At 36.0% G+C, this 60,804-nt stretch overlaps 5 protein-coding genes and 1 long non-coding RNA gene across 6 annotated transcripts; 1 reads left to right on the top strand and 5 right to left on the bottom strand.

The window, feature by feature from the left end:
- The first annotated feature begins 15,909 nt into the window (after positions 1-15,909).
- LOC131931105 (uncharacterized) lies at positions 15,910-20,206 on the top strand. Its single transcript, XR_009384231.1, has 3 exons — positions 15,910-16,129; positions 19,540-19,601; positions 20,044-20,206. It is a non-coding gene; the product is annotated as an uncharacterized LOC131931105 (long non-coding RNA).
- A 94-nt stretch (positions 20,207-20,300) lies between these two features.
- Positions 20,301-21,477, bottom strand: LOC131931108 (uncharacterized). The gene is made up of 2 exons (XM_059287815.1): positions 21,364-21,477; positions 20,301-20,921 (listed from the first exon to the last, which is right to left on the bottom strand). The coding sequence occupies exons 1-2, from the start codon at positions 21,425-21,427 to the stop codon at positions 20,599-20,601; spliced, it is 387 nt and encodes a 128-aa protein (XP_059143798.1). The 5' UTR covers positions 21,428-21,477; the 3' UTR covers positions 20,301-20,598.
- Positions 21,478-23,063: 1,586 nt separating this feature from the next.
- Positions 23,064-30,718, bottom strand: LOC131931109 (uncharacterized). Its single transcript, XM_059287816.1, has 11 exons — positions 30,597-30,718; positions 29,681-29,904; positions 28,521-28,633; positions 27,116-27,201; positions 26,548-26,644; positions 25,731-25,894; positions 25,319-25,458; positions 24,970-25,092; positions 24,748-24,850; positions 24,499-24,623; positions 23,064-23,942 (listed from the first exon to the last, which is right to left on the bottom strand). Exons 1-11 carry the CDS (start codon positions 30,643-30,645, stop codon positions 23,700-23,702), a joined length of 1,467 nt encoding a protein of 488 aa, XP_059143799.1. The 5' UTR covers positions 30,646-30,718; the 3' UTR covers positions 23,064-23,699.
- Positions 30,719-33,112: 2,394 nt separating this feature from the next.
- LOC131931110 (uncharacterized) lies at positions 33,113-36,251 on the bottom strand. Its single transcript, XM_059287818.1, has 5 exons — positions 36,116-36,251; positions 35,539-35,658; positions 35,122-35,224; positions 34,868-35,001; positions 33,113-33,406 (listed from the first exon to the last, which is right to left on the bottom strand). The coding sequence occupies exons 1-5, from the start codon at positions 36,239-36,241 to the stop codon at positions 33,218-33,220; spliced, it is 672 nt and encodes a 223-aa protein (XP_059143801.1). The 5' UTR covers positions 36,242-36,251; the 3' UTR covers positions 33,113-33,217.
- Positions 36,252-36,718: 467 nt separating this feature from the next.
- LOC131931106 (uncharacterized) lies at positions 36,719-42,649 on the bottom strand. Its single transcript, XM_059287813.1, has 7 exons — positions 42,511-42,649; positions 40,251-40,468; positions 39,742-39,887; positions 39,450-39,535; positions 37,776-37,857; positions 37,131-37,294; positions 36,719-36,795 (listed from the first exon to the last, which is right to left on the bottom strand). The coding sequence occupies exons 1-7, from the start codon at positions 42,530-42,532 to the stop codon at positions 36,719-36,721; spliced, it is 795 nt and encodes a 264-aa protein (XP_059143796.1). The 5' UTR covers positions 42,533-42,649.
- A 12,362-nt stretch (positions 42,650-55,011) lies between these two features.
- LOC131931107 (uncharacterized) lies at positions 55,012-60,677 on the bottom strand (the record flags this gene model as incomplete). The annotated part of the gene is given in 3 exon segments (XM_059287814.1): positions 55,012-55,315; positions 59,055-59,175; positions 60,635-60,677. Coding segments are annotated over 3 exon segments (399 nt in total), but the record flags the coding sequence as incomplete, so codon positions are not given.
- Between the last annotated feature and the right edge of the window lie 127 nt (positions 60,678-60,804).

Here is a 60,804-nt window from a genome sequence, read left to right on the forward strand (position 1 = left end):
GTGCAATCATTTTTGGAAGACACTAAACTCATACAATATACCACAGAATAAAAAAAAAAGACGATGACACTTGTCTCACAAAAAGATGTAGTATTATTCATTAACTAATAGAATGATTTGAACACAAGGTTCCTAGTTAAAGCTTTACGATACGACTTGGACGCTAGAATGTCGCCGATGACGGCGTTTGTTAAAAAGTGCCCGGTTACTATGATGATGTTGCGGCTGTAAACAGCAATTGTGCTGATGTTATAGAAACATAAGGGTGTGGTCCTCATCTCCTGCTGGAGTTGTTGTGGTATGAAGAAAAGTTGATATCTTGGCTGTAAAGTTGTTGTGGTATGAAGAAAAGTTGATATCTTGGCTGTAAAGTTGTTGTGGTATGAAGAAAATTTGATATCTTGGCTGTAAAGTTGTTGTGGTATGAAGAAAAGTTGATATCTTGGCTGTAAAGTTGTTGTGGTATGAAGAAAAGTTGATATCTTGGCTGTAAAGTTGTTGAGGTATGAAGAAAAGTTGATATCTTGGCTGTAAAGTTGTTGTGGTATGAAGAAAAGTTGATATCTTGGCTGTAAAGTTGTTGTGGTATGAAGAAAAGTTGATATCTTGGCCGTAAAGTTGTTGTGGTATGAAGAAAAGTTGATATCTTGGCCGTAAAGTTGTTGTGGTATGAAGAAAAGTTGATATCTTGGCCGTAAAGTTGTTGTGGTATGAAGAAAAGTTGATATCTTGGCCGTAAAGTTGTTGTGGTATTAAGAAAAGTTGGTATCTTGGCCGTAAAGTTGTTGTGGTATGAAGAAAAGTTGATATCTTGGCTGTAAAGTTGTTGTGGTATGAAGAAAAGTTGGTATCTTGGCCGTAAAGTTGTTGTGGTATGAAGAAAAGTTGGTATCTTGGCCGTAAAGTTGTTGTGGTATGAAGAAAAGTTGATATCTTGGCTGTAAAGTTGTTGTGGTATGAAGAAAATTTGATATCTTGGCTGTAAAGTTGTTGTGGTATGAAGAAAAGTTGATATCTTGGCTGTAAAGTTGTTGAGGTATGAAGAAAAGTTGATATCTTGGCTGTAAAGTTGTTGAGGTATGAAGAAAAGTTGATATCTTGGCTGTAAAGTTGTTGTGGTATGAAGAAAAGTTGATATCTTGGCCGTAAAGTTGTTGTGGTATGAAGAAAAGTTGATATCTTGGCTGTAAAGTTGTTGTGGTATGAAGAAAAGTTGATATCTTGGCTGTATTGATTGATGTATTGGTCGTAAAGTTGTTGTAGTATGAAGAAAAGTTGAAACCTTGGCCGTATAGTTGTTGTGGTATGAAGAAAAGGATATCCTTGCCGTAAAGTTGTTGTGGTATGAAGAAAAGTTGATATCTTGGCTGTACAGTTGTTGTGGTATGAATAAAAGTTGATATTTTGGTCGTAAAGTTGTTGTGGTATGAAGAAAAGTTGAAACCTTGGCTATAAAGTTGTTGTGGTATGAATAAAAGTTGATATTTTGGCTGTATTGATTGATGTATTGGTCGTAAAGTTGTTGTGAGAAAAGAGGAAATTTTGAGTCGGCTGTGTAATCTGAGGATAGGAAAAAGACATTTCGTAGTCAATTATCAAAAGATATATTATCTTTTATCACGTTCTCCCTCGAAAAAAAAACCAAACAAAATAAACAAACATTTTTTTTTCTATATTAATTTCCACCGCTCCATATACTAAATGTGATTTTTTAGTGGTTTGTGAATAAAATAAAATAAAAAACAAGCAACAGTTAACCCTTGACTTTCATCTGATTAAACGATCCAATTTATTAAATATTAAACTTGTTATCTCCTTTATTATTTGTTCCTTCCTTTAGTCTTGAATGTAACAGTTAATGGTTGGTTTAAACAAGTAATTAAAAAAGTCTAGTGACAATTTTAGCGCAATTTCCTTGTGTTATCTAAAAATAGCTCTGTCGTAGCGTAAATCAAGAGCAGGGTTAGTAAAACCATTGGTTAGTTATTAAAATGTTTTTTATTAATTTTTTTTTCCAGTATTTTACATGTTTTATTTACAATAGAGTAACATGACTAAAAACCATTGCGCGCCCAGGTACCGAACGTGACGTCGCAGCCATTGAACGTGATGGCGCAGCTATTGAACGTGATGACGCGTGTGGTGTGGTTGCATAAAATGCCTACTAATTCGGTCCAAATTTTAATGAATTCAAAAAATTTTTTGTGACCGAACGAAAGGATATTTTTGAAAACTTTCTTCGGCAATATTGTTCTAAATTATGGCAGGAATCGATTGATACATGTTTCAAGTCGCTAAGTGGTCTAGTTGCCGAGATATGGGCCAAAAACTGCTTTTTTTCGAGGTTTTTTGGCTTTTCCGGGAAATCCATGAAAGAAACCCGGAATTTTTATAGCCTATGTTCATCCTCGTAACTTGCTTAACATAATTGCTTTTGGAACTAGTCCTCGATATTGCTTCGTTGAGGAGGAGATACGACTTAAAGCTGCGGACACACATCCTTCCATGCATCATCCATTCCCAGAAAAGACGAGTTAATAAACGCAATTCTCCAGAATGGAAATTGCGCTAAAAAATAGTTATATCTAACTAGATTAAAAATGAGATATTCTTACGTTGTCATCTAAAATCTACCTTTGCCAAAATGTTGTTGTAAATACCATTTTTCTTTAACTAACTCCAATGCTCTACAATATTGTAAATAATGTTTACTTAAAAACATGATTGGACAGAAACATCTGGAAAGCTCTTGTCAGCGGCCTATGTCCCAGTAGGGACGACAGGCAAACCTAACCTAACCTAAAAACATGATATTAAAGATGATGAAAGAAGAAATCAGATTTTAGCTAACTGACTCTGGCCATCTGACATCTATCAACAACGTCTGGTTATTAGACTCCGGCTTTGGTTATTATAAATCTGTTATCTGACTCCGGCTATCGGGCTCCGGTCCACCGACTCCAGCCGTTTGTGACTCGCGCCATGGGCTCCCCGTGAGCACTCTGGCGCCTACATTCGTTTTAATTAGCGCTATACAATATGGATACGTAGAGCAATTAAAAATTGATGACTCAATCGAGCCAGGGCCGTGATCCGGTGCTCAGGCAGTTTAGTATGTTTTGGCGCCCCTAGCTGACTGAGCATATAAGGTCTAATGATGGGGCGTCTTGCACCGAGGTGGGGAATGATTTAGGGGTACTACTTAATACAGCTGTCAAGGTTTATCAGGGGAGCCCGGGCTCCCTTATGAGCACCGTAACACCTATTTCGTTTGAAAGACCACCCTACCAGTGTTTCTTCCAGACTGTTTTCTCCGGGGGGGAGGCACTTGAAATTTTCGTGGGGCGGGGCGGTAGACTTTCTTCGGGGGGGGGGGGGCGGATACTGTTAAAATTATATATTTTCTATATAAATTATATAAAATTCATTTCGAAGAGATGCCTGGAAGAAATTCTGCACCCTACTCTATGAACCCGGTGGACTATTAACTGCGATGACTAAACTCAACCAGGAGTCGAACACGGCGCCCCTGCGGTGGGTGTAACCGGTGGCTCACGATAGCGCCCCGGGACGCAACTGGAAACTAGGCAGTCGCTGAGGAATAAACGAACTATTACATCTTTCTTTAAGATTTAGATACAATATAAAACTGACTTTATATCTGTATAGTTCCTTTTAAAATTAAAAGGGTAAGTTACTTCCCATTTAATACATTTAAATTAGCAAGGAATAAAACTCATATGTATATTAACGACAAATGCTGAAAGTAAATGTAAAAAAATCACAGTAACAAAACAAAATGTGGATCATTGTTTATTATTTTATTTAGACATATTAGATACGTTTCAAAATGCTATTTTGATTCATCAAACGATTTACAGTTTTAGATAAACCATTCGACTCTAGTTAAAATAAAAACATCGTTAATATACTAAATACTTTATGGCTAAATTATTTTAATTTTAGTTTAATAATCGCTGATAGGATAATTATTACGTATCTGTTTACTGACGCCAGTTTAATTTAACAACACTATGGTAGCAATAAAGTTCAACATGCAAGAGCTTAACCCATGTCTAATTGTAGAGTGTTCGACTGGAGTCGCGATGGCCTGGAGTTCTGATCTCGGTCTAGTCAGGTCACGACAGTTAAAGACGTTCCTGAGTCCACCCAGCTCCAACTCACGTTAGGGAAAGGTCGGCTGGCACCGTGCTGACCTAACCATCCCTTCATATGTGAGCTCAAGAAGATGTGTACTTTAAGTTCTACTGCTTTATGGATCATAAGGTCTGAAATAAACACTTGACTATCACCTATTTCTTAAATCAGCTGTTGCCTCACTGATAATTCGTTCTGTGAAATAAAAGTGCCAAACCTTTAACAGAAATGTAGAATAGGCTACAACACATATAGTAAAAATGTATATACTAAACTAATATTTTTAAAGATGTATCATTATGTATAACATCGTTCTAAAAAAAATGTCAATTACAATTTTACATACAATTTAAAATGTTAAACTTTATTTCATTGTATTATTTACCCACTGTTTACTCAATGTTTAGAAAAGTTTAAGTAGATAAGGGACACAACTCAAACATTTGTTGCAAAAATTGATAAAAAGATAATAAAAAAAAATAAAATAAACATAAAATAGTTGATAATTGAAATTTATTATAATTAATTTAGAATATTAAACATAGAGTTGATTAGTTTAAAAACCTTTTATACTATTCATACTTTGCAAAAATTATAGATTTAAAAGGGCTAGATATTATACATGCTTTATCCTCTTAAGTCTATTTTTTGTTATATTAAAAGTTAATAAAATAAAATAAGCATAATAACATTTAAAAAAAAATAACATTACACTTTTAAATACACTGTAAAAAATACGTGGTCTTTAACAAAGGCTTTTGGTAGCTAATACATGTAAGAAATCTAATGGGGGACCCTTTAAAAATTTCATGTGCCTCGTAGACACAGCCAGTAATTACCCCCGTGTGTATTTGTCCAATGACATTTATCTAACTTTCTGTTGATAGGAGAGTTGGATTTAGTTAAATTCCATTCACTATGGTATATGCCTCCTAATTATCAGTTAAAAAACTCGTTTCATCAGCAGCAACTTTTAAGTATTTGCTCAAAGGCTTTAGTTGATAGAAATAAATCAGACCATTTTCTTTAAATTCAATCTAATTATTTTTCTAACTTATTTAATGAGGCACACCACTCAAGATGGGTTCGAGTGCCGTTATGCACCTTGGTTTGAGTGTCATAGTTTAAATCCAGCGGTCTGAGCTAAAAAAAAAATTCTGACTCCGACCAGTTGAGCTTAAAATCTAACTCCAGCCATCTAATCTAAAAAATTGACTCCGGCCATCTGAGCTTAAAATCTGACTCCAGCCATCTGAGCTTAAAATCTGACTCTAGCCATCTGAGCTTAAAATCTGACTCCAGCCATCTGAGCTTAAAACAGACTCCAGCCATCTGAGCTTAAAATCTGACTTCAGCCATCTAATCTAAAAAATTGACTCAGCCAGCTGAGCTTAAAAATTCACTCCGGCCAGCTGAGCTTAAAAATCTGAATCCGATCAGCTGAGCTAAAAAAGTCTGACTCCAGCCATCTGTGCTAAAAAATCTGACTCCAGCCATTTGAGCTAAATATCTGACTCCGGCTTTCTAAAAAAATCTGACTGTCTAACTCACCCTTGTGAACTGACCAATATCATGCGATTCTAGTTTGACAATCGAATTCCAGTCAACAGACCATGGCCATCTGACTCCAGCTTTGGCCAACTAACATCTTCTATCTGATTATTGAGCTCGCCTTCTATCCCATATACGTTAAATAACATACCATTAAGCCGCTACACATCAAAGCTAATAACTTTCCCGTGCTGGTGAGGTCAGGACACACCATAACATATACACATACACACATATTATATGCTAGTCGCGTAATATTTCAAGGAGCTATTATAATGTTATATAAAATGTTTAAGTCAATCTTTTTACGTTGATTATTCGTGTGTGTCAGTGTTTTTCCATTTTATAATTCAAGATGAACAAGGGATACAACTCCTTATTAAGTTACAGAAAATGTTGTCACACAATTAATGGAACTAGAAAATAACCAAATAATAAAGACAATCCTTGTTTATAAACTTACATAAAATAATATTATAACTCTTGTGAATAATTTGGTTTAAATTATGTATTATACAAATAAAACGTTACTTGATAAACTACAGCATATATTGCAAAGACAATAGCTTTATCTCATATTCAATGTATCGACTAGTGGAGTTTTAATTAATACTTTATTTACCAGGCTACGAAAAAGGCAATATATATTCCGTTTACTATTTAAAGAAACAAGAAAAAAAAAAAAAAAAAGAAACAATCTAACCCCCCCCCCCCCCCGCAAAAAAACCCCTCTTTGAACAATTTCCCCTCCACCTCTCACCCGGACTCCTGTCACTTGCATTTGACCTTCACCCCCTTTACTGTTATGCCTTTCAATTTTGTAAAATCACATACATGACATCATGTAAATATTTATTATGTACATTTGCAAAACCTTTCGTTTTCATTTGATGTTCGAAATTATGTAAAGAATTTGATGTTGATGTACTTGTTTTAAATTGCAAATAAAAGTATTAAAAAAAAAAAAGAAACAATCTAAAATAAACAAAGAAAAAAAAACAGCACAAAATCTGAATGGTAGAAAGAGATACATACACACTAAACTTTGTGTCATGGACAATTTTGGAATGATAGTGATAGATAAGTATGGGTATTACAGAGACCCTTCTCCCACGGTCCTTTCTATTTCTGGTCATGGGTGGCTACAAGTACAATGTCAATTTTTGGCTTCGCAGCTGAGGATGGGGCACAGTAAACAAAATATTCAAAAGAAACCGAGTTGCACACCTTATTTTAGTCTATTTCTTTTGCCATTTTACTTTCTCCATTTGATTACTAGATCTATATATACAATTGATGTTCATGTCTTTGAAGCTGTGTAAAACTATCTCATAAATTATCTATCTATATATATAATTCTCTTCTTCGAGCCGTTAGAAAACAAGCTGCAAACGCTCTCCCTACCTCCCCACCCCTACATGGTTTTAGTGAGCTGTGTTCACTCTAAATGTTTACAAGCAGAGCCAACGATTTTAAACGTAGGGGGGGGGGGGGGGGAGGAGGGGGAGGGAAGGAAGGGGGGGGGGGTTATGGTCCTTAACGAGCTACTTATAGTGTTTTAAAGAAATATTTTCAGTGTCAGCGTTGGTACTGTCGAATTCACAAATTATGAATTATTGAAAATTAGAAACAACTAAATAGCGGCGTATGTTATGCCGCGGGCCGGCTCGTATATATATAATTCTCTTCTTCGAGCCGTTAGAAAACAAGCTGCAAACGCTCTCCCTACCTCCCCACCCCTACATGGTTTTAGTGAGCTGTGTTCACTCTAAATGTTTACAAGCAGAGCCAACGATTTTAAACGTAGGGGGGGGGGGGGGGAAGGGAAGGAAGGGGGGGGGGTTATGGTCCTTAACGAGCTACTTATAGTGTTTTAAAGAAATATTTTCAGTGTCAGCGTTGGTACTGTCGAATTCACAAATGGACACAAGCGAGAAAAGTCTCAAAGGTATTTGAGAGGTGCATAAATTAATTTAAAAATCTTGCACGGCGTAGTTACAATTAATATGGTTATAAAATCCTGTCTGTCTGGTTTTTTTCGGACTTTACTAAAGATTGGACGTATTTGTTGTTTTTAATATTTTCGGTAACTAAATAAAAATTAAAAAAAAAAAGCAAAAACAATTTGGTTTTCACGTGTAATGGCGACATAAACAATGGCATCCTGCTATTGGATAGGCCGACATAAATTTTATTGTACACATTGTAAGCTAAAAATAGAAAACTAGGTCATGGGGTTTTAAATTTGCATTGTTATTTAAAAACTTGATCTGCAAAGTTTTGTAAACAAATAGTTATCGATCACTAAGTTACTGTACAGCCAATCAATATTTGTCTTACGAAAGTGAAACATCCGGTTATAACTTAGGCTTGATGAAAATAAATAGAAATTTAGCCTTAAACTCAACAAATTATTTTCAAGTTCTCTGGATTTGCAACTTTTATAGCATTTATTCTAAAAACATAAAATTTCTAAATTAATTTTAGGCTTAAGTTTTTATTTTTTATTTTTTTTTACGGTCTAAATCTAAAAAGCACGTTTTTATTCCATGTCAACAATACTATGGAAGGAATCTCGTCAACTCGCTTGTCTCCATTATGAATTATTGAAAATTAGAAACAACTCAATAGCGGCGTATGTTATGCCGCGGGCCGGCTCGTTATTACTATTTTAAATGTTTAAAATAAATAAAACAAATTAATAAAAAAAATAGCTGTTGGAGGACTGCTATAGATAGAGATGTTTGAAAGGGAAGAATGTTTGATTTGATGTAATTAAAGTTCCCTTTCAAACCTGACGGTTTATGGGGTAAGTGAAGCAGAGTTCACTTGTTTCTGTGACCTCGGCATATGAAGAGATATAGTGTGGTCAGCACTATGCCCCAGCCGCCTTTACTTTCCCTAACGTGAGTTAGGTACCCATCAAAGTTGGGTAGACTCTGGGAGGGTCTACTGAAATGAACCGGGATTCGAACTCGAGACATACGGGTTAGCAGTCCATCTCTCTACCGCTAGGCCACTCCGTCCCATTTGATATGATGTGTCTCATCGGAATCAAAATAACATTCCGTTTGTTTAAAATTATTATAATTTTCATTTTCTTTAATCACAAATTTATTTCATCTCTACTGAAAAACCCAAACCTCCCTTAGCCGACTACGCCGATGGAAAAAAAAATCCATTGAATCATCATTTTATTACACATTTGCGTTTTCAGGCTTTTAAAAAAAGAAAATTGTAATTATTTTTAGTCTATTTCTTAAACCATTTTAGTTTCTCCATTGCCGAATCAACTCAATTTATCAAGCAACTCAAGACCGTTGTTGGGTAGCGCCCACACATCCCTCTAAGCTCTCGAGAAGAGCCACCAAGTACTAGCACTATGGGGGCTTTAATGTACGAGTGGCTAATGATATTGTTTCGATTTTTTAACTAGGAGTAATCTTAGGTAGGATGTTCCGTTACGACACCATCAAACTTACGATAATCTCGACGAACTACACTCAACGATCAACTCGAACACTCAAATTTCACTTCTTCTTCTTCTTCTTCGTTCTTAATTATTAGTGTTTGAAGGGGATCGAGTGGGTTTGAACTCGAGACTTTGTTCGAATTTATCAACCATGAGCTTTTTGCCGACTCGACCACGCCTCCAACACAATTAAGCGTTACGTGTCAACTGTTTATGCGCCATTGAGGCCATTGACTCCGATTTCAGCCTGCTTTTCTTATTTGGATTTGCTTCCATAGCCTTTCACTAATTACGACTATTCATTTCTCGCCTACTTAAAAAAAAAACATCCAAAAAACTATTCTGCCAACGCTTCTTCTTGATATTTTAAGCATACGATTTCTAATACACGATTACTCAACCCCGTCTACCCAACCTGCAACGAATCAACTCTCGACCACCTTAAACATTTACTTTCATCCCTCCCAAACTCAAGAGATTCAAGACTACCCAACCCTGCAACACTACCAACTTTCCTCACGAACTCAAGCTCTATTTGCAAATATAAGACATAACCCAATCTGCCACTACATGACAAAAGACAACACACTTCTATACCAGATCTCGATACTCCAGGACAGCGATACCACCTGACCAGCCTCCCCAAAGCTAGACTTCCTAGGATCAAATCTACCAGCAACGACAAGACTACAGCTATCTACGATACCTCAACAACGATACATCATCATTACGATACCAGCAAATCAACTCTAGTTCAATTTCACACAAAAATACCAACCGAATGACACCACTTCAAGACTAAAGAACGACCCAGGTAACTACCAACGAAGATCAACCACTACCCACTGAAGATTGTTCAAATGCAAGAATCGGCACAACAATACAAAGACGCGAAACGACCATGTACTGTATAGTAAAGTTATGTATTTTATAGGAAATGTAAGAGGAAACTGCAAAAGAAAATTTCAAGAAATTAAAATTGTTTTCCTTTTAATTGTATACAATTCTGTCTTTCATGAACTATGAACTGTGTAGGAGGAAATCTATTAACAAAATATTCGTATGAATTGCTGTGACTTGATTTTACTAGTTTAAGCCTAACAAGGGACACAACAAAATTAACAAAAGTCTCTAAACTATAAAAAAAAATATAAATTAGATCAAAATAAAAATTAGAACGGTTCGTATTAATGGCAACCAAAAAACTAAAATATTATAAATTGTTTGATGATAAAAAAATTTTTAAAACAATATTTCTTTCTAATCTTTAGACATTATTTTAATGTCTTTAAACTTTAGTAATATTAAATGATTATTTAAAAATAAGAAAAAAAAAAGTATGACATTTTGTTTGGATTGACAGATTTTCCTCTCATTTTTCTACAAAGAAGTTTATTAATGCCACAAACCTTTTAACATTTTTTTTTAACTTTTTTATTGTCAGTGTGAAATCAACAAAGTTGAATGGATGACTACATTATTATAAACACATTTATTATTTATTTTCTTCTGTTTTATATACTGACAAGAAGCATTGATAAAAAAGAAAAATATTTTCCAATTACTTTATAAGAACTAAAACTATCAAAACAAGAAAGAATTTTATGCTCACAAATTCCAGCAATTAATTAATTATAAAATTTTCACATTTATTTAGCTCTCTATACATCATCTTGTAATGATTTATTCATCACAAACTAGAAATAAAAAATACAAAAAACCTTTTTCTTATTAGGTACGATTAGATAATATTGAAGTGATTGTTTGTTTGTTTATTTTTGCTTATTTTCCTTTTAAATGTTTCATTTAACTGAATAAATGACTGTTTAAATAAAAAAAATAATAAAAAAAAACCTTTTAACAAATTGTCATTGTTCGAAAAATCCGCTTTTAGAAATTGATATATCAACTGTTGTGGAACACTGTTATCTAAACAAGTTCTCAAGATGTTTATTTGTATATATATATATATATATACAAATATATATATATATATATATATATATATATATACAAATATATATATATATATATATATATATATATATATATATATATATATATATATATATATATATATATATATATATATATTTTTATATATATATATATATATATATATATATATATATATATATATATATATATATATATATATATATATATATATATATATATATATATATATATATATATATATATATATATATATATATATATATATATATATATATATATATATATATATATATATATATATATATATATATATATATATATATATATATATATATATATATATATATATATATATATATATATATTTGGAAACACACTAAATCCATACTAGGATTTCTTTATCTATAGCATTCAAATGCTGCTTCAAAGTGTGTGACCTTACATAAAAAAAAAGTAACGTTGCTACATTGTAACAAAAGTGTATATGTTATAAGGTTTATGCACATTGAATTTTTTTTTTTTTGCACTTATTTGACTATTAATGTTAAAACCCGAAAGGTCTTTATTTAATAAAACATGATCTTGTTTTAGATTAGTAGAGACTAAAGGGAGAATATAACAAAAAAAATTGTTAAAACATAAGTTATTCATGGTTAGTTCCCATGTCGACTAATTTTTTTTAGGGATTAGGTGTCAGTTAGAGTACTATGCAATGTATACAGGTAATAAGCGTAAATGTACATGTTTGGACACCTACATGTATGAGTCGTAAATTTCCCAAGCTCATATTTTAGGAGGCATTAATTGATACCTTACCTACACAGTTAGCCTTATGATATTGCGGTTGTTGATTTCAATGTATCGGACGGTCATGACACACTATGCTGTAAGCGCTGAAGTTTACCTGATGAAAAAGTTTAAATCACGTTTGATGAGATAATCGAATGTTTTGAGGTGGTAGCTACACCAATGTTGACTAAAGAAAATCTGAACAACGGGGGTGAATGTTGAGTGACAATTCAGGATGTTTTTTCCATGATTTTGTTTACTGAGATTTGTGATATAATAAGATTAAAATGTATAACAACAAAACAATAAACTGTCGAGTTCATAATAAAACCCGCTTTTGTCTAGTCCAGTAAATAAAAATTTATGTTACGTTTTTTTGGCTTACAGTGACACGGTCGTGAATAGGAAGAGGGTTGGTTATAAAGTTTGAGGGTCAATTTACATACATGTAATTGTAATGTTCAATAATATAATTCATTATGTAGTCTATTGCATCATTGATAAACACTTTTACTTTTGAATTATGTATTCTACTTCCAATTTTTATAGACATTTTTTAATGAGGGGAAACTACTCCCAACTATGTCACTAAAAGAAGCTAATATAAAATGAAACTCAAATATAACACAAATATAACACAAAATGAGGCGAAACAATTATTTTATTTTTGCTTGGCAGCACGAGTATTTCTACATTAATTATAAATCATGTCTCATTTTTTTAACTAAGTACTAAGGACATGTAATATTATTAAATCGACTTTAACTTACCCTCTAAATGCACCATCTTTGTTTAAATTTTTAGGAACACACTTGGGAATGTTAATGTTTATCATAATGTCATGACGTAATTTCTTACATTTAAACTAGACTACTAACCCGAGAGTTCGAATATGGGTTCAAAAAAGTGTAACGTCCCTGAGCCCACCCAGCTTTGATGGGTACCTAACTCACGTAAGAGAAACCAAACTGGGTTGACGCCGACCCTACATATACCGAGGTCTCTGAAGCAGATGAACTCTACTTCATCTGCCGCATGTGTCTTGGGCAAGAACGGAAAATTATGAAAACGATTGTTGGCTTATAGGTATAAAACTGAATTTTGCCCCCCCCCCCCTATGTCAATTAATTGTTACAGCACTAAAAAGTTTTTTTAACATTTTTTTTTTTTGGTGCTACAGCCGTTTTAGTCACATGATCACAAAATTTAAATATTCACGTTGACCCGTCCCTTACCATTGTAAACATCGGCTATTCTTTGTTGTTTTATGTTGGCGCTATGGTCGGACATTGTGCTGACCACATTATCTCTTCATATGCCGAGGTCACAGAAACAGATGAACTCTACTTCACTTACCCTATAGATCGTCAGGTAACTACTATGTTCAATGCAACGGCGTGGCCTTGATAACAGCACTAGACTACAAACCTGCAAGTCTCAACTTCCAATCTGTGAACTCTACTTCATCTGCCCAATGAATCATTAAGAGTAAAGAGGAATCTTTTTACTTTTGTTTTTACTAATGTTCAATCTGCGCCAGTTCTTTCATAAAACATTTAACCATTGTTAGCTTCAATTACACATCTGCTTTGGTGATGCATATCAATTACCAGAGGCTAGTAACATATCTCATAGCGCTTTTAGAGAATACATATTTTTAAAGTTTTCCTATCAGAATATTAGAAAAAATATTTTGTTGAAACTAGTAGTTGAATGGCGTTCGCACGACAAAATTAATTATAAAATAGAACTATTAAATTTCGGTTGACAAATATGCTTTTTGGCAACAAGCTCAGAGATCTAATTGTCCTCCTAACAAATAACAGAATGATATAAAGGGAAACTACTCTAATATATTTTGCGAACAAAATGGCGGCTGTATTTAGATCCACTAGAAAATTGTAAATTTCAAATAGTGAAACAATAATTTATTACTCAAATGATATTTGATCTATTTTAAAATGGTAGCTATACCCATTAGAAACTTTGCGGTACTACTAATCCACTTTTATTTATCTTCCGTATTTTTTTAATTTAATTTTTTTAAAAATGTTTCAGTATGCTAAAGCAAATGCTTTTGTTTGTTTCTAATTGATATGCAAAATTGATCATAAAATGTTACTCTATATTAATAATAAAATATTAATGAAATTATTTATGACTTAAATTTATTGTTAGTCGATTTCCTTATACTCATTAAAAATTATTTTAATAAACAAAAAAAAATACAATTAAGTGTTATAATAAAACAATTAGTAATCAAAGTATAAGTTGGCGTGCTTATGTTGTTATTATTATGCATAATATTGATTTGAATTTGAAAAAAAGCAATATAGCAATAGTTATTCAAAATTGAGATTACATCGTCTCCTTTGCGGTCAGCGCATTTAGAGTAAACATGGCGTTCTTATAAACAACAGATTTGAACAGTTCATCGTCGTCGATGGTTTTCTCTTCAGCTTCTTAATTTAACGTGTGGCTTATCCGTACAATCCATACTAGACATTGCTAGTTTGTACGAACCTCTACCTGAGGCCTATCTTGTATAAGCGTGACGTTTTTCTCGGCAAGGTCAACCCGACCTGTGAACAGTTCACCTTCAAAAGAGTCCTGCAAGGTCATTCTTGCACCGTGGCGTGAATGCTTGTCTCTATCTCTGGAAGTGACCCATTACAGTTTAGGTGATTATAGGAGGAAAATCGTGTAGACCACACTGAAATTTATAACAGGAAAAATCGTGTAGACCACTCAGTAGGCTAGTTTATACTGGATATATTTTATAAGTAAATATGTCTAGTTTAAACTAGCCTACTTTTTTTTTTTAAAATCACTTTCGTGTTTTCTTGGAGGTACGCGCAATTTTAAACTTTTGAACATAAAATTTTAAATCCTTATGAAATGGAAAAAAAATGTTTTCTTAGAAAATCAATAGGCATAAAAGCTGGTTCCTAATGGTTCCAAATTTTTGTTGCCAGAAAGCATATTTCTTCAACCAAAATTGAATATTTTAAAACATTAGTTTAATAAATACAAAATTACTTCCGGTTTCATTAAAGCTATAAATAACCAAAGAAATTATTACTAGTAGTATAATAGTAATTTAACAAACGCTTGCATTACTTTCTCGTATACTCGAAGTAGATAGAGAAAGTCTTGTAATCGTGAAAAAAGAAATCGAGATTTTTGCAAATCTCGACGTTTTACATCCCCCTGAGTCGGAAAAACTTCGCAATCTTGTCCGTATGTGTGTGTGTGTGTGTGTTTGTGTGTGTGAGAGTATGTGTGTGTCTGTGTGTCTGTAAACACGATAACTTGAGTACAGTTACAACTAAGTTGATAAAATTTCATATATTAAAAAATATCTAATAATTAATAACTTTTTATATATCACATAAAATAAAGCCAGGGTAATATTCAAAGGCGTAGAGATCGAATTCGATGGCCAGAAGTAAGTATCAATTTTGCGAACCCTCCTCAAATTAGGCCTATATTCAGATATTCGAGTTGGTGAAAATGCCCCCCCCCCCCCCACGTCCACCATTTTGAAAGGTCGGGGCGCTTTTTACGTCACGTTGCCTTTTAATTTTGGTGTCTTACAATTGATGCAGAAAACAATTAAATAAGTCCGTAAGACAACATCGCAGTCTTTATTCTTTATTTCGACTATATATAATTCAGTAATGAGCTTTTTATATTATCTACCACGTTCGGCGCTCCCTTTGTGTTGGTGCATTTGTAGTTTGTCGTGTTTTTAGTTATTTGTTGTATAGTGTACCTTTATTTTGTTGTGTTGTGCATGTTTTTATTTTTATTTTTAGTGTTTGTTGTTTTATTTTATTGTCTATTTTATAGTGTATGCTGTGTTTTGAACTACGTTATGAGCGTTGCGTTCTGTTCTTTTATCTCTATATACCTAGCATATAAGAACTTGTAAGTTTATCGTTCTTTCTCGCGTTAATTCGTGTCTAGTTAGCCAGGGAGAGATAAAAGTTTTCGAACTAAATCAATTGTTGTGAACGGGGTTTCCCATTGATAACAAAAAACATGGCGGCTATTTGTTAGTAGGTCCCGCTTCAAGATTTCAAAATCATCAAACCTTCCAGAAATGCAACAACTGTAAAAACTTTCAACGCTGTTTTGTTCATATGGATGGGAACAAACACATGTGTATGCATTTTTTAATATAAAAGTTTTGTGGCGGTAAGTATATTGATTTTATTTCTTTTGTTGATAGTTTGTCCAGGGCTAGGGGACATTACCCTGACTCTACTCAGTCTTTGCTACGAGACTTAAGATTCCCAGATCTAGACCTAGATCTAGATCTAGATCTAGATTCTAGAATCTACCAACTAAGATCTACATTGCTTTAATCTAGTTCTAAGAGTATAAGTTCATGATTTAGAATATATTAGATCTAGATTCTAGATCTAGTATTTTAGTGATTTAGATAAAATATTAAAAATATTAAGAAAAGGATGACGGTAAAAACTAAAACAACAGGAAAATGAGGATGACTTCCAGTCTCACTCAGCCTACGACTTACTTATAGATTCTAGTAATGCCTAGTAAGGCTAACCTGTTTTTAATTTTAAATCAATTTTTTTATTTCTAGAATCTAGACTAGATCTACTCTAGCTATTTACTAGACAGGGATGTGACTTTTCCGAATTTTAGCGGAAATCCGATTTTTCCGTTTCAGTTGCGATTTTCCTCCGCTGATTTAATTTTCGCCGAATTTTTCCGCCGACTTCCAATTTTTGTCGATTTTTTACAAAGTTTTAAAAATTAGGAAAAAAAAAACGGAAATGTCTTCTACGGAAAGGGCCGACATGCTCATTCCACTTATTCGTATGTAAATTTAAATCGACAACTACTGTACTAAGGTCAAACGGACACTCGAATATGCGCATTTCTTTTTTATTGGTCGATTGCGCTAGGTTTGACGGTCCTAGATCAAGATTAAATGTAGATTAAGATTCGGAATTTCGGCGGACTTTCGAATTTTTCAATGCACTCTTTTTTAGTCCAAATTTTCCGCTGATATTTTCAGTTAACTATTAATCAAAAACACGGGAAAAGGTAATCTAAAATAATGCAGTTATTTAAATGAAACTTACATCTCTTAAGCCTGGTAATCTAGCTATCGATATAGCCTAATTTACCTATCGGTATTTTAACCCGCCTAAACCTAGAGTTTCCCTCTGCTTCTATTTTATTTCGCAATCTCAAATTAATATTGCAATCCTTGTAAAAGGTGACTATGAGGACTCGACTAATCCGCCCCACCTCGTAGCAACGGTGGCTCTTGTGACCTCACCTTGACCCCAAGTACGTGTTCGGTACTGCTTGTGGGGGAAAAAAATGACGTCACACCCAATTTCAAATAGCTGTTCCAGCAATACGTATGCTTCGCTTCGTAGGCCTACAGATTTAAAAAAAAAATACTAAACTCAACGTGACTACGACCGTGTCTTGTTTGTGGAAGAAAAAATACGTTCAGACTGTTTTTAAATTTTTAATAAGGGGTCTTCCATAAATAATGTCACACTCGTAAGATAGTGTAACGTCATATTTTTGTATTTTAAAAAAGTAATGTTAGAAACAACTGCATTTTAGCCGCTATTAGAAAACTGTTGTAAAACATTGTAATAGAAATAGAAATTGAATAAAATACCCTCTGTTGGTCGACCTCTGTCAATATTTTAGAAAAAAATCGATGCTTAAAAAAAAAATTAATTTTGAGGAGGGGGGGGGGGAGCATTTGTTGGCTGAGGTGTAACTTCATTATAGGGGGGGGGGGGGAGTCTGGCTTTTGTAGGAGAGAGGGGAGGTAAATATCGTCAAAAAAACCTGGATGACCCCTAAAACTGACAATTTACATTTATTCCAAAAAAAAAAAACATAAATATCGATGTGGCTTGGCTATCAAAATGATTAACTTTGGTTCACACATCAGACCCTTTGTAATTTTAGCTAACCTGGTCCATTTCATTTTTCCATCACATGAACCTAAAATTTTCAAATTATAACTAATCTTAATCTAGGGTCTTTACATTTGGAGACAAATATTTTTACCAATCCAATCTTTAAAAGAATATATATTAGGCATTAGACCCCCTATTAAAAAATTGAAAACAGGAGTACATCTAGAATCTACATAGATTAGTACAGTTTAAATTAGCTTCATGGTAAAATAAAACTTAATTGCTACTTTTGTTACATTGTAGTTTTTAAAAAGTTGTTTATAAGGTAAACATTAAATTGCAATTAGACAAGACTTTCAATGTTATTTTAGAGTAACATAAACTTCTTGTATTTAAAATATTAACTTCATTAAACAATTAATTAGTACAATAACAGTATGAAGCTGCTTACTGCGGTATGAAGCTGATTAACTGCGATAAAAAGTAGATAAAACATTGAGTTATTATCCAACATATTGAGTTATTATCCGAAGAAAATTTCCTAATTTTTTTTCCTGGTCTGGTCTCATCCCTGACTAGATCTAGATCTAGATCAGTAGCCAGTAGAGTGATTAGAGTAGTAGTAGAGTGTAGTGTAGAGTACTGTAGACTATTGTAGAGTGTAGGTACTAATAACTAGACTGAAACTAAATTAGACTAGAATCTAGATTCTAGGTCTAGATCTAGGTACATTTAGGGCTTACAGACTTATCAGACTACAGTGTTGCAATGAGTAGATCTAGTAATATATAGATTAAATTTAGTTTGAAATTGTTACAGTAGTGCTACTACTTTTCTAAGTAGTAAGTAGTGTAGACTACTAGAAGAGCAAGATGATAGATATCCATCAAGCTACAAAAGAGTTTAGTTAGTAGTTAGTTAGTCATAGTAATAGTACCAAAAGCATTGTAAGTAACACAGTAAAAAAAAGTATTACTAGGCCATCTACTATTGTATTAGGCCCTTTTATTTTTAGCAAGTTAAAGTTTGGTTAAGTACTAGTCTTCTAGCAAGTTGCCTAGTAGTAAACTTATAAACTAGATCATGTGTATTAGTACTATTAGACTTGTAGGCTAGTCTTGTTAGTCTAGACCAGGGACTATAAAATCTACAATTGATAACTTTCGGCCTTTTAGTATAAGCCTAATTATTAATGAATTACAGGGTACAAAAATTAATAAATTGGTCAGAGTCAGTATGGTTACAGTTAGCTGTTAATAGAATTAAGTTTTAGATCTATTGACTATAATTTTTAGTTACAAGTAATGAAAATGAAACTAATAGTTTTGTAATAGTTAAGATATGGTTAACTGTAAACGAGATATTTTAGTTTTTAAGACAAGCTAAGTAGATAGAAAACTGAGAACCTTTACAATAAATTAAACCTTTTAGAAATATAAATAAATAAATAAATAAATAAATATATATATATATATATATATATATATATATATATATATATATATATATATATATATATATATATATATATATATATATATATATATATATATATATATATATATATATATATATATATATATATATATATATATATATATATATTAATATCTCATATTAGTTAAATAATTATTTTAATATAATATATGGATAAACTTAATAATTTATTATATTTAAATTCCCTAGGTACTTGGCAAGCAATTTTCTCACACTTTACTGTGGCTATTGGTGCTGATCTTGAACTAAAGGTGAGCTGAATTTTTTTTTTTATAATAAGCCATTTTTCAGCTTAAGCCCTAGTTTGAAATCGATTCAGTGTTCTAATTCTTAAAGAATATGTTGCTACTAAGATTATATATTGTAAGTATTAATATGCATGGTTTGATAGTGAGACTGTCAGACAGTAGCTTTCACATTTCTATCCTAAAAGATAAGAGTTCAGATCCCTGGTTTTAGTCCTGGTATGATGTCCTAAGTCTCATGAGTACCAGCTCTCATGAGTACCTGGCTCAAGATAGGGAAATTAAAGGTGGCTGGGTATATACCTCTGAACACTCTAATTTTACATGCAAATGTCACAGAAACAGGTGAATTTTAATTCAACTGCTATATTGGCTGTCTGTTTTAATCAATGATAAATTTTTTCATATTACAGAAAGTTGTTAAAAATATTATTTATTTAATTTCTAGGTAAATGGAACAGCATGGATGTGGATTTTTAGACACAAGGAAGCTGAATTTAACTTTTAATGAAGAATTTAAATGATGATTGTCCATGAAAAGAAATATTAATCATATACATTGTAATGCTGTATTGATGCATCTTCTGTTTTAAGTAATTAAAAAACCATCCATTTATGAAATTCTTTTCATTTTTTTTTTCAATTTTAAAACTCTAGTTCTGTTTTGTTATTTGAAAACAATGATGAAAGTATACTGAACTGCCATTGAGATATTAATATAAATGCTATTGTTTATAGTTTAATTCTTTCAGAAGCAACTATATTGACATCAAAACTGAATCTTTATTGTACACTAAGTATAAAAGCTTACCCGCAAACCAGTCCATGTCAACAATTTATTGACATTCAAACATTAAATTTTTTTAAAGGTGATTTTTCTTAAATAAAACAGACTACTTTCATATGGGATAAGAAACATTTAATTTTGAAATTGATTGGTTTATTAAATTTTAATGGAGCTGAAACTAAAACACTGGGTACAAATTTATTATTACTTTGTTTCTCAGAAAATTGCAAATTTTGAACATAAGAACTGTGGGAAGTAGGCAATGATGTTAAAATATCTCTTGAAACTTGAAGAAATTGTGGAAGGTTTAGAGATAGAAAACAACATTTCAGAAGATGATGTTTGAAATAATGGTAAAATATCTTTAGCAATTGTCACTGAATAAATATTTTCATTAGACAAATCACATTTAGATATAGAAGAATAAGGTATGTCTTCAGATTTTCTTATCAGCGAAGATCCTGGGTGATTCTCTTTGTTACCATCGGTCAAACGACAAGCCAATTCTGGAAAATTCATTGGGTTCTTTGCCTGGGCAGCTAAATATATTTAAATTAAGTTCATGCAAGGCTTTAGAAACATCAATTGGATAAAACTCTATAATTTCATTAACTTTTTATTAATATCAGCTCCAAAGGAATAATATAAGCAAGTTACACATCATCAATAAATCAAATTTGCAGATATTTCCATTTCACCAAACTTTCTCTAAGTCATAATATATATTTTAAATTCATGGCATTTTGTTAGGCTAGATATGTTGACTTTTATTTACCACAATAATCTGATTATATAAATTAGGATTACCCAGCTATCATACATTCTTCTTTTTACTGCCCTCCTTTATGAGGGGGAGGTAAAAATCATAATAAAATGTGTGATGCAATTTACAGATGAACCCTCTCTCTCTCTACCCCTCCCCCTATATATATATATATATGTATATCTACATTATCTCTAAAATCATGTTGGTACCTCTACCTGTTTGAATGTTAGGCCCCTTTCCTTCAACTGTTTCTGTGTGGATCTTCTCCATGGGGGTCATCTATAAATGACGTCACGCATTTTTTTGACGATTTTTACCTCCCCCCCTCCCCCTACACATCGTCACAAAAAGCCAGACCCCCACCCCCTAAAATGACGTCACACAGTACTAGATTCTAGATCTAAATTACTACAGTTGCCTACACTCTACATTTAGTTCTTAAGTTCTACAACAAGACTACACTAAACTTCGCTAGATCTAGAATAATCTAGATTCTATATATAAATTGATATGGAACATATTATAGTCTACCTGTCTTAAAGTAAATAGCCTATTTAGTAATTTAGTAATTAATTCCACTCAACTACACTGTAAAATAAAAGAAACTAGATCTAGAATCTAGATCTCTAGACTACTCTTGAGTCTATAAATTAAAAATAAATCCTGTATGTCGTATGTTACTGTCTAAGTCGGAATTTTCAAGAGGGTTTTTTTTTAAAGTCATAGATCTAGATATAGAATTCTAGATCTAGAAATCTAGACTCTAGATCTAGGCTATATCTATATATTTATTAATTAAATTATGCTTGATTTCAGATTTACGATTGAAATCTTTTAGGCCTATAAATATCATATTTTATATAGATTATAGATGTATTATTATTATACAGGTTGTATTCTAGATCTATCTAGATCTATATCGAATGTATGTGTGTTATTTTAAACTTAATTTACTTAAAACAACTTATTGTCGGAGTTTTTTTTATTCCAAAAACGAAAGTAGATTTCATAACTTAAAAAAAAATAAATAAAAAATATTCACATTTGGTTTGAAAAAACAAAAAAACGCCAGCTGGCAACTACCGGAGCGAGAACTTGGTAAGCTACTTTAACAACTTACAAGCCCAATAGGTTTAGCACTCACTCCCCAATAGATTAATCTGAAGACGTCTCTGTGTAATTAGCCTGTTGTTATGTACGGGTTAGTTTCAGATAAACAACAACTCTTCGTGACTACATTCACTACCTTTATTCCGTCTCAAATACATACATTCAAGAGTAGCCCTCGTCCTAATCGCTAGCAACTAACCGCTGACCCCCTACAATCGTTCACTCGCCCTTTTATACCCGCATTCGACCTTGGTATTACAAGACATAGCACACGGGGGTTACTACACAGTAGGGTGAACTCAACTCACACACGCACTCCTCCCTAAGTACGAGTCTATTCTACCCTATTCTAACCTGACCTCAAATGACCAGTAGCACCTGTACACTATTCATTTTCTTTAAGTAGCAGAAGTTAATCTTTAAAAACAAGTATTTCCCTTCACCAATTCGTGCTGTGTATTAGAGCTAGCAGAGGCCCCAAGACTTTCGACCGTCTATAGCTGCGTGAAATGTTTTTTGTTCTTTACGTTTCAAATTAATACACCTGTCTTAAGGTAGGTCATTAAGTGTAACAAATTAATTATATTGGGTCACACAATGGCAAATAAACAGAGCGAGAAATAAGTTAGCTGAGGTTGTGACCAGATTGGTCGGTGTTGTGAATAAAAAAACTACTTTTGGCATGTGCTATATTTAGACTCTTGATCTAAATCAGACTTTATCTGCTCTTCTACATATTCATGCAGTTCTATCTATTATTTAAAGTAAAAAAAAACGATAACACAGCCACATTTTGTTATTAAGTATAACGAATTTTTATTCATTTTATAAATCTATGTATTAAAAATATTGATGCAATTTGATAAAAAATCATGCTTAATTTTATAAAATTGCCCTTTTTAATATTTTTTTCTAAATATTTTGTGATAAATATGAACCTTATCAGCATAATTAGCTACAAATGAAATGATTTCCATCTATTCACACTATGAAGATAGAATTTTTAAAAATTGTCTCAATATTTTCTCCATGCCATTACTTAATAGAACGTTGCAACAATTGCTGGTTCCTATGTGTTGAATATTAATATGCCAGTACCAACATACGCTTTTACCTCATTTAACAGCTAAGCTAATTTAAATATTAAAGGAACTAAATTAATTAAAAAATAATTAAATGCAGATCTTGAAATGCTTGTTTTCACTCATGTTAGTTTGAAATTATTAAAATCCTAAAACATTGAAGACTTGGTTAAATAATGATTTCAGAAAAAAAAATTGTTTTAATCGTTTAAAGTGGTTGGATTATACTTGTAAAGTGACGTGAATGGCTGCTTAGCGTTTGGTTTAAGACTAATACAAATGTTGTGTGTGTATCGTAACAAACATTGTTGGGGTTAGAGGATATTTGGTATCGATACCATCAGCAGACGCAGGTCGAGTTAATCGACGACAACAAATGAGTTGACGCTTGAGTCATCTTCCGTGTGACTGACGGACATGATGCTGCTGTCCCCATCAGAAGTGGACTCGTCCATTGACAATGGACTGGTCTTGATGTCCACTTTCTGGTCAGTCCAGCCGAGGTAGACACAGGTGCCCCGGGTGATGATCTGGGGGTGGGTGGTCGAGTGCTCCACGCCATCTTCGTCCAGCCACTTCTCCTCCACAAACTCCACACAGGCCTGTGGGGGGAGAGCGGAGTGGGCGTGGGGGAGGGGATAAAAATAAAAATAATTTTTTTTTTTTTCTTATCACTATGTGTTGATTTGTGTATGAGTTTTTCTCAGCGTATCTAGGAATAATATTACAAATAATAAAAACAAATAATCAAACATAGGAATAATTAATTTGAATTTTTTTTTGTGGGTGTCCGGTTACCGGTAGTGGTTCAAAAGTTTATAGAAGTCAACGTAAGTGATCTAACACATCAATAAAATTCGTCCACCTAACTGAAACTCAGTGTCTTCATACACGCAGACAAGGTTACAGAACTGATTTTTTCATTCTCGATTTGAGAAAATATCGAATTTAATATTTTACGCGACCAAAATACTACCTCTTTACTTTGTATAAAAGTGAAAATCTAATAAAATTGTGACATGTTTTCGAACGTTAAAACCCACTATACTAATCGAAACGGAATAATCAGGTGAATTATATATCAAAAGATTATATTAATGGACTTGATGTGTGTCGCAAAAACTTTTGCCTGGGAAAAAAACAAGGGAAATAACTCACCATTTCTTCTTCTGTTAGAACTCCACCATCTCCAACAAGTCTAAAAGCCTCATGTAAGTTCTCAATGTTCACAAAAAATAGGAGCCCGCAATGTTCGTCGCCTGAGAAGGTGATAGGGAGCACTCCTGTTGAAAAATAAAACATAATTTAGTGAGCTAGAACACGTATTTTAAGATAGAAACATTGTCAAAATAAAATTTTACTTGTAGATATAACTATTTTGGCTCTAGATCAAGAAAGTTGGGTGACCTTTACGGTGTGCTAGAGTGGTTCGAATCTCAAACTCCACGACAGAGCATTCTTGTCTTGCTAGTAGCTGAGCATGGGCTCGGGATGATGGCTCAACTTCAACCTGCAAAAAACATTTCTTGATAAAACAAAAAACTTTTTAATATCCTCGCACTTTGATCACAGTGAAAAAAGCAATAGCACTGAGTTAAGACAACAAAACAAACAAATTTACATACATACCTTCGTGTTTATCTCCCATGTTTTAACCTTTTGGAACACTTCACCTTTGACCTTGTTTAGGTTGAGAGTATTGTCTATGCCCACTCTTAAATACTCATTAGGGATGTTTAACAGGGCACACGCCTAAATGAATATATATATATATATATAAATATATATATATATATATATATATATATATATATATATATATATATATATATATATATATATATAGTGTGTGTGTTGAAATTCATGATTCTTGGGGTTGTGTAGAGCGGTAAGCAATATTATGAGACCACCACGAAAATACACCACCCTGATAATAACGATGATCATTCTGATACATTTTTCTACTGCTGGCCACTACCTCTTTGTTGACCGTGTAACATTGTTCTAGGTCCACGTCCACCCATGTGGTGGTATCACATGATCTTTTAAAAGTGTGACTTTGTGAACAATCGGCTTTGTTGTCATAGAAACTTGAGAAGAGCGTAACCCATTGTTTGCCTGAAGTGAATACAACGAAGTATATATAATTTGTCTTTGGTGTCTTTATCTTTATAGGTGTGTGCATTGGGCAGTAAATATACATTAGTGAAACATAGAGGTTGTGGAAATAAAATATCCACACTATAAAACAAAGGACATAAGGGTTGTGAAATCGAAAGTTCCCATAAACACTACTACGTCCCCACCCCCCACGTCCCCACCCCCTCTGCCATCCCCTGGGACACAGAGCTCCGCCACGAAACAGTTTGATCGATTTTTAAAATGATCACCTGTTTCCACATCACCACGGTGGTGTTTGATCACAGTTCCGTCCTTCACCTTGGGAGAGAACTTGGTGACCTTGTGGTCGATGGTCAGCGCCGTCCAGTCCACCTCACAGGTGTAGCGACCCTTAGTTTCCTCCATCATCCACTGTTCGATGTCATCCGACTCCCTGGATTAAATGAGATGTTATTGCACAGCACTAAATACACATTCCCACGCAGTAATTTAGGATTTTAGGGATATGCACTACGTATCAATCTATATATATATATATAATTCTCTTTTTGGAGACGATAGAAAACACCAAGCTGTAAGCGCGCCTATCAGTCCCCTCTCTTCCTCTCTAGGCATATCGCAACCACCCCACCCCCACATGGTCTGGTGAGCTGTGGTTCACGCTAAATGTTTACAATCGTAGAGCCGGGTTTAGCGACGGCTATTAGGGGCAGATAATTTAGTTTGAAACTATTTTAAACTTAGTGGAGGTAACTAAGTGGAGGCTGCTTTCACGGGGGGGGGGAGGTTGGGGGGAAAGGAGTTTTTTAGTGTTTTAAAGCAAATATTTTCAGTGACAGCATTGGTACTGTCGAATTCACAAATTATGAATTACTGAGAAGTAGAAAATAAAACTAAATAGCAGCGTGTTATACGCCGCGGGTCGGCTCGTACATTTATAATCCAACTACTGAAGTATAGTTTGTAGAATACAAAGCGAAAAAATGAAGACCGATTATGCACGTATTCATTTTTCTATAGTCTGAATTTGTTGTGAGTACAGTCTATGTTCAAGAAATGAAAAAAAATGCTGTTTTAGGTACTCACTTGATCATCTTCTGCCAGGCGTAACGATAAATGACGTCATCAAGCTCAATGGATAAAACTGGACTATCCTTTAAATTTGTCTTTTCTTTAAGGAACTCTGAATAAAATCATTTCAATTTTTTAAATCAGGGAAGAATTGATGATCTATACTTTTGTTAAAGTGTGCTAAACAGCTAGAGCGTGCTGTGCTACGTTTAGGTGAGGGTGTTATGTGTTAGAGTTTGGGTTGTGCTAGGTGTCGCTCGATTCAAAATACTTCGAATTACGTTGAAGGGCGGTTGATAAATGAGCCTAGCGCGGAGGGAGAGTGTCACATCTTTTATTACCATGTGCTTCGCAGGTGCCTGATATCGTGTGTGGGACTGGGGGGGGGGGGGGGGGGGGAGGTGTATAAGTTTTAATATATGTGATATAGCATATACTTCGTTTCAGGGGCGTAGCGAGGGGGGTGCGGGGGGTGCGGACCGCACCGGGTGACACCCGACCCCGCTACGCCACTGCTTCGTTTTGTGTGTGTGTAGAAATGAAAAGAAATTGTTTGCTGTTGTTTGTTTGTTGTTTCCCTTACCACGTTTTTTTCTCATGTCTTTAGGCCGCTTATAAGTCTCGTTTATAGCAAGAGTTTCTTCCAGTGTCGTTTCTCTATCGTAGTGTCTAAAATGAAATCAGCACATGTTTGTTTTTTTGAGACCATATGCAATACAACGTTAGACTTTAAAATCAACTGACTGAGCATTCAACAGATCCACTTACCGATCCACCGACCAATCTACTGTCTGATCTACTGACAAATCTACCGACCTGTCTACTACCAATCTACTGACCAATCTACTGACCAATCCTATAATAACCGAAAGACCAACGTCCAGTCCATTCTTTTGATCTATCCACTGACAAGTAAACTGACCAGCCCACTGCCAAGTAAACTGACCAACGCAACGACCAAATCATCCCATCACCACGCTGGTAAGTCAACAAACTAACACAATGACAGATTCAATATTCAACCAACTGACCAGCTAATTGACCAGCCAACTGACTGACCAGCCCACTGACTGACCAGCCCACTGACTGACCAGCCCACTGACCAGCTCACTGACTGACCAGCCCACTGACTGACCAGCCCACTGACTGACCAGCCCACTGACCAACCCACTGACCAGCCCACTGACCAGCCCACTGACCAGCTCACTGACCAGCCCACTGACTGACCAGCCCACTGACCAGCCCACTGCCAGCCCACTGACCAGCCCACTGACCAGCCCACTGACCAGCCCACTGACCAGCTCACTGACCAGCCCACTGACTGACCAGCCCACTGACCAGCCCACTGCCAGCCCACTGACTGACCAGCCCACTGACCAGCCCACTGACCAGCTCACTGACCAGCCCACTGACTGACCAGCCCACTGACTGACCAGCCCACTGACCAGCTCACTGACCAGCTCACTGACCAGCCCACTGACCAGCCCACTGACCAGCCCACTGACCAGCCCACTGACTGACCAGCCCACTGACCAGCTCACTGACCAGCCCACTGACTGACCAGCCCACTGACTGACCAGCCCACTGACCAGCTCACTGACCAGCTCACTGACCAGCCCACTGACCAGCCCACTGACCAGCCCACTGACCAGCTCACTGACCAGCCCACTGACTGACCAGCCCACTGACTGACCAGCCCACTGACCAGCCCACTGACTGACCAGCCCACTGACCAGCTCACTGACCAGCCCACTGACTGACCAGCCCACTGACTGACCAGCCCACTGACCAGCCCACTGACTGACCAGCCCACTGACCAGCCCACTGACCAGCCCACTGACTGACCAGCCCACTGACCAGCCCACTGACCAGCCCACTGACCAGCCCACTGACTGACCAGCCCACTGACCAGCCCACTGACCAGCCCACTGACCAGCCCACTGACTGACCAACTCACCGACCATTACTTGTGTGAAAACTTGCCTTACCTCTCACACCTGTCCACGAACATAATAAACAGGAAAATGTGGGTGCAGGTCGTGACCAAAGCAAGCAGTGCCTTCAAAGTGGATTGGAGAGAAATTTCTAGTTGATCAAAGAGCTGAAACGAAAAAAAAAACAAGTACGTTTGCTATACCTGTTTTCTTCACTCATGCTACATTAATTATGGAAAAAAAAGTTCAGCAAAGTTCGTTTCCGTCTACCTCATCAATTATATTTCAGCCTTAAATCAGCCAATGAAACCTCTTCTTTTTAAACCTTTCAGCTCCCTAAGGAGTGTTGGGCTGAGAGGACAAATCACCAACGAACTTGATGTGTGGCTACCTTTTTAAGTTCAGGCCATGACAAGTCAACCATACTTCTCTCAAAAAAATCACCTCTATGATGTTTTGTTCCCCTCCACCTTCTTCTCTTCCCTTTCAATATGGCTTCTAAGTCCACGGTCTAGAAATCTACTAGCTGGCAAGTACGAGAACGAGAAGTTGTGACCTACTTACAAGCCCTATTGAGCTTCAGCGCCCGTACATTGTGTAACTTTCTCAAGGAGTTCACTATCCAACCGCTTTTCTATCTCTTAATTTGTCCTCCACTGGTATATTTTTACAAACCTACAGACGAAGATCCGATATTTTGTCTGGAACTCTACATCAGTACCAGCCTCATTCGCCCGATTTTTACTTTGTCATTAACCAGTACAATCTGTTATGTATTTGTTGTTGTGCGAGAAGGCAGATTTGATCAAATAGCTGGTTCGGTGTTTGTTGCATTATTCAGTCAACCAGCATTAAAAAAATATCACAATTGTCTTACTCCAATTAATGCTTTCAATGGTTCTAATGATGTAATACAATGTGCGTTTTGAGTCGTAGATGTAATCGACAACTGAGATCAATGTATCGGGGATTTCGCAATATTTTATGGGATTCTATACTACGACCCTGTGTGCAGTCCTAATTGCCTTTTAAAAATCTATATAAAAAAAACTACACACACACAAGCACATAGACAAGGGGGAGGGGCGCAATTTGGAAGTTATCCCAGCAGACTACTAATAGGACACTGTGTAAATTATTAAACCATATTAGTTACGTAACAAACAGTTAACTGAGAGTGTACTAAAAATAAGACGCTTGACATTTTTACCCACCTGGAAAATTTCTAGGTATTCCAGTGTCACCTTGACCTGCCAACACGCAAAAGCTATTAAAATGGGGAAGAAGATGAACAGGACCCGTAGAGGCAGCTGTAGTGGGATGCCCAGTTCCATGTACAGCTCGTCGCGAAGACGGATTATCCATGGCTCACTATTTCTTAACGGCCAGTCTGGGTTTTTCCATTTTCCGCCTCTTCCGGGGTAGATCTTATCGCACGCTGGTTGTAAAGAGAGTTGGATGTTAGTGTGGGTGGGGTGTAAAGAGTTGAGGTGCTAAGGTGGTGGTGTGTGTGTGTATGTGTGTGTGTGTGTGTAGATGAAGGAGATTATTGGGAGATGTGTAGCACCATGTCGGCTATATTTCGAGTCCTATGACACGCATCTAATCCCTCCGATGTAGATGGTGACACGAACCTACTCTCACCAATGGTCAATGGTGATACGAACCTACTCTCACCAATGGTACATAGTGACACGAACCTACTCTCACCAATGGTACATGGTGACACGAACCTACTCTCACCAATGGTACATGGTGACACGAACCTACTCTCACCAATGGTACATGGTGACGCGAACCTACTCTCACCAATGTACATGGTGACACGAACCTACTCTCAGCAATGGTACATGGTAACACGAACCTACTCTCAGCAATGGTACATGGTAACACGAACCTACTCTCACCAATGGTACATGGTGACACGAATCTATTCAGTACAATGGTACATGGTGACACGAACCTACTCTCACCAATGGTACATGGTGACACGAACCTACTTTCACCAATGGTACATGGTGACACGAACCTACTCCGTGTAATGGTACATGGTGACACGAACCTACTCTCACCAATGGTACATAAACAACATATACAAGCAACATTATGAAGCCTCAACATAACACTTACTTATCTCTTCTTCCTCAAACATCGTTTTATGATGGAAGCTGCCCTTCATTAAGTAAGTATCGATAAATAGATTTTCTTTTCTACATGAATCTCCTATCCATCAATCTCCATGTGTCAAAGTCACGAACGCGCTATTACGTGCACACTGTGTTGCGCTTTATTGATGGGAATTCCCGAACCAAACTGTTAATTTGGTGTGTTTAAGGTGGTGTGCACGTATTAGCGTAAAACATTAGATTAGAGTCTTAAAATGTAATACTGATAATTATTCTCTTTTATTTTCATGAAACATATTATTGATAAAAAAACTGTAGCCATAATGTATAACACCACCATAGACGAGACTTTCTTTGAAGCCGCTACATCTAATGTCTACACTCTCTGTTCCAAATTGGCCAAATTTGTATGTGTGCCTTTTTAAAGTTTTACTTTTAAAAAGATACTTAAGTTGTAGGTTTAGAATAATCTGATACACCCCCCCCCCTATCCCCACACGCACTCACCGAAAATAGTAACCGGAAAGAGCCCATGCGGAAATGCAATATTCACGCGTATTATCTTTATGTCTCAGCATAACAATAATTTAAAGACCCGAGGTACAGGGCTGTTGTCTTGTGGCCTTTACCTTCGCCGATTCATGCCAGGTACCTACCAGCGCTGAGTGGACTCAGAGACGCTCTACAGAGTTGAAAGGTCAACGGGAACCAGCCAATAGCTGTGTGTAGCAGTTTTGTTCTTTACGTTATAGGGCTGGTAAGTAGGTCACCAACCAGTTCTACGGCTCAATAAAACCGGCATGAGCCATGGAACTGGTTGGTGACCTACTTACCAGCCCTATAAACGAATAGTCCCGCCTTAAGTAGGTCATTAAGTGTAACAAATTAATTTGACTTCATATTAGCTGTTAGGCCTTGTACCCACTGGGTTAGACAACGGCAACCAAATAAAGCGAGACATAAGTTAGGTGAGGTTGTGACCACAGTTGGTCGATGTTGTCTAGTTTCATGACAGGTAAATGTCAGAGCTGGGTCTATCCACTGGGTCTGACAACGGCAACCAAATAGAGCCAGCACAAAGCTAGCTGAGGTTGTGAACAGAGTTGGTCAGTGTTGTCTAGTTTCATGACAGGTAAATGTCAGAGCTGGGTCTATCCACTGGGTCTGACAACGGCAACCAAATAGAGCCAGCACAAAGCTAGCTGAGGTTGTGAACAGAGTTGGTCAGTGTTGTCTAGTTTCATGACAGGTAAATGTCAGAGCTGGGTCTATCCACTGGGTCTGACAACGGCAACCAAATAGAGCCAGCACAAAGCTAGCTGAGGTTGTGAACAGAGTTGGTCAGTGTTGTCTAGTTTCATGACAGGTAAATGTCAGAGCTGGGTCTATCCACTGGGTCTGACAACGGCAACCAAATAGAGCCAGCACAAAGCTAGCTGAGGTTGTGAACAGAGTTGGTCAGTGTTGTCTAGTTTCATGACAGGTAAATGTCAGAGCTGGGTCTATCCACTGGGTCTGACAACGGCAACCAAATAGAGCCAGCACAAAGCTAGCTGAGGTTGTGAACAGAGTTGGTCAGTGTTGTCTAGTTTCATGACAGGTAAATGTCAGAGCTGGGTCTATCCACTGGGTCTGACAACGGCAACCAAATAGAGCCAGCACAAAGCTAGCTGAGGTTGTGAACAGAGTTGGTCAGTGTTGTCTAGTTTCATGACAGGTAAATGTCAGAGCTAGGTGTACTTACTGGATCAGACAACGGCAACCAAATAGAGCGAGACATAAGTTAGCTGCGGTTGTGACCACAGTTGGTCCGTGTGGTCTAATCAATGGAGCGTGAACAAAACTGCTGTGGTAGAATTGTATTGAAATGCTTTTTTGACTTTCTGGTTTTTATGGAAAACCAGACCCGACATTTTCGTTTTCTCTATTATTTCAGAAACTATAATTTGAAATAAATGATTTTAACACAGACACATTATATGCTTAAATTCACTATTCTTTAATCATTTTTCTAAAAATTATTTAAAAAATAAAAATATAATTTAATAAAAATTTCAACTTTTAAAATCAGCAATTTATGATCAATTTGAAGTAATCAATAATGTTGGAAAAAAAATTTAATGTTTTTATCAATCCACATAGACAAGATAACGATATGAAAAATGACATATTTTGTTTAGTTATCTGTTAAGATATGAAGTTGTAAAAACTTATTTTTAAATATTTTATTTCCTACATCTGATTTCACTCCCTTCAAATAAAAACAGCTTGGAGATTTTGGTGATTGAAATATTTAAGAAATATGTAATTAAAAATATTATACACTTAATGTAGATATTATAACTTGCTTTAAATCATGCCAATTTTCTTGAAATTATTTGAAATTTCTTACATTTGAAAACAGAAGAAAAAAAACAAAATATTTTTAGGATTACTCGAGTAAAAATTATGTAAATATCTGCTAAGAGTTTTGCTATATTAAGAACAAGATTTTTATTTCTTGTAATGGGTAGAGTAAGGTTTAGAGGATATTTTGTATCAATACCATCTACGAATGTAGTCTGGCTAATCGAAGACAAACATTGAACAGACGCTTGGGTCTACTTTAGTATGACTGACGGGCGATCAGTTCATCTTGCTGTCCCCATCAGAAGTGGACTCGTCCATTGACAATGGACTGGTCTTGATGTCAACTTTCTGGTCAGTCCAGCTGAGGTAGACACAGGAGCCCCGGGTGATGATCTGGGGGTGGGTGGTTGAGTGCTCCACGCCATCTTTGTCCAGCCACTTCTCCTCCACAAACTCCACACAGGCCTGTAGTGGGGGGAGGGGGGGGGTTAAATAAGAAAAGTAACTTTCACCAAACTCATAATGATAAACTTTATCCCTAAATTTACGCGATTTTAATTAAAATTCACTGAACACAGTTGGTCTTTAATGCTACTTGATAATGTATTATAACTTTCGTTAAATATGTAAGCCTGCTTTTTTCTTCACAGGGCTTTGCCTTTCTCAACACGCTTTACTCACTTTCACGTGCAGGCAGTTTGAAACAAAACCTGTATAAGAGGTTTGTTACTTCCTCCCTTTCAAAATGTTAAGGGAACCAGAGAAAAGGATCATAGAACTAGCTGCGATGCACGATAATATACAACTATTTCAGGTGTGTATCTTTTAACTGTGAATCCCGTGGATCCGATTCATTGTATCTCATATTTTGCGCGTAACTCAAAGCGAAAAAATGGCTCGCTCAAATGCTCGTATTTAAACAATTTTCGTATGTCAGGGCACTCGTATGTCGAGGTACCACTGTATTTGTTAAGGTGTGTACAATGGTTTCATTGAGCTTTCAGCGGATGTCAACTCTTCTATGATCTATCGATTGATTTAGTTTTTAGCGGATGTCTACTTTTGTATGATCTATCGATTGATTTAGTTTTCAGCGGATGTCTTGTATGATCTATTGATTGATTTGGTTTTTTAAGCGGTTGTCTTGTATGATCTATCGATTGATTTAGTTTTCAGCGGATGTCTTGTATGATCTATCGATTGATTTAGTTTTCAGCGGATGTCTTGTATGATCTATTGATTGATTTAGTTTTCAGCGGATGTCTTGTATGATCTATCGATTGATTTGGTTTTCAGCGGATATCTTGTATGATCTATCGATTGATTTAGTTTTCAGCGGATGTCTTGTATGATCTATCGATTGATTTAGTTTTCAGCGGATGTCTAGTATGATCTATCGATTGATTTAGTTTTCAGCGGATGCCAACTCTTGTATGATCTATTGATTGATTTGGTTTTCAGCGGATGTCTTGTATGATCTAGCGATTGATTTGGTTTTCAGCGGATTTTCTTTTATGATCTATCGGTTGATTTAGTTTCCCGCGGTTGTCAACTCTTGTAAGATCTATCGATTGATTTGGTTTTCACAACTCCAACCAGAGTAACAACTAAAGCTCTTAATGTAAAGTATTTCGTTGTATGAATAACCGTTGGAACTGCTTTATCTCCCATACACGGCAACGCGGGTAATTAAGTTGGTAATAAATAATAGTATAAAAATTAATACAAGGCAGCGTTAGATGTAATTACTTAAAATTTGAAGCTGGTTTGGTAGTAGATATTTTATTATGATTTGAACGTTATTTTTGTACGAAAGCATTAAAATCAAGCAGCTAAAAAATTATCATATATATTATGGTTTTAATGCGTATGCTGAATCTAGTAAAAACTTTCAACACAAATACAAAGCAAAGAGAAACAACTCACTTTTTCTTCAGGGGTAAGAACTCCGCCCTCTCCCACTGGCCTAAACGCTTGCAGTAAGTCTTTAATGGTCACCTCATATCGAAGCTCTCGTTCTTCGCAGCCAATCACGCTAGTAAACCTAATGGGGAGGACTCCTGGTGACAAAAGCAATACAACAGGATACTTTAGAGGGCTGGAGCACGTTTTGGTAAGAATCTTTATGATAGAAAAAAATTATCTAATATTTCATTTCTATTTTAGAACAAGGAAGTTACCTTTCCGGTCAGACAAAGTGGTTCGAATCTCAAACTCATATACAGAGCACTCTTGTCTCGCTAACAGCTGAGCATGGGCTCGGGACGATGGCTCAACTGCAATCTGCGAAAAGTATTTCTTTGTTAAACTGTGCTTTGGTTAAAATAAGTTTTGTTTAAAAACAATATTTATTCCAAACTTTTTTCCTCTGGGTGGTCACTTGAAATTTCCGGGGGGGGGGGGGGGGGGGGGTGAGGGCGGACACTGGTAAAAGTATATATTATCTATATAAATTCCATTTCGTACGGGGGAGGGGGCGGTAGACTCTCTTTAGGAAGGGGGGGGGGGCGCCGAAGAGTCGACTGGAAGAAACAATGTTTACAAATGTGTTTCTAGTCTTCACACGTCAAGAATTTCGAGAAAACTTCTAAACACACCTGTGAGTTGATCTCCCAGGTGTGAACCTTTTGGAACACTTCACCTTTGACCTTGCTTAGATTTATGGCACTGTCTATGCCGACTTGTAAATACTGAGGGAGATTTAACTTGGCACACACCTAAACGTACAAATAAATAAATTAATGAATAATATAGCAATCAATCAATCAATCAATCAATCAATCATTCAATCAATCAATCAATCAATCAATCAATCAATCAATCAATCAATCAATCAATCAATCAATCAATCAATCAATCAACCAATCAACCAATAAATCAATAAATCAATAAATCAATAAATCAATAAATCAATAAATCAATAAATCAATAAATCAATAAATCAATAAATCAAAAAATCAAAAAATCAAAAAATCAATCAATCAATATATCCACATGTCTATCAATATATATATATATATATATATATATTTATGTGTTTTAGTGAGTGTGTGTTAAAAATCTTGCATATTCACGTTGTGTATAACAGTAAACATAACACCTGGAAAACACGACACCCAATGCAGATGATTGATGTGTAATGAGTCCCATAAATTTTCTACTGTCGGCCACTACCTGTTTCTTGACCGTGTAACATTGTGCTAGGTCCACGTCCACCCATGTTGTCGTGTCACGTGATCCATTAAAAGCGTAACTTTGTTTACGGTCGGCTTTGTTGTCATAGTAACTCTCCCAAAGCATCACCCATTGTTTGCCTAGTATGAATAAATATTCGCAATACATATATATGTATATATATATATATATATATATATATATATATATATATATATATATATATATATATATATATATATACATATATATATATATATATGGATAAAATATATAATAAGTATTTGTTTGCTGACAAGTAGGGTTTACATGTGTTATTTAAATGGAACAATACCTCTACTTCTGTTACTGCATTTAGCTAGAATTTTTGAATTTTTTTATGTTTTGAATGCTACTATTGTCTACAGTGTAGGGTAGTTACTTTGATTTACAAAATAAATGATGGCATATATAGGCCTACATAATATATATATATATATATATATATATATATATATATATATATATATATATATATATATATATACATATATATATGTAGGTATGTAAAATAGAGCTTCGTAAAAACAATCTTATTACTTAAAATATGTGACTCCTGACCTATCACGCATACATGGGGGATACGACGACAAGGTATTGTTTTAAAATGTTTAAAGTTGATTCACTGTTCCCCAGTTTGTCTGTACACAGCACAATAATTCATTATTAGATACTTGTGTATCTTATATATAATTTTTTTTAACGATAACAACTCTGTGTTATTGACTGCGAAAGTTAACTATAACATTATATCGAATTTTCAAAACGGCAGAACTCTAAAAAAATATACATGAACATACTAGTAAAAGTATACAGAAACTCTGTTCAAGTGTAAAGTATTTTTAAAAAAATAAACCATTTTTCTGGGGGGGGGGGGGGGGGGAGGGGGGGGGGGGCACACTCTAGTAAAAGTTTACAGAAGTGTAAAGTATTTTTAAAAAAAATATGCCCTCGTATCAAATTATTATGCGATTACCTTTTTGTACGTCACCCCTGTGGGGTTCCATCACCGATCCGTCCTTCACCTTGGGAGAGAACTTGGTGACCTTGTGCTCGATGTCCAGCACCGCCCAGTCCGGCTCACAGGTAAAGTTGACCTCTTTTTCCTCCAATTTGAATCTCTCGTCTTCATCACAGTCCCTGCGTTAAATTAGTACAGCACAAAATACAATATGAGAGAAATAAATTTGGTTTCTATAGTTACACAGCTAATGTATTTTAGCCGTCCCATAAATATATACAAATAATTATAATTAAAAAGAGTGCAGCTATGTTATGTATTAAATACTGTTACTAAAATTATATAAGCGATCTACGCTTTAGAAAAACAGTGATTCATTATTAGATATTTAAAGAAAGCCTTCTTCTTTTTTAGTCCATATTTAAAAGCTTTTTATTATATTTTGTTTAATTAATAAAAACTACATATATAAAATAAAACTGCATCCGATTCTAAAAAAAAAACATTTCTATTATTAGATTTGAACGTTCTTGAAGATACCTACGGGTGAAACTTGTGACGTATTTTTTTTTTCGTTTTTTTTTTTTTGTTGTTGTTGTATTTATTGTATGAACTCTAGAACTCAACTATAGAAATAATGGCCGTATTAAAGATACTCACTTCAACATCATCTGCCAAGCGTAACGCCGAACGACTTCATCGAGTTGAAAGGTTAACACCGGATTATCCTTTAAATTCTTCGCTGTTTGAGAAACGTTGAATTTATTACATAATAACACTAAGGAGCTAATGATTTTTTACTTTGTTTTATTGTGCTAAATGGAGTATTGTTAATTTAAAGTATTATTACATACGACTTGCATGGTGTAAAAATAATATGTGTTACATTTAAGATGGCTGAAACAATTGTTTTTCTTAATATAAAGTCCATTTGTAATATAGTTTCTAATGTCCATGTAATGATTAAATTAAGCTGAAAATATTTGAACCCCCTCCTGACCGATCCACAAACCCTCCCCATATTACTCCTTAATATGAACATTCCCCCGGACATACGCCCCTTGCGTGTTCATATGAACACCTCCCCCACCCCCTCCCCCCCACCGGACAAAAAATTTCCCCCTTCAATATAGGCTTAAATCTCCAGGATAAAAATCAAAAGAAAATTGCACAGAGACGCAGATCACAATTGTGTGGACATTTCACCTGCAAATATTTTATATCGACCTAGTCAAGACGAGTCACAACTTGTTTATCGTCACCCCCCCCCCCCCCTCCCTCCCCACCATTCCTGTACCACCAAACTTGCATCTTACTTTCAACTTAGCTCACTACCCTCACAGAAAAACTAATCCATCCCCCACAGCCATCGGAGGGGGTGTGGATCAATAGAAAAAAATCCAACTCTGGATTATAGCTTTGGTTAGAGTTAGGCTGTGCTGGGTATTGTGGCTTGAGTGTTTGTTATGTTGGAGTTAGAATGTGTTGGGTTAGTGGCTTGGTCGTTTGTTACGTTAGAGTTAGTTGGGTTAGTGGCTTGGGTGTTTGTTATGTTAGAGTTAGGTTGTGTTGGGTATTGTGGCGTGGGTGTTTGTTACGTTAGAGTTAGTTTTGTTAGTGGCTTGCGTGTTTGTTATGTTAGAGTTAGGTTGTGTTGAGTATTGTGGCTTCTGTGTTTGGTTATGTTAGAGTTAGGTTTTGTTGGGTATTGTGGATTGGGTGTTTGGTTACGTTAGAGTTAGGTTGTGGGTGTTTGTTACGTTAGAGTTAGGTTGTGGGTGTTTGTTACGTTAGAGTTAGGTTGTGATGGGTATTGTGGCTTGGGTGTTTGGTTACGTTAGAGCAGGGGTTCCCAACCTTTTTTTACTCTAGGGCACATTCTAAAATATCGGTAGGGTATTTTCTGACACTCCATGTTTTATTGGTAGGTGTGTTTGTATGTGGGGGAGGGGTGGGGGCGGATCGGCATTACATATCCGATGTAAAGTAAACAATTTTTGTGTGCAAAAAATTACTTCGGTTTATAATGGCACGTAATGGTTTGTAATCGTTTGTTATGGTTTGTTATGGTTTGTAACAGCTTGTAACGGTTTTTTTTTTGTTTTTTTTTTTGTTTGTAACGGTTCGTAACGGTTTGTTATGGTTTGTTATGGTTTGTTATGATTTATTATGGTTTGTTATGGTTTTTTATGGTTTGTTATGGTTTGTTATGATTTGTTTTGGTTTGTTATGGTTTATAACGGTGTGTCCTGGTTTGTTATGGTGTGTATGGTATGTAATGGTTTGTAATGTTGTGTTATGGTGTGTATGGCGTGGAATGGTTGATCTACTGACCTCTTTTTTGCCTCATGTCCCGAGCACGGGAACCTTCCTCTCTACATGCTCGCTCTTCTTCCTTTGTCCAACCTTTGTGGTAGTTTCTGGGATTAAATCATTTTAACTTTATGAGACCCTCAAATAAATAAATACAAATAACAAGGTCATGTTAACAAATAGTCTGGCTAAGTAAATGTTCAAATCCACCCCCAAACATACGAGCAGAAAAACTGACTGCTACACTGACAGAGTCAAACTACAATCAACTGACCAGCCCACTGACCATGATCCGTGCGAATAGTATTCTTACCTTTTCCATTGCTCAATAACCTTATTCACCACGTAACTATGAGCCTCCAACATTACAGCTGCCAGAAAGAACTTCCAAATTAATTGGCGCAGCGATATTTCCTTTCCACGGAAGAGCTCAAACAAGTAGAGGCGCGCATTTTCAATCTTTAAAAACAGCATTCAATTACGTCTAGTGTTTACATTAAATCCATCTAGTAAAAACTCATCAAAGTTCGATACAGTCAACTATAAAAAATAGCAGGTATTTTTCAGCCATAAATCAGCCAATATTTCACCGAATTGCATTGACTTCAACGACAGGATTCTCGTGCTTTTTATTTTAGTGACTTGTAAAATCTTGTAGACACTTTGGTTACACACTTATAGTATTACCCATTCAGAATTCACTCAATTAAATATTCCAGCAAGCCCGTTAAATGTTTACGTGATATAAATCCATTTAGTTGCCTGACAAATCATTAAGGAAAAAAGGTTTAATACACATATACAAGTTCGCATTTTACTCACCTCAAATATTTCTAAGTAGTGAAGGGTCACAAAGAACTGCCACCGTGCAAACGCTTGTAAAATGGCCCAAAAGAACACGACCCTCACAGGTGTTAGTTCTGGGATCTCCAGCCATGTGTAGAGCTTGCCTTGAAGTCGCTCTAGCATTGAGGGCCGTTTGGGTTGACAGGAAGGGGGCGACATGTCTGGTTCGGTGCGGGGGGCGCTGGTTTGGGTCGCTGGAAGTAATGAGAGTTGGGTGTAAAGGGTGGAGATGTTGGGTGGGGTTTATGTGTTGGGGAGGTGTAAAGGGTGGAGTTGTTGGGTGGGGTTTAGATGTGGGGAAGGTGTAAAGATTGGAGGTGTTGGGGAGGGGTGTAGATGTTAAGAGGTGTTAAGAGTGGAGGTGTTGGGGTGGGGTTTAGATGTTGGGACGAGTAAAGGGTGGAGGTATTGGGGTTGGGTTTAGATGTTGGGAGTCGTAAAGGGTGAAGGTTTTGGGGTGGGGGTTTAGATGTTGGGTAGGTGTAAAGGGTGGAGGTGTTGGGGTGGGGTTTAGATGTTGGGTAGGTGTAAAGGGTGGAGGTGTAGGAGAGGGGGGTTTAGATGTTGGGTAGGTGTAAAGAGTGGTGGTGTTGGGGTGGGGTTTAGATTTTGGGACGAGTAAAGGGTGGAGGTGTTGGGGTGGGGTTTAGATGTTGGGTAGGTGTAAAGGGTGGAGGTGTAGGAGAGGGGGGTTTAGATGTTGGGTAGGTGTAAAGGGTGGAGGTGTTGGGGTGGGGTTTAGATTTTGGGACGAGTAAAGGGTGGAGGTGTTGGGGTGGGGTTTAGATGTTGGGTAGGTGTAAAGGGTGGAGGTATTGGGGTGGGGTTTAGATTTTGGGACGAGTAAAGGGTGGAGGTGTTGGGGTGGGGTTTAGATGTTGGGTAGGTGTAAAGGGTGGAGGTGTAGGAGAGGGGGGTTTAGATGTTGGGTAGGTGTAAAGAGTGGTGGTGTTGGGGTGGGGTTTTAGATGTTGGGTAGGTGTAAAGAGTGGAGGTGTTGGGGTGGGGTTTTAGATGTTGGGTAGGTGTAAAGAGTGGAGGTGTTGGGGTGGGGTTTTAGATGTTGGGTAGGTGTAAAGAGTTCAGGTATTGGGGTGGGGTTTAGATGTTGGGTAGGTGTAAAGAGTGGAGGTGTTGGGGTGGGGTTTTAGATGTTGGGTAGGTGTAAAGAGTGGAGGTATTGGGGTGGGGTTTAGATGTTGGGGAGGTGTTAAGAGTTGAGGTTTTGGGTTGGGGTTTAGATGTTGGGGAGGTGTAATTAGTGGAGGTGCAAGGGTGGGGGTTCAGATGGTAAGAAGAGTAAAGAGTATAGGGTTGGGATTAAGATGTTAGTAAGGTATAACAGGTGAAGGTGTTGGGGTGGGTTTTAGATGTGGGTGAGTTTTAAAGAATGGAGGTGTTGGGGGTGGGGTTTAGATGTTGCTAGGTGTAAAGAGTGGAAGTGTTGGGTGGAGATTTAGATGTTGGGGAGGTGTAAAGAGTGGAGGTGTTGAGATTGGGTTTAGAAGTTGGGGAGGTGTAAAAATTGGAGGTTTTGGAATGGGGTTAAGATTTTGGGAGGTGTAAAGAGTGTAGATAATGGGGTGGGGTTTAGATGTGGGGGAGGTGTAAAGAGTGTGGTTAAGGGGGTAGAGTGTGTTTATCTGATGAAGTATTGTTGGAGAGGTGTGGGGAGACGATATAAGTTATCTATCAAGTTGTATGATGGCACTCATCTACTCCCCCGATGAAAATGTCGTCACGAACCTAGATCTACTTTTTGACACAAAAGTAGTTCTGTTTAATTAACTTTAATTGAAATAACCGTCCATTAATTACATGTCACAAAAAAATCTCTCCACACTTTTGAGTATAATAAATACAGGAAGAATTTAGTATAACAGAATAAACTGTGCTCTTGATGAAATGAAATTGGCCTGTTAAATCTAGCCTTGAAGTAGAAATAGTTTAAAAATCACTAGATTTATAAATCTTGTTAATTCGATTTTAGATCTAGATCAAGATAGACATTCTTAAAATATAAGCTTTCTACTTATTTGCAAGTTTAATACAGACATTTTCAAAGTGGAAGGTTATTTAGAAGAAGTATGTACAGGAACATACTTTTCGCGCATGTCAACAATAAGAATCGGGTGTGTTCCCGCAAAATACAGTCAGCGTTACTGCGAAAAAGCTAAGTTCGAAACACACACACAAGCACACACACAGCAACAGGAAGGATTAACATAACTCTTACCGGTCGTTTTATCTGTTTTCATCGTGTGATGAATAAATCTGGCTTCGCTCAGCAAGTATCCACCGTAAATAGAGACGATCTTTCTAGCATTTGTTTGACATTTGCTGTCGAAAAAAAACAATCTCTAAGGAACCAAATCATGAACCCGAAAATACGTGCACACTGTGTTGCACTGCATTTTCGGGAATCCCAGAACCAGACTGACAAGATGGTGTGATTTAACTTTAATTCGTGTGTACATGTTGTGGAAAAACGACTGTGAGAGATTTTAGACAGATCTCGCATGCTCGCTTTAGGGATGACGTTATATATATATATATATATATATATATATATATATATATATATATATATATATATATATATATATTAAATATATCAAATTTTTGAAACAAAATATTTTTTAAAATATGGCAAGCGATAAAATTATCGTAAAAAATTTGTAAAAAATTAAAGCCGTTTGGGAACCATCGATTACACTCATTTTTATATTTTTGTATCGAATATAAGCCGTCGATAAGCCGTTTTGAATTATCTTATAAATTCAAATATTTTTAAAAACTACACCCAACCTCTCCTTGAAGTTAAGGGGTCATCCATAAATGACGTCACACTCGTAGGGGGGAGGGGGGTCCGTAATTTTGTGACGATGTGTGATGAGGGGGAGGGGGGGGGTCAGATGTTGCGACGTCACATTTTTGCATTATAAAAAAGCAATGTTAGAAAACGAATTTTAGACGTTATTTCGCGTTTTAGATAACTGTTTTAATAAATTGTAATAGCTTAGACAAGATTTTGGAAAAATATCGATGTTTTAAAAAAATTCAACTGCAATTTTGAGGGGGGTTGTAGGTTAAAGTGTGACGTCATTTTAGGGGGGGGGTCTGGCTTTTTGTGACGACGTGTGACGGAGGGGAGGGGGGGAGGTAAAAATCGTCAAAAAAAGCGTGACGTCATTTATGGATGACCCCTAACCGGAATTGCCAGGGAGAGTAAAATAATAAAGTTAGAACAATTGTTTTCCATGATAAAAATACACAATAGTGGTCTATCGTGTATAGCGTAGTATTGTAATTATATTAAATAATATAACATCCCCTGACTCTACTAATCCAAATTAAAAATTAAAGTGTTTGCTAAATTACTATTATATTACTAGTAATTATTTCGTTGACTATTTCTAGCTTTAATGAAACCGTAAGTAATTTTGTACTGATTACACTAATGTTATAAAATATTCAATTTTGGTTGATAAAATATGCTTTTTGGCAACAAAAAATTGGAAAGATTTGGAACCAGCTTTTTATGTCTTGATTTTCGTAATAAACATTTTTTTTTTTCAAATTGAAAGGATGAAAAATTTTAAGCTTCATAGTTTGAAAATGCGCGTACGTCCAAGAAGACACGAAGGTGATGTTAAAAAAAAAGTAGGCTAGTTTATACTAGATATATTTTCTTATAAAATATATCAGGTATAAACTAGCCTACTGGGTGGTCTACACGATTTTTCCTGTTATAAATTTCAGTGTGGTCTACACGATTTTCCTCCTATAATCACCTAAACTGTAATAACTCCCGTCAAAAGATAGAGACAAGCATTCACGCCACGGTGCAAGAATGACCTTGCAGGACTCGTTTGAAGGTGAACTGTTCACAGGTCGGGTTGACCTTGCCGAGAAAAACGTCACGCTTATACAAGATAGGCCTCAGGTAGAGGTTCGTACAAACTAGCAATGTCTAGTATGGATTGTACGGATAAGCCACACGTTAAATTAAGAAGCTGAAGAGAAAACCATCGACGACGGTGAACTGTTCACATCTGCTGTTTTTAAAAATGTCATGTTTATTCAAAATGCGCCAACCGCAAAGGAGACGATGTAATCTCAATTTTAAGTAAGTATTGATGTATTGCTAATTTAAAAAAAATATTCAAATCAATAGTATGCATAAAAAGAACAAGAAAAGCACGCAACAAAATACTTTGATTACTTATTGTTTTATTTTATCACCTAATTATTATTGTTTTTCTTTTACTTTATTAAAATAATTTTAATGAGTACAAGGAAATAGAATAACATAATACATCTGAGTTATAAATAATTTCATTTATATTTTATTATGAATATAAGTAACTTTTTATGAACATTTTTTCAAGTCAATGGAGGCGACCGAGTAAAGTCCCATAGGTATTCAAGAAGCACATTAAATATTTAATTAATCGTACACGGCGTAGTTACAATTAACATGTTATGAAATCCTGTCTGTTTGGTTTTTTTCGGACTCTACTAAAGATTGGATGTAGTATTTGATGTTTTTTATACTTTCGGTAACTAAATTAAAAAAAAAAAGCAAAAACCATTTGGGTTTTCACGTGTAATGAAGACAAAAACAATGGCCTAATGCTATTCGATAGGCTAGCAGACATTTTATTGTACACATTGAAAGCGAAAAAAAAAGGGGGAAAACTGGGTCATGTGGTTTAAAAATGCATTGTTATTTAAAAGAAATTAAATTGTTATCAGAACCTTCCAGTTCTACAGCATCTTTTTCGCAAGTAAAGTTACACTATAGTAGGGTTAAGGGTAGACTTAAAAAGAACCTTTACTTAGGGTTAGGGCTGGGGTTAGGGTTAGGGCTGGGGTTAGGGTTACGGTTTCGGTTTCGGTTTCGGTTTCGGTTTCGGTTACGGTTACGGTTACGGTTACGGTTACGGTTACGGTTACGGTTACGGTTACGGTTACGGTTACGGTTACGGTTACGGTTACGGTTACGGTTACGGTTACGGTTACGGTTACGGTTACGGCTAGGGTTAGGGTTAGGGTTAGGGTCCGGGCTAGGATTAGGGTTAGTATTATGGTCAAGGTTTGGCTTAAACCAGGGGTCGGCAACCTGCGGCTCGCGAGCCGCATGCGGCTCTTTTGATGTCAAGATGCGGCTCTTCAACTCGATGAACAAATATAAATAATTATTTTATTTTATTTTTTAAAACTCATTAATGTATTAGTCTGCGAAACTCGGAAACGAACGATATGATAATAAATATAACCAATAAACACCCGCTATTCTATTAAAATATTTAGTTACTCCCTATTTCAATGTACTTCCTTGCTTTCTAAAACCGAGTTATTTAAATGTAAACAATGCCTCTGGATCATATTTTTCGGGGCGCTGGTTTCCTACACTACCGCCCACCACCACCACTAATACTATCAAAATGCAACTAACACTTCTCATTACACACTCCCATGACCAACGCTAACACTATCTACATTTTAAATCTCTACATCTTTCCTCTACCGCTACATATCTCTAATTGCTGACCCACGCCTCACTGGTCATCTGACAGTCTCACGTGACCAGTCATCTCCTGTATTTCTAACTAACTTACGCAATACTCTGTTTCTGCTATCTTCCATTTGACCTCTATGACGTATAACTTGCATAATCACACAAACCCCTCCCACACTATAACCCTAAATACGACATACCCCCACACTATTATCCTAAATACGACAAACCCCTCCTACGCCATAACCCTAAATATGACATACCCCCAAATATATATATATATATATATATATATATATATATATATATATATATATATATATATATATATATATATATATATATATATACAAAAAATCCTAAATAAATAAAAATGTTGGTGGCTCTTTAAAAACTGGGAAAATTTGTAAATTGTGACTTTTGGCTCTTCTGTCTCAAAAGGTTGCCGACCCCTGGCTTAAACCAATGTCTAGAATTGATTTTGTGTTAAGTTTTAGGCTGAGGTGGATGCTTACGTTTTGGTTTTTTTTTCTTAAGATTAGGATTAAGGTAATATATATAGGTATATAATTTGAGTTAGAGTTAGGATTCCAACTTGAGGGGGGGGGGGTAATTCCCCGGAATCAGGGTGATTGACAGCGGAGTAATTGATCCGGGGGATAAATACGGGGGTAATTGACGGGGGGTAATGTCCTGTAGTCCTGTTTGACATGGCTAGTGTGTAGATTGGAAATTAAAGTCATATATTTCATGTTAGTACTTTTACAAACAGCATTATACGCAACCTTTGCGCTACGTCACAGGTCAGTGGTTCTAGCCGGGGTTCAATCAAACCTCCACGAAGTCGGTGAGTTGGTCTCAGGAGTTCAGCGGAGGTCACACTAGACTCCTATGATTTTCGTCGACTGTTGTCGGTGTGGGCGATGTAACTAATGTTCGCGGCTGATGACTGTTCAAATACAACAGGGGAAATTTAAAAGCTTAACATCCATTTATAGTTATCTATTTATGGCGTCCACAAAAAAGTTTAATTTTACAGCCCGCCCCCGTTCCCCCCTCCCCCCAACAGAATTGTCCTCACTGGTCTATATTTGACGTCCGCACTAATTTAGTAGACCTCTCAACAATATTTTATATTCGTTATTGATTATTAGGCTTAAATATTAGAAGTTGAATGTAGATGGCGTTGAAAAATTAAGTGCTTTAATGTCAGAGTACAACTATGTAATTGATTTGATCGATTTTCCCATAAACAACGAACCTGCAAAGTATAACACCCAAATTTCTTGAGATAAAAGCAGTAGGCCTACATTTATTATCTGTGTGCCACTCGTATGATCTATTATTATGATACATACAATATTAAAATTAAAATAAGTCATGAAATGAATTACCTCTATTTCTGCTTACTTAATCGCTCGATTGCCAAAGAGAAACTTCGTTTAGATATTGTATTTGGGGGTCGTTCATAAATGACTTGAAACTCAGTGTGTGGGAAGGGGGGGGGGGTGAAAGTTTAGTTTTAGAGAAAATGTGAGGCGAGGTTGAAGAGCGTTGATGAAAGTATGACGACACATATTACACATTGCAATATACAATTTAAAAAACAACTAAAAATCGTAACAGTTAATTAAATGTTTATAATAAATATAATGTATTGCAATTTTCTTTAAAAATATAGATGTAATGAAAATGTGACAAATGTATATTTTTGATGCTTTAATGGGCTAGTTACTTTCCATTTCATACATCAAAATAAGTAGGGGATACAACTCATAAATATGTTAACAACAATCACTGAAATTATATACAAACAATAAAATATCAAAACTGTAAAGATGGCCACTGTATGTTTCTTTGAATAGATTCGATAAAACAAATTTTATCTATTTTTGTTTAATTCTTAGTCCATCTACATTTTTCAATATACTATTTGACTGTAGTTATAAATAAATACATTTTAGCTGTATTAAATACTCAAATTTTAGACAAGTGAAAAAAAAGTATTAATTTATAATGACCTTCACCATGTAGGTTAGACCCTATATTTTCAAAATAACTGTTATTGATGCATTTCACTTTAAAAAAAATATTTACGCATTTCGCATATAGAAATCAAGTAGACAAGGTTGTCTTTTATCTCCCCTACTATACATCATTAGCCTAGAACAGGGGTCAGCAACCTGCGACATACGAGCCGCATGCGGCTCTATTGATGTCTAGATGCGGCTCTCCCGCTTCCTGCAGCAGTTATATTATTTCATATTCAAAACAAATATTACACTGTAAAGAAACACAACTTTAAACAGGATAAAAACACTCATTAGAGAACAGTGAGAATAATTGCAGTAGAAAGTATACGGACAGCTAATAGCAGCTTGGACACCAGGCCCAGCCCCACAGCCGTGCTATGGACAGCAATAATTCCATGCTTGCCACTGCCCAAGTGCCGACCTTCTCGAATATTGTTGAATGGAGAATGTTATTTTATTTAGAACCCTTTCCCTATTTATCAGTAATCATTAATTTGACCCGAGTGACGTAGTTTTATTAGCTTCCTACGGTCGAGCTAGGAACTGGACGGTGGGGTACGAGCTTACCCTGGGCTCTGTGGGGTGGAAGATAAGCCTGGTGAAAACCAAAGGAAAGAGGTGACCGATACACGGTAATCAAACCGATACCCAAGCCAGTTAGTCGGAGTTTGCCGTGTTGAGGCCTGACTGGCTAATGGGAGACACCTCCCGAGCCGGTGATATCCGTAAAGAAAAAATAAAATAAAAATTAACAGCTTCTAAAGTAAATTGAGATAGTCCTAGAATAATATTATTTGATTAATAATTTTACTATTCTGGCGAAACAAGTCTATGTTTTTATATGAATAAATATTATTTCATTTTTAAAGCTATTTATTTTTTAATAACAACTTTATTTACCTAATCCAAATCAAATATCGAATATTGAACTAAAAGTGTTGTGGCTCTTTAAAAACTGGGAAAGTTTGTAACTTGTAACTTTTGGCTCTTGCGTATCAAAAGGTTGCCGACCCCTGTCTTAAGCCCAAAGTAGTTAAGCAAATTAGCACACATAACACCTTTATAGTTTATTTCGTCTTTCAAGTAATTTCTATTTGGGTTTTTTACAGTGGCGTAGCGAGGTCGGGTGTCACCCGGTGCGGCACTTAATGGTGTCACTCCCAGAGGCGTAGCAACACTTCCTGGGTACAAATTTTCGATTTGCACCCCCTTCAAACTTTCGATTTGCACACCCCCCCCCCCTCAAGTTTTCGATTTGCACCCCCCCCCCCTCACTCTTTCGATTTGCACCCCCCCGTCAAGTTTTTGTCTATATATTTTGCTATTTTTTGCCTTAGTGTCACCACCCTAAATGGTGTCACCTGGTGCAGTCCGCAACCCGCGCCCCCCCCCTACCTCGCTACGCCTCTGGGTTTTTATTAGCATTGACAAAGCGTTTTCACACGTTTTCAAAGCTGGTTTAAAAACGTTTTAAGAGCAACATACTTGTGATAACAAAATCTATTTCGCAAACTATTTGTTCTTATTCTGGTGCGTTTGAAAAAAAAAATTATTTCACGACAGGTTTACATTTATCGCGAGGTCGTAAATTTTTGTGAGAACATTGAGATGTCCCCCTCCGCCCCCACCCGGAGTTATATATTATAAGAACAAAATACGATAGTCTGCCATGAACATTGGCATTAAATGTGTCCACAACGGGGAGTCAAAAATGAAATAACTTGTGTTACGAAGTTATTTTAGGCATTCTACAAAAACATAACACGGACATTTACAAGAAAGAGCATATTCTATTTGCATTGAGAACTTTTCGCGATATAACACCAAGTGTTACATTCACAAGACTATGTTGTATATATATATATATATATATATATATATATATATATATATATATATATATATATATATATATATATATATATATATATATATATATATATATATACATATATATATATATATATATATATATATATATATATATATATATATATATATATATATGTATATATATATATATATATATATATATATATATATACAACATATATATATACGTGAGCACTCATTGACACTATTTGGCAAAATCGGAGGTAGGTGTCACCAATATATATATATAGGTGTCACCAATTGCAGCTATATATATATATATATATATATATATATATATATATATATATATATATATATATATATATATATATATATATATATATATATATAAAACTGCAATTGGTGACACCTGCCTCCGATTTTGCCAAACGGTGTCAATGTGTGCTCACGTTATCTTAATCCACCTAGAAATTTTGCAGTTGGAGTCACCCCACCCCCTCGCCCTAGTAATAGCTTTTAAGTGTTCACGGTTAATACTAACGATATGTATCTATATCGGTTATTAATACAGCTGGATGTAACATTGTTTTCTCTACATTTAACATGCTTAGGTCACGTTGTCACCCCCCCCCCCCCCACTCCACACCACGACGGGATCAACAATTTTTAGTTCAACTACTTTTTTCCTGTGATTAACCATTCATTGAGCTGGCAAAAAGGATATTTATTCTATTTGTTTTGCTATTTTGATGTCATGTTCCCTCCCCCGTCAATGGTGATACACCCGTGTGGTCGGCACCCCTCATATGTTACTACACACGGTGTATGTGCGTCATTGTCATGTCATAAATATTCATTTAACATAATTTTTGTGTGCCTTGATGCCAATACCTAGTCATGATGTCAGTATTATGCCTGATGCACGTTGAGGGATGGGGGAGGTAAAGAATACAATCTTATAAGTTAAAGAAATAATACACCTAATTGCAATAAAAAAAAACTATTACGTTTATAATCCAAGGGATATAACAAACCAAGGGAGACAATCTAAAAATAAATTCTTGAAAGTGAATAAAGGATAATTGAAATTATAAAACTCTATTGTTAGATTAGATTGTAAGAAATACGATACAATTATATATAAGGTTGTGTTTTTAATTTTTATTTTGTAATTTAAAAAAAGAAAATAATTATATATCAAATTAATAATAAAACCCATAAGCTTTACGTAATAAGTTTTTGATTAATCATTATTTGCTTCATGAAATCCGTCTCCTATTAGAAGTGTTGAAAAATTAGTACAAATATAAATTTTGGATCCCTAAAATGGGACAAACAAATAACCAATAATGATAGTTACGCTGTCGGTCTATAGTCTATCCATCTGTGTATGCCTCTATCTGTTGGGAACCCTTTTATTATAGACACAAAAGAGAAAACACAAGGAAAGTATAAACATTATATTAATACCAAAAACGAAACGCGACGTCACATTGAGAATTGAGTAGGAAATAGTCTAAAGCTGGGAAAGTACTCAAAGTAATATGACGTCATCGCTTCTCGAGTAAACAATGGTTTAAAAAGCCAATTTTGTCTAATCATAAAAGTAGTTTTCGTGAAGAGTTTCTTTCATGCATGTCTTCGGGTAAGGGTCGGTCGGACCCTGGTAAAAGTATATATTTTCTGTATACGTTGTATTTCGTTGAAGGGGACGTGCTTCGGGGTGAGTGGTGGGGGGGGGGGGAGTGGGGGAGGGTTGCCCCTCAGAGTCGCCTGAAATAATCTCTAACTTCGAATTTTATCAGGTTTGATCTTAGGTGCAAGGTTTATGGGTATGACTACATATATATTTAGTATCATTAGTATCAATGTGCAGTAATCAAGCTTAAATCATATTAAATTGCCGATTCTGGATACAAATCAGTTTTCAATGTCATTTTTCGATTCCGGTTCAATGTGAAGTTGAGGTGATGATTTTGATTTTGGTTTTGGTTTAGAGAAAAGAGACAACAACACTATCAACCTAGCGCCCGTTGTTTCTCCCCCTTAACAGGCAATTTATCTCGTATATTACAAAAATGGAATTGTAGAAATAGAGGTCTGTTGTTTGGAAACTGATATTTCATAGATTTGTTTTGTGCCATGGTGACCCTATCACGCAAATATTGCAGTGCCTAGCTCTTGTGTCAGTTGTAAGTTATGACGGCCACTTAGTGTCATTCTAATTTCATGTTAATTCATTATTTTTTAATGTCATGTCAATGCTATCGAACGCCCCCTCACAAACAATGTATTAACCTGCCGTGTGTAAACTTGAATACTTATACATAATATATCGCCATGCCGTATAATCTTTGCCATGTCACTGACATGTGACATCAAGCACACCATGACACTAATCTCGCTAGCTCTTACTTTGACAAGGCAGGTCTAAACATTAAGTGTCAGTGGTATCCTTAACTAGTTTAATACGAGTGTAAGCAGTAACTACGAAGTTCTAGATCTAGAGATTGTAAAAAAAAGGAACAAAAATATCTTCCATTTTTTTATGTTTTTTGAAATTATTTTAGCAAGATTACTAAATATCTAGTTCTGAGTATAAATGTGTTTCATCTAACACTTTAACAAAACATATTAATGATGCGTATCTTAACTGATAAATTAATTAACATCAGTGGCGTAGCGAGGTCGGGTGTCACCCGATGCGGCACTTAATGGTGTCACCCCCCCCCCCCAGAGGCATAGCGACCCTTCCCGGGGACAAAATTTCAAATTTTCGATTTGCACCCCGCTCAAACTTTCGATTTGCACCCCCCCTAAAACTTTCGATTTGCACACCCCCCCTCAAGCTTTTCTCTATGTATTTTGCTATTTTTTTGCCTTGGTGTCACCCCCCTAAATGGTGTCACCCGGTGCGGTCCGCACCCCTCGCCCCCACTCGCTACGCCCCTGATTGACATTATAACTTTATCCATTTTAATCCAAATCGACCATATTGACTCAACCATAACCTTCCATTTTGTCACCTCCCCTGCTGTCTGTTTTACAGTCTCACAAGACATCCCTGCTGTCTTCAGTTATTCAAGAAGGCTCAGTCGCCAGGTCTGTCTTTGGGGCTCTTTCTTTTGCCTCCCCATGGGGGTTTATCTCAAGCGCCTGCCGTGTCACATTTGAGTGAGCCTTTTACAGTGTGTGTCCCACCCAACGCCACTTCCTCCTTATGTGTACTGTCATGGGATCCTATCTTATACATCGATTAAAAAGTACCTACGTTATAGGATTTTGAGAAACCAGAAGTTAAGTACCACTTCCGTTTACCGGAAATCGCTCAAAACTTGCACCAGAACTTAAAAATTGATATAATACTGATATATACTTATACACACAAGCAGACTCATAGACACACAAACAGATGCACAGATGTTCAGACAAAATCGCAAAAATATTTTTTTTTTTGGTCAAATTATCGATTTTGATTTTAACACGATTACAATACTCTCTATATATTACGTACACAATGAAGTAAAAATACCAATTAACAAACTAATAATATTTTTGTTGTTATTACCTGAGCATTAACTTGTTGAAAATGTAGGGTAAGGGATACAACTCATAAATTAGATACAAAAATCGCAATAAAATCGTATATATTAAAAATTAAAAATCAGTAAGTAATATCCTCTGAATATTATTTATGTGAAAATGTGTACATTTAAGTCTCAAAAGTTATACTTTCTATTATTTATGTTGTTATCATATTTAAAGACATAATTTGGCTCCAATGTAATGTATAAACACATCAGTAGAACTACACATTTAATCGGTAGACCATCTTCAAATACTTTTCAATCGATGTTGCGTTCTTGGTTGAATTTGATTTAATATCACCAAAATTAATTACCAATAACAAAAATAAATAAATAAATAAATAAATAAATAAATAAAAACTTTTAAAAGCGCTGAAAAGAAAATTGAACAAAAAAAAAAACAGCTGCTTTTTCATAAAATTTGTTCATTCATGACATTCTTACCAATTATAGAGACAAAAGCCTTAAACTAAAGCAGTGGTTCCCAAACTTTTTCAAGTGGCGCCCCCTTTTATAAAAAGTTAGTGACCCGCGACCCCCAATAGAATTATAAAGTCAAAATAGGCCAGGAAATTAATAATCAGTTTCAAAAAACGTATTTATTTTCTCCTTTTTGCTATCATCTAAATGAATATATTTCACACATACAAGCAGCAGCGAACACTAACTCACATCTGTTTTTTCATCAACTTGAAAAGCAAATAATGGTGAAAAGCTGGATTTCATTCAAAATATGTTCTTGAACATCTACGGACATGTAAGCCGCTGAATAGTATTATTAGACAGATATTTGTTGCATCTTTACTACACTGGAATCCCCAATAATTAATTTACCATCTTCAACATGCAGGGTTTGATGAGATTTTCTACTAATGTGTGAGAGGTGTTTTTTTTTTTGCTTGGCAATTTCTAATGCGACTTCATATGATGCTTGCACTAATGCTGCGTTTGTGTGTGTGTGTGTGTGTGTGCGTGCGACTGCGTGCGTGCGTGTGTGTGTGTGCGCGTGCCTGCGTGTTCCTGTCCTGCATGTGTGCGTGCGTGTGTGTGTGTGTGTGTGTGTGCCTATGCAAATCAATCGCGCCTTATTTTAGATCAGGTACTAACTCAGGACAGATAACTCCATTATAGAGATCAGAAGCCACTGGACGGATTTTAACGCAAGTATTGTTACTTGTAGCCTCTGTATAATGAAGTCACAAATTATTTAGAACGAATGAGTAAAAAGTGAAAAACAAATCTTGCATTTGAAAAAAATAGGAAAAAGTCAAAAATAAAAATTAAAAATGCACTGAAAAAGATAAAACAACAACATAAATTTTTTTTGCTTGGTGTTACCTTAAAAGAGCTATATGCTGGAACGACTACCAGAGGCGTAGCGAGGGGGGACGACGGGGGCGGGGGGGACATATGTCCCCGGGCGCCGACCTTAGGGGGGGGCGCCAAATTGAAAGTTCGAGGGGGGGTGCACATCGAAAGTTTGTCCCCGGGCGCCGGGAAGGGTCGCTACGCCTCTGACAACTACTAATAGTAATAAAGGCATGGGCACTCAATGATGAAAACTGAACTTAAATCTTATGTCATTCTATAGTGTAAATATATCAATAAACTCACTCTGAAAGGATATAGTTTTATATTGCCCATTATTAAGTTAAAGTAAAAAGTTCTCCATAGACTTCACAAAGCGAATGAAACAGACACAGTAAATATGAGTGTCTCTTAATTTTTATTGTAAAGAAACCGTCATTGTTGTTTAGACAAACAGGTAATGTGTACAATCGGGTTCGTGTTCAGGTAAGTATTGAGATACCTTAATTTGTCGACTGTCAGATTTGTGGCAGGAATTTGATGCCGACCTTACACAGACCTCGTCCCACGTTATAGGGGTACTCGCTGCTTATGACCCGGTTGATGCCCAGGTAAAGGTCATAGTTCACGGGTCCTTTTTCATCCGCCTGTCCGTTTAACGCGAAGTAGTACGGGCTGTAGTAGTAGTTAAAGTAGTTGAGATCTGATAGCCAGACCAGATGACCGTCACCAGCAATGAGGGTCAGTCGAGTGCTGAAAAAGTAAATGGCCTTGAATTAATTAGTTCATCAGTTAAAATAGTATCATAAATATGTTTAATTAATGAGTAAAAATAGAGGAATTAAAACATGTTTGTGTGCTCATTTCTAGATATTTTGTAGTCAAGCAATATGTCTTCAATAAAAGTTTTATTTTAAAAAAAAATTATGGAAGATATATTTGTTACCAAACATTTTAAATCTCTAGAACTTGAACTTCGTAGCTGATGCTTCTATTTGTATTAAAATATTTTAGAACGTGATAAAGATTACATGGCATGGCAAAAATTATGTATATATCTGGGCGTTTACACATGGCATGTTAATATATATTTGTGTGAGGGACATTCGATAATACTGACATGACATAAAATAATGATTGAACATCCTAATTTATAAAAGGCCATGTGCGCTCTTCTCTCTCTCTCTCTCTTTCTCTGTCCGCAAAAAATTTTCGCCGGACATCACGTCAGAATCGGCAGCGATATATCGAGAACTTTTTACGGACTTTTGTTGAAAATAATATGTTAGATGTTTTAAATGTATAACCACAATTTTACTTAAAGAAGAAAAATAAAAATTAAAGGCGTATTCGAATGTAGAGAAACAGTATTATTTATGCAACCGGAAAAGCATTAATACATGTGAAAAAGAACGCATAAAACTGTGACGTCGCTATTGCTTATACATTAACTAATGACGTCATCTGCTGTGTTTTGAATAAAAAGAAATGAACTATTTCATTCAAATTTGATTTAGATCTACGTACACTATGAAATGTATACAATACAGTTTTTCCGGCCTAAACTCATAAAATTTATTTTGTTTATTTGGATTCTAGATCTAGAGATTCTAGATCTAGACTAAATCTAAATCTACGCAATAACTAGATCTATAATCTAGACGTAGACGCTAAGATCTAGATTTAGACTCTAACTTCTCTAAAATCTATTCCAAAAATAAATTTCTATATTAGGACTAAACTATTTCAAGACTTATTTATTTTATACAAAATCTTTGTTATGAACTGGCTAATTTGGGATAAAAAAATAATTTGAAAGAATAGGCATATTCGTGTAAGTTAAGATTTTAAAATACGTGTTTCATTCTCCGTATTTTATAAGGTGCCTAAATAGCGGAGATGTTAGTTTACATTAAACCACGCAGGTGGTGCGGGTTCGAGACACAGCAAGTCAACTTGGTTAATGTATTCTTTTTTATTATGCTCGGGCTAAACTTAAAAAAAAAATTCTTTTAGGAATCTAGATCTAGATCTAGATTCTAGATTGTCGGGTGTCCGATAGGGCACTTCCCGGCGCCGCAGGCGCTTCAAATTTGGCATGATCTTGCCTTGGTGCGACAGAACACGGGGGCCGGTTGGCCGAAAAGTCTACGATGTGGGGGTCAAAACTGACCTCGACTGACCGGTACCTTATATGAGCTATAAATCGAAAAAAAATGTCCACGGAGGAACCTCTTCATAACTCTTGAGGTCGTAGACCGACCTTCGGGCGAATTAATTAAGCATTCAAATTCTCAATGTTTTCGAAAGCCTAAGCGAAGCTGGGCAGCATGCCTAGTGAAATGAGAGTAGTGCTAAGTGGCCGTCATAACGCGCAACTGACACAAAAGCTAGGCACTGCATAATTGACGTGGTATGGTCAGCAAGGCAGAAAACAAATGTAGGACATATCAGTGACAAAAGAGAAGACCTTTATTCCTACAGTTTGATTTTTTTTTAATTTATATATATTTTTTTCTATAATTTTATTTAAAACATTTACAATCGTAATAATATTTTGTATACATTATTTTCTTATATTAAATCATTATTGGAAAATGTATCAATTTTCTTAATTCAGTGTAAAACATTTCAATGTTTCCATTTAAAATATAGTATTCATAGTTTTAAACATTACATTAATCTGGATTTGTTAATAAATTCAATTAGATGAATGATGTAGTTGTATGTTTGTTTATGTTCTTTCGTCTTCATTTATGTAAGAAATTGATTCGTCTGGGTTGAGGATGTAGAGAATTTGATTGTGGCAGAGGTCGTTTTCACGGTGCTGGTCGTTGAGGTGTTTTTCTATGTCATATTTGGTGTATAGACTTGTTAGGCAGTATCCACATTGGAAGAAGGCGGTGCCTGGGTTTTTTACTAAGTGGTGCTTTTTACCCCTCTGCTTTTGATCAGATTGTTACAGTGCGGGCATTTACTCATATCAGGGTGGAAAGCTTTTGTATGAGATTTACACTCGCTGGCAGTACAGAAACTCTGGAAACAGTATCCGCAGCTCATGTCTTCTCCAGGAGTTAAAGGTTTGGAAACTTGAGTTGATGTGGAGGTAGTTTCTTGTTGTAACAGGGTTTGTTTAGTAGTTGGTGGAGTTGTTGCAGTTGTTTCAATTGTTGTTTTGGCCGATTTAGTTTTTCTGTCTTGCAGAGTGGCTGGACTGTCTTCGTTCTTCTTTTATTTCTGTTTCCGTAGCAGTTTGTGGATGTGTGCTGGTGTTTGCTGCTCCGTTGCAAAGTTTGAAGCTTGCGGTGTCAAGCAATGGAGTATATGGTTATTTTTGGGTATATGGTTATTCTTAAGTTGTTTGTTAGAAGTATGGTTTGTATTTTGGGTTCCTTATACTGAATCTTCAAAAGGCTTTGATAAGTGTATCATTATTAATGATAAGTGGGACCCATCGTAGGGTTCCGTCGATTCGGGTCTTCTCGTAATTGGCAAAACTAAGAATGTATTGTCCGTAGGTCTTTGTTGTGTTGCGCGATGACATCAAAGGAATCTGAACTTAAAAACCACGTAATTGAGCAGTAAAATAGTATTTCGCTAATCAGCTGCCTAATGACGTGGCCTTAAAGGTTAGGTAGACCTCTGCTATTGATAGTGACTTGTATCGTGTTGGCGTTGGAAAGATCCGGAACGTCACCCTTAGACAGGTCTAAGGTGACTATTGTTCCTATAAAGGATGGGGCCATGCTTTACATTAAGCTGCTAGTGCCGTAACATTAGATGCTCCTCTCAAAAGCTTTCGTCAGAGGAAACATAAGTTGGTGCAACCTCACTGTAGATGTTGCTTTAAAAATAGTAGGCTTCTGGAAAACTTTACTAAAAGGCGAAAGATTTACTTATTTACTTCATGTATGTTGAAACCAATTATTTTTATCATTTGTTTGTCCCTATTCAGGGATCCAAAATTACGCTTAGGTTTAATAAAAACTAAAATATTTGATTTGATGCAGCTAATAATGACTATTCAAAAATTAATATATAAAGTTTATGTGTTTTATTATTATTTATATATAAAATTAGATAGTTTTTATAATTACAAAACAAACAGTATGACACAATTATTATATAAATGTATCTTATTCCATGAAATGTTATTCGAAGATAGTGCTTTTATCATTTTTAAATTATCACTCATTCCGTTTTGCCAATTTATTCTTAGTTTGCCTCCCTTGGAACATTACATCCCTTGGATTATAAACGTAAACGTTTTATTTCTATTACAATGCATTATTTCTTTAACTTATAAGATTGTATTCTTTACCTCCATTCCTCAAGGTGCGTCATGCATAAAACTGACATAATGAACAAGGTGTTGACATCGAGGCACGAAACAATTATGTTAAATGAATAGTTGTGACATGACAATGACGCACATATACCGTGTGTCATGACATGTCACTGACACATACTGAGCGTATGCCACGGTACTGACCTAAACACGTTTAGCTCATAGAAGGCTTCGTAGAGGTCTGTGTAGTCGTTCTTGTACCCCCTCAGGCTGTCGAAGACACCCACGACCTCGGCGTTGTTCGACTGGTTACCTAGGTCAAAGCCTGCTCGTAGATCAAACCATCAACGCCATTAATTAGAAAACTAATTAGTCATCATAGTCTTACTACTTGGGGTGGTGAGAGGGGGGGGGGGGGGTATTCTGCGTTAAATCTAGCATGAAAATAAGGCACACATCTATTTAAAGTTATTTCAGGACATACATTTTCACACACCCATTATTCATCTACCCCGTCTTTCTTAGATGGCACCTTGTTTTGATTATAAATCTACCAATTCGCTGCAAGAACAACCCTTTTATAAATCCCCATGTTTTTGGTCTAGTCCTATTGTAACATAATTTGAGCCCACGAACAGCCTTTTTTTCCAAATCAAATTATTTTAAGATTACCGTACTTTTATAGGGTCTCCTTTCACACACAACCTCACCGCTTTGGTCTAGTCATATCATCACATCAGAGGCGTAGCGATGGGGGGCAGGGGGGTACATATGTCCCCGGGCGCCGACCTTAGGGGGCGCCAAAATGGGTTGGAAAAACAAATTAAAATGTCATTTTAGCTGCAGTTTTGCATTATAATAGTTTGAGGGAGGGGGAGGGGGGTGCGAATCGAAAATTTGAGGGGGGTGCAAATCAAAAGTTTGAGGGGGGGGGGGGGGTGCAAATTGAAAATTTGCTCCCGAGGGGGCGCCAAATTGAAAGTTTGTCCCCCTGGCGCCGGGAAGGGTCGCTACGCCTCTGCATCACATAGTTTGAGCACGAGAACATCCATTGTCAAATTACATTATTTTAGGACAACTTTAGACTGTCTTTAATAGGTTCTCTTTTCAAAAACAATACACCACCACCCGTTTTTTTTTTTTTTTTTTTGGGGGGGGGGGGTCTAATTGAATTATAATACTAATTTTAGCCCACGAACAGCCCTTTTTTCCAAATCACATAATTTTAAGACAACCTTATTTTATAGGCTCTCCTTTTCACCCCCCCCCCCACACCCCCACTTCGGTCTAATCTTATCATAACACAATTTGAATTCAAGTATTTTTTTTTTGGGGGGGGGGGTATAATTGTATTATAACACCAATATCAGCCCATGAGCATCCCTTTTTCATTTTACATGATTTTAGGACAAACCTATATAGGCCCTCTTTTATAGTCTCTCTTCCTCTTTTTTTTAAAAAAACACTATCCTCGTGTTTTGGTCTAATCGTATCCTAACACCAATTATAGCTCACCACCAACACCTCTTGACGCAACCATGTTCTACTTCGAACCAGTAGCGTAGGCTGGGGGGGGGGGGGGGGGGTTAGAGGGGGTATATATAATTAGTATGAGGTGGGTGCAAATCGAAAGTTTGTTGTCCCCCGGTAAAAATTGCCCCCCCCCCCCCCCCCCCCCCCCCTGAGACGATCCTAGCTACGGCCCTGCCGTCGAACACTTAAAAGAAAATGTCTTTAGACAAATCCAAGCAATCGGAAACCGGCTGATGCTTACGATGACTTACCGTAGCCGTGATTAGAAATGGAATCTCCCAAGTTGAAGAGCCAACCTGCTGATGCTTACGATGACTTACCGTAGCCGTGATTAGAAATGGAATCTCCCAAGTTGAAGAGCCAACCGGCTGAGGCTTACGATGACTTACCGTAGCCCGTGATTAGAAATGGAATCCCCCAA

Source organism: Physella acuta, unplaced genomic scaffold (genome assembly GCF_028476545.2).
Source record: "Physella acuta isolate Inbredline_101_S28 unplaced genomic scaffold, ASM2847654v3 ptg001892l, whole genome shotgun sequence".
Taxonomy (NCBI): domain Eukaryota; kingdom Metazoa; phylum Mollusca; class Gastropoda; family Physidae; genus Physella; species Physella acuta.

What these genes read in the sequence shown, in the direction of transcription:
- LOC131931110 (XM_059287818.1), bottom strand. Translation starts at nt 36,241, where the DNA reads ATGCTTTGGGAGAGTTACTATGACAACAAAGCCGACCGTAAACAAAGT. An exon ending in CCTGGGAGATCAACTCACAG is followed by an intron (nt 35,225 to 35,538) that starts GTGTGTTTAGAA and finishes TACTTTTCGCAG; the next exon opens with ATTGCAGTTGAGCCATCGTC. An exon ending in CACTTTGTCTGACCGGAAAG is followed by an intron (nt 35,002 to 35,121) that starts GTAACTTCCTTG and finishes TTTTGTCACCAG; the next exon opens with GAGTCCTCCCCATTAGGTTT.
- LOC131931109 (XM_059287816.1), bottom strand. Translation starts at nt 30,645, where the DNA reads ATGAAGGGCAGCTTCCATCATAAAACGATGTTTGAGGAAGAAGAGATA. An exon ending in TTCGTGGACAGGTGTGAGAG is followed by an intron (nt 27,202 to 28,520) that starts GTAAGGCAAGTT and finishes ATTTCATTTTAG; the next exon opens with ACACTACGATAGAGAAACGA. An exon ending in TTCTAACAGAAGAAGAAATG is followed by an intron (nt 23,943 to 24,498) that starts GTGAGTTATTTC and finishes CTCCCCCCACAG; the next exon opens with GCCTGTGTGGAGTTTGTGGA.
- LOC131931106 (XM_059287813.1), bottom strand. Translation starts at nt 42,532, where the DNA reads ATGAAAACAGATAAAACGACCG. An exon ending in GTTATTGAGCAATGGAAAAG is followed by an intron (nt 39,536 to 39,741) that starts GTAAGAATACTA and finishes ATTTAATCCCAG; the next exon opens with AAACTACCACAAAGGTTGGA. An exon ending in GGACATGAGGCAAAAAAGAG is followed by an intron (nt 37,858 to 39,449) that starts GTCAGTAGATCA and finishes TTTCTCAAACAG; the next exon opens with CGAAGAATTTAAAGGATAAT.
- LOC131931108 (XM_059287815.1), bottom strand. Translation starts at nt 21,427, where the DNA reads ATGACCCCCATGGAGAAGATCCACACAGAAACAGTTGAAGGAAAGGGG. An exon ending in GGGGCCTAACATTCAAACAG is followed by an intron (nt 20,922 to 21,363) that starts GTAGAGGTACCA and finishes AAATATATTTAG; the next exon opens with CTGCCCAGGCAAAGAACCCA.